The sequence below is a fragment of the Epargyreus clarus genome, unplaced genomic scaffold (genome assembly GCF_041222505.1).
Source record: "Epargyreus clarus isolate Ecla_fem2 unplaced genomic scaffold, WU_Ecla_fem_2.2 ptg000015l, whole genome shotgun sequence".
NCBI classification, from domain to species: Eukaryota; Metazoa; Arthropoda; class Insecta; order Lepidoptera; family Hesperiidae; genus Epargyreus; species Epargyreus clarus.
Window position 1 is genome coordinate 8,237,172 of NW_027332223.1, and position 72,089 is coordinate 8,309,260.

Genomic DNA, 72,089 nt, shown 5'->3' on the forward strand with positions numbered 1-72,089 from the left:
ATGCATACATAGTTTATAAGACATATATTGAGTTTACGAGGCATATATTATTGTGTTATACATTTAAATAAGTTTTTTTTGCATAACTGAAACAAGTGCATTGATCGAGACATGCCCCATCGTACAGTAATACATCGCATGGGGCATGATCTCTCAATTCTGAATAAGGGATACTACTACTGACTACTGATATTATCGTGATAAAAATATTAAGATAAGAAACAATGGCAATGATCTCATTAAATATCTTAGGTAATGTAAGTAAACTGGGTTCGATTAAGTACTTAGTGGCATAAATATAATCTTCACAAATGGCTCCTGGGATTCTTCCAATTGATTCTTATCTTAACAAATCAATAAATTTAAAGCCGCCCTTTCCTTCTCAGGTTTTGTGACCTCTAGCGTTGGTATCCAATTTCCAAGTAGATTTGCTTTAATTATCTCCAATAAAAAGATAGCTTTAATATTTTGGAGGCTAAGGGAATTCTTATTTTGTAGGGAATATTTTCTTCTTTATGTTAAAGATTTAATTTAATATTCGGTATCTTTTCTGCAAAGTGAACCTAATTGGGATGTTAAATTTCTACCTCTATTAATAGTGGTCGGTGAAATAATCGAAAGTGATATTTATTTTTATGACACATCTACTATAAATATAATTTATGCGAGAAATAATATCAGTGCAGGCGCCTAAATACAGGTACAAATTTATATTTAAAAGACAGCAACAAGACTCTTAAAGCCATAGATGAACAGCTCCACAGAAAGACACTAGTCATCTCCATATTTTAATCCATGACATCCACGGGAAGATTTCAGTGAATTCTTTTCAAAAATAAACCTAAGTATATAAAATGTTCTGTAGGTAATGTTCCTTCTACAGCTAACCACTATATAGTATAAACAGCAACGATTTAACAAAAAGTAGAGCTTCTTAATACCAGCAAGCGTAGAAAACTGATTTATTTCGGTCATGTTATGCAAACGCCAAGTACGGAGTTCTCGGGCAGCTGATATTACAAAGGCAAATAATAGGGACCACGGCTTGAAAAGCTTGGCTTTTCAGCTTGAATTATTAAGAAACAGAAAATTTCGTGCTCACCGTCTTAATAAGATATAAAGAAAACACACAAATGGACATGCACACTTATACACACATTTATATTCTGCATACCCTGCTCACTACAACAGCGCTCTTAGCACTGCTATTCTAGATAAAACAGTAAAAGACACGAGATAGTCCCACTTGGTCCTTTGGGGTAGCAATGCAATATATATATAGTGTTGGTTGCAGATTTTCAAGGGTTGCAGTAATGACTGACAAGTCATTATATAACTCTAACATGTCATGGAAATATGTATAAAGGTATTTATCGCTGCACGAACCAATCTTAAACGAATCATTATTATTATATATACACATACCTTATGGAATAATCAATAAACGTTGTATTTATATACTTTTATCGCTAGATATATTATCTATTTCCAATATACAAAAGTTGGTTACCATCCATTTTCTAACCTAACTACAACGTAACTATTAATTCCGATCTAATTTCATCTATGTGTCATAATAAAATAATTTTTAATACGTGATTACTAGGGGGCAAAAAACTAAGCAAACGACAAACAAATGTTTCAAAATACACATTTGATATGAAAAAAATGCGGTCAATTTTTTCTTTGAGTGAGTACAACACAATATCGTATTGAACTGCGAAGAACTAGCTGTCTTTGAATGTGTGAAGTGTTGAATACGTGCCAGACTGTGTTATTATTACGACCCGACAAACGTAGTGCCCGTGATTTTTAAATCGTACGCATATAATGTGCCTACTAATGCGAGCGAAGTGAATGACCGATAGTGTTTTCAATTCCAACTGATAAGTCTGTACGCGACAGACTGCCGCGCTTTTTACAAGCTTTTTTACTGTTATCATTTAGGTATGTATCTTTGTCTATGTAAATAAATATATGGAAATGTTTTACTCGTACGTTTTAATTAATTAAATACAGCGGCATTGAATTAGTAAAAGTGCAAGAGGGACTGACGATGAACATATGCGAAGTTATGGATGGATAAACATTTGAGATAAAATATATCTTGAATATAGGTTATTATTTTGTAGTATACAGACGTAGTAAACTAGTAGGTACTACACCTATTAGTGAAAACTGCCACCCATGTGTGATTGAATTTCTATTTACAGATGCATTCCTATCCCCTCTCCCTGTTTACATCTTTCAATAATGCTATTCTTGCTTTTAATGCTATTTTTTGACATTTAAAATATGTGATTTAACTAAATGAAATTTTCTTTTATAGAATACTAGCTGACCCGGCAAACTTTGTACCATCTCAAAATCTATTTATCAAATATATTTCATATAAAATATAGCCTATGTTACTCGTGGATAATGTAGCTTTCGAATGGTGAAAGAATTTTTAAAATGGGTCCAGTAGTTTTTGAGCCTATTAATTACAACCAAACAAACAAAGTTTTCCTCTTTATAATATTAGTGTAGACTACGAAAGGTAATGTTTTTCAAGCGTATGTATGTCTTATTGTTTGGCACATCAAGCAACTCAAGTAGTTTTTGAGCCTATGCAATTATTACAACCAAACAAACAAATAAAGTTTTCCTCTTTATAATATTAGTGTAGATTTAATGTATTTGATGTAATTTGAACCTATCTATTCCCTATGTAATTTGAACGTTAATTGTTGTTCTTTTTAAGCTACACTAACGCATTAGGTTTTTCCTGTAATGTTAGATGTAAGTTGTGAATAAATTAATAAAGAATATCCTTTCCTAATTCCTTCGATATGAACACAGGAGCGATTAACACTCTTGTTATAAATATGTTTGCTGATTTTTACTGCTTTGCTAAAATTATTGAAACATTGGTTATGAAGAGCAAATTTAGTTATTTGTTATGGACTGCTCTAGGAATTAAATAGGTCGGTGGGAATATCTTTTGCAACTTTTACACCATCCGTTCCTTTCTTGTGTTAGTAATGGTTCCTAATTGTTAATTAATTTAAGAACTGGAACAAATATATAGAGACCATAAAACGACTACCTGCCAGAAAAACACTCATGAGAAACATGCCAAAAGGAAAAATAACGGAAAACAAGGAAACAGGAAACAACAATTCTTTTGATGAAGTTTTATATTTAATAATTGACACATTGATTCATAATTAATGTTACTTTGTCTTTTATTTGTATTCGTTCATATTTTGTTTCTATAATTCGGTCGTTTGAGTTTGCGTTGAATATTAATTTAGGTACAGAGCTACAGAGGTACATTCACAATATTATTTTAGATGCGTATCGTGCTAATTTTATGTTAGACTAGCTGACCCGGCAAACTTCGTACCGCCTCAAAATCTATTTATCAAATATATTTCATATAAAATAGCCTATATTACTCGTAGATAATGTAGCTTTCGATTGGTGAAAGAATTTATAAAATCGGTCCAGTAGTTTTTGAGCCTATTCATTACAACCAAACAAACAAAGTTTTCCTCTTTATAATATTAGTGTAGACTACGAAAGGTAATGTTTTTCAAGCGTATGTATGTTTGTATGTATGTATGTATGTATGTCTTATTCTTTGGCACATCATACAACTCTAAGGGCTTAACGGATATTAAAATATTAGGTGTCGTTGGATTTGTCTGAATTTTGGGAGTGTGTCAATGGATATATTTTGAAGCAGTTGGATTTTCTATAAAAACATACTGAAACTGAAATCCAAGTGTAACTTTTGTACTTGGCCTTAATATTAAGTAATTTACACTAAGAAAAATATACCTTTCAACAATATTACATTCAAAGATGCTACCTGGGAAAACCTTTGATGCAAAAATTCATTCATTTTCTTTAGCATAGACAGAGTCTGCCATCATGCGGAAATAAAACTAAGATCACCAAGGGCCTCTTGACTCGGAACAGTAGGTCGTCTTATCTTATTTCTTTTTTAGACCTCCAATTTTTTTGCAATGACAATAACTGAAGAATTCCGAGTCAAACATAAATGTAAATGTACGGGGTGAATGTAGGGCTAGCAACTTTTTTTAAATTAATTGTAACTATGTATGTGTATTAATTATAATTATTGGAGTAGGAATGTTACGTCTCTAATTACATGTCCAAAATTAATAAGTTTTTGTTGGTAAAAAATATCTTTAAAATCATTTTACCGTTACATTCTATGTTAAAACTAGACGACCCGACAAACGTTGTGTTGCCATATAAATAAAAAAATGTTAAGAGTGAACAACCCTTATCACTTAGGGGTATGAAAAATAGATAGTAGCCGCTTCTCAGACCTACTGAATATGCATATAAAATTAGGTGTAAATCGGTAAAGCCGTTTCGGAGGAGTACGGTAACTAACATTGTGACACGAGAATTTTATATATAAGATGTATTTTAAATTAAATATTTTTTTGGAGTGAAAAGTAACTGTATTTACTGAAATATCATTTTACCAATGGGATGGGATGATAATGAAGGTGTAGGTACACTATAACGTGAACGACTACTTAATTTAAATTGTTGTTGTTGTTTTTTTTTAACTTTCATTTTAATTTTTATTACAGAAAACAAGTTATCAAAGGGATTTGGTGTTTAGTGTGTGATCGTGAGTGCATTGCTCCAAGCTGATAACTCTATTAATATCTATCTCGTCTCGTGAACCATGTGCCACGAGCCAATCGCCAGCCGTTAGCATACATCCAAGTGGTTCGATTGTCGTATAACACGGACAAAATTCAAATTTGGTAACACAGAAATTTCCTCAAAATTAATAAAGTTAACACGTTTCTTATATACCTTCAGGCTAACAACTATAATAATAAGTGTAGGAATATGGACAAAACTTATAAACAAAATAATTAGTGTTTTATTAAAATTTTATATAGTTGTTTAAAAACATATTTAAAACCTGTTATTTTTATCGAACACTGTTACAACATTTTATAAATATTTAATCGAGATAAGAACAGGATATCATAGAAATAATAGACATTTATCTAATTAGCGTCGCGTCAATGAGTATTTGTAATAGATTATTATACATGCAAGTTAATATTTGTCTATTCGTAATTATGATTACTATATAATAATGAGCTGATACACTTACCTAATTATCTTATTTACGTTTGTTATGTATGCAAAGTACTGTGCTTGACTTCATCTAACCTTTTAGTATTCATATCGTCATTACAAGTATGAGTCGATGTTCAGCATATTTACTCGTACCTATACCGAATTAAATTAAAAATATTTACTCACAACCGAGAAACAAATCAAATTGAATATCTCTCAATATTCTGTTTATAAAATTTTGCCCGAAAATTAAATAATTCGAGCACAGTGTTTCGAGCAGCGCGGTTGGAACAGCGTACGATACGCATGTTTTAGTTCTTGTTTGCGCGTCTCTTTATAATGATGAATGTTCTCTAAAGGCTTGTTAAATATTTATTTTCTTGAGTGATTTTGGAAGTGCATTTACATATAAGTTTCAGAGAACTTCAGTTTAAATCGTAAGTATTTTAAACTAAAAATAAACGTATTTTTCATTCATTATTTTCTCATTAATTCCCAAAATTTACGCGTTAAAAATTTATGATTTTATTTACGTTTCGTGTTAAGGTTATTCAGAAGGTTAACCTTCACAGCCCACGCAATTCTTTATGGAACACCGTGTGTCGCGCCGATTACCTTCAACAACTGTCATAGTTTTACCTTGATGTAAAAAAATCCTGGTAGTGATTTAACTCTTAAATAACCAAAGTTAAGATTCAAACTACGATGTAAAATCGTCGTAAACTATCAAAATATATGATGGTGTATTATTATAATTTTAAACGGGTTTTTCTAGTATTGTAGTAGTAAACTCGTCGTAAACTACCAAAATATATGATGGTGTATTATTATAATTTTAAACGGGTTTTTCTAGTATTGTAGTAGTAAACTCGTCGTAAACTACCAAAATATATGATGGTGTATTATTATAATTTGAAACGGGTTTTTCTAGTATTGTAGTAGTAAACTCGTCGTAAACTACCAAAATATATGATGGTGTATTATTATAATTTTAAACGGGTTTTTCTAGTATTGTAGTAGTAAACTCGTCGTAAACTACCAAAATATATGATGGTGTATTATTATAATTTGAAACGGGTTTTTCTAGTATTGTAGTAGTAAACTCGTCGTAAACTACCAAAATATATGATGGTGTATTATTATAATTTTAAACGGGGTTTTCTAGTATTGTAGTAGTAAAAATAGAAAAAAATAAATTGGGAATATATCATCATATACTTTAGTAGCGCAGTCCGTTATCGCGGAATAGTTTTAATCTTAACTTTATAACATAGACTTCCGCTAGGCAACGCCTGACCCTATCAAGTGTTAAAGAAACAATCTGTTTTTGATTGCGATACTCCGTGACATGCTAATTGTCATACAATGTATAGTGAACCCAACAAGAAAGCATCATAATTCATTTCGACGCCCTCTGAGCTCAGGTGGATGTCGAGGCCCCTAAAATATTGTTGTCACTGAAAACGATATTTCTTTTGCTGTAAAAATGTCCTCATCGCCTTTACAGCCAGCTCTTCAAGTTTTCATGTTATGATTTACGAGTATGACTAATTAGTGTTCGCAACTTTTAAAAGTCGAAAAACTTGCCAAACTCAGGTAAGTTAAGATTTTTGACTTGTTAACACGTTAAAAGTGAACGAAAGTATAAGATGTCTTTTCAATCTCACTTAAATATGAATAATTAATTAAATAAAGCTTTAAACCAAGCTATATATAAAATACATTCGTGGTCATACACGTAATGTATAAAAAAAGTATTGTAAAATTCACCTACGTTCTATTCTTAAATAAATATATTCTATGTTTGATAAATAATTATACAAAAAAATATTTATGTCACATATTATATTTACTGCGCTGATTATTTTCATTATTTCACATTTTAAATAATTAAATTTTATATGCTCGTGATTTATAAATATAAAGTATGATTACTTACACCAATTTTCTTCTCATTAATTACACTTAAAATACTTAATTAGTTTGTAAAATATATGTTTTTCTGTCTGACCAAAAATTTCGAAGATACTAATCTGGTTAGGACCCAATTTTGACAAAAATATAAAAGTTTAAAGGAGCGGGGTAGAGTACTTTTTGCAAATAAATATATGAATCTATATCTAGAAAATGTTAGCAATTTCGAAGTTTCAGCCACATACATTAGTTACATTTAACTAAACATAAGTCTTATGCAGTACGAGGTAAGTGTCTATTTAAATATTCAAGAGCTCTTTGTTTATGTTGCATTAATAAAAATTTCATACACCAAATAAAATCATATAGGTATTTATAAAATTGTGGGGAAAAGATAAAAAGGTTAAAAATCCCTGATACACCTTCAATTTGCAATTTCGTTGCTTTTAAATTATTTATCACTATTTAATTTCATGGATAAAATTGTGAATAGTAAATCATATTTATTTTATGAACACGCAAGAACGCAGATTCATATAAAAATACAAACAAGTTAAGTGGTTGCTTTTTGTTCATTTGCATTTTATATTTAATAATATTTTTATTCATTTAATTCCAGTACTGAAGTGCTGCATAATTTTGCCTTATTTCAGTAGTGTATAGAAACAATTTACGTTTTACGAGAAGTAGTATTATTAATTTATTAATTACTATGTTACGTTTACGTACGTTACTCAAATCTTCTACGCGACTATCGAACACAATTACTTATTACTATGTAATGTTTTAGAGCATAATTATTTAGATAATGATTAACTATGAATACCTAAATCAGTTTCATAATCCTTAGTTGTATCTAAATATTAAATGAGAGTAGAGCCGCAGTGGCGATAAGGGCGGTATTGTAATGAAAGGAATTTTCCGAGTCACCGGAGCTCAGATAATGTAATCAAACCAAGTTAATGTTGATCGATAGTTTATATAGTTATATTTATAACAGAAGCTTTATTAATTTAGATAGAGCAGCATTCAAACATCATTAATGTTATGCATTACGGTATTCACATATGAGATTCATATTCATTAATTTATTTTTAAACGCGGTAATACTCACATTGATTGGTCATGATTATTTAGACAGATCGTTTCTAATTCTCCAATGCCAAAATCTATTAAAGCCGCAAGGTAGTAAATGATATGAATATTTTTTCCGTAGTATTTTAAGACTTACCTTTTCGAAATGTCTATTGAAATACGAACTTAAAATTCTAAAAAATGTCTGCACAGTGCAAACGGGAGACAAGACAAAGCCATAAAGGTTAATAAACCTGACAAAGCAGGTTTTTCCACCTATTCCGGAGTGCACGTACGATATCGACCACGCAGCACTATGGAGCAAAACTTAACCCACTTCGCTCCGTAATTAGCAAACATTGTCGTGGATGGATGAAACGGCATTTGTGAAGAAAAATCTATTGTAATAGAAAATTGTGACCTCGTGTAGACCGTACATGTATGTATGCCTATGCTTGTATTTAGTTGCGGTGGAAATAGTATTGTTAGGTAAAGTTTGTTTGAATTTAAAACACGGATTTGTTGTAATAGCATCCTTTACGTTTTAAGGAACATTGATGGTTCAAAATGTGAAGTGAAATTGCTTGATTTCATTATGGGTTTTTCCCTGTTTGATAACAATCCAGTTTCTTCTAATTATAACGGGAATAACAATATTTTAAATGTAAACTCAATAGCTTTTTCTGATGTATACTTTTCAGTATTTGAAATACCAGATCAAACAGTTTCTGCTATTTTATTTTCGGATGTTTTCGGTCTCTGAAAAAATGGTGGAATTGTAAACATCGTCATACACATTTTTAATCCAAATGAAGTTACTAGAGCAAGATGGAGAAGAAACTTTATATAATTACTCAAATTTGGTGAAGTCAAGCTCTTCATTAAGCTCATTATTCAAACTATTCTTTCCGCAATCCTTTGTTATAGACCGACTGAATAGCTATTCGAGTTAATTTTAGATCTGTATCTCTTCTTACTTATTCTCGATCACAAATATACTTTTTATTCCAAACTATTTCCCCACTTTTTAATAAAGCAAGATTCTGGAGACAGTTTGTATGAAAACATGATTTCTTTTATCTGGTACAATATTCTACAAGTTTTTCTTGAGATAAGTAGGTATTATGTAAGAAACGAAGAACAAATATTTTGTATTAAATGTCGTTCTGTCCGATTCCCAAATTGATTCGTAAATAGAAAATAGCCAGAATGGCAGTATTTCGAATAAACATTTTATTCTGTTCCGCTGCAAATCTAATTTGGATAGTTTATAGAGTTGGATAGTTTATAGAATTGAAACAATTCAGTTTAAAAGTATTTAGGTGGGTTCAATGTTGCATCGTATTGGTTGTTAAAACATAAACCACAGTATGTGTAATTCGAATACTCCGGTTGTTTACCCACTAAAACATGTATTTTGGGCAGGTTCAGTGTTCGAAACAACATCGTTAGGTACCACATAATACTACAATATGATTTTATCATTATACAACGCAGCATCGAGTGCAGGTTACAAATGGAATACTAAATGTTACTCGCCTGAATGTTGAGGGAGTAATTACCGTTCAACCGTTGTTGGTTATTTAAACAAAATTAACGTCCAAATGTTTGGATTATTATAAAAGAGCTATACGTAGAACTATACAACTACGTAAGAATGTACCTACACTTCGTCTGTTCCTGTAAACTCTTTAGATAATTCTATCCTCGCATAAACTTCTGGCATAATCGATTCAGCCGTGCGCTAGATGGAAAGTTACACTACTCATACCTACACTTCCAAAATTGCAGCTTTGAATATTCGCGAAATTATAGTCGACCACGGCTTAGGTAATACGGGTATAATCGATGCGGTAATTTTCAAAAATCATACGTTCACGAGCGTTATAACCGATCTTCTATAAGCATCAAAGCATACCGCTATCGTTTACTCGCCTGGTCTCAAGTTGGGTATTCGTATAACACGAGAATTTAATCTCGGGCCGACAGCTTAAGTCTTCTACGTTGTTCGTTCTAATAAACGGTGCTGGTATGAACTTTGTAGATTAATTTGGCGGGGAAAATGACGCCTCCTAAGGGCGTGGAACCTCCGCACATCGTGGTTCTGGACGGGGGATTCTCGTCGCAACTGTCCTGTCACGTTGGACACGTCATCGATGGAGACCCGCTTTGGAGTGCAAGGTTTCTACATACGCATCCGAATGAAGTTGTTATTACTCATCTGGATTTTTTGAGAGGTAAGTACGAAATACGGATAATGATTTTCATATAGATTAGATAGCGATTCTATTAAGGTTAAGATTCTATAAAATCAGTTTATGCAAGTCACAAATAGTGCAAAGTACGGTGCGTAAGGATATTGTTAGTGTCGTGTGTCGTGATATGAAACCTAGAAAAGAAAAACGAACTAGACGTAGGGCAGATAGATTAATCTACCACTAGTACTTGTCAACGGTTTCTTCCCACCACCACAGTTTCGCCGTGACCACGATCCATGCAAATGGGTCGAAATATCGGCAATAAAGGAATTAAAAAATGCATATCGTGAGTACCCGTTACATAATAAAAATGTCTCAATTCTGCGATAATTTTAATCTAAAATCATAGATTTAATTACTTGCTACATGCGAATTTTACATAATTAGTTACGAGTTACGTACTGGAGAACTACCTAGATCTATTTTCATTAGACAACCAGTTAATTAGAAACTATTAACAAACGACAGCACATAAGCAAAACTTGTACAAAAGCTCCAACAATCTGCAGTGCAACGGCTCCAAAATCTTGTTAAAATTCACGTTGATAAATAAAACAGTTTATTAAACCACACAGAAAGGAAGTAGAACAGCGTAAAAGCGTGGGTGCGATGCAACTACTCATGCAGTACTCGGCATTACACCTCGCACACTACTTATGCACGTAACGAAAGCCGCCCATGCATGTCCTCTTTCCTCAGAGAATCTAATTGTTGAATAAAATTGTAATTCTTTTAATTTCTTCGTGATTTTTTCGGATTTTAGAGTTTTGTATACGTAGGATCTAATTACATAGCCTGTACCTTTTTTGAAGTCATAATTTTGTAAAATAACACCGTTCATAGCCAATAGGTACGTATTGTACTCCTTAGTCTATACTTCGCTTGTTAATAAAGTTTTCATATGCCTGTGATAATATTCAATGAAAATGAAGGTACTAAAGCATCTTTTTAATAAATTGGTCCTATTTTGAATTAGGTACGTAAACTACATATTGAATATATTAGCTAACATATTATAGCAATAACCTGATAAATACAAAGATAGATTTTTATTTCAAGTCAAGTTTAATTTCAAAACTACCAATCCAAAAATCTGCCATTCACTGTGGTGATGTCACGCCTCACACGTATCCTTGCGGAGACAGACACTTGTCCAGCAGTGGGACAAAAAATGATAATAATAATAAAATAATAACTAGGCATTTAGTGTTACGTATAAATAAATTGCTAGAATATAAAGTACTTATATTCGACGTTGTTGGCAAACAATGTAAACATAGTTACGAATGTTACGATCTAGAACAAGTAACAATAGTTTTGCGCAGTACTCGTGAGTACTCTAAAATAATCACCGTGCGCTGGCATTTATGATTATGATAGAGTCAATAGAATTGCGGCCGGGAAATTTATTAATACGGATAGACATCAGGTTCATTAAAGTCAAGTGGTTACTTACGAAAGACTGGGAAATATTAGAAAAGAATATTTATTGATCATGCTCTAGTACTTATACCTACTGTACATAGATCAGTAAAGATTACTCACTCCTAACAAGAAAATGTAACCAGTTTTGACAATTGAAATTGTTACTGTCATTTATTTTTGTGTTTAAAAAATATTTAAAAAATGTAGTTTTAGATCATTTACGAATGAAACGATATTTCTTCGCACTTTTTCTTCGATTTCGCGTTTTTGCACCACTTAACTGCACATGTCGGCATTGTTCCGCGTAAATTACACCATGACAGCCATTCAATAGCTGACACATTGTAAGCCGTTTAAGCCGTCTAATGGTTTCCTTCAATTACAGGGCGGTGAGATATCTATACTTATCTATGCTACTGTATTGAATACTATCTTTTGCCCGTAAGAATGTATCTGCCGTATTATTGTAAAAAACAAGAATAATGTTGACGCAATTCTGACACTCGTAGTACATACTTGCATATTATACAATGAAAAAATGAAAAATGAAGCTATTTAGAAACATAAATTTAACTAAAAACAAGTTTCGAAACGTTTAATTTATTCACATTTCCAAATGAAAATCAGTTTGCATTCGCTGTATTATTGCTATTCTAGTTCTACGTTGCACAAACTTACTATCGCAGTAGATAGATTCTGAATTTGATTACGTTTAGTTGGCACAGTTTAAGCTATCTGAAGCTCAAAGTAATTGCGTTGTTCCCGTATCGAAGATGCGGAGTAAACGAGTATCTTGTCTCATCTAGACTCGACGTACTGCCGGCAAGTGTTATGTAAATGCATGGGTATTTTGACAAATTACACGTTAGGTCGCTTTTAGCTCGTCACTCCCTTGCATCTGACGGCGAGAGTGCGACCTCGTCTCGTGTCATCGTCCTCTGAAAGCGCTTTTCTTCGCCACAAAACGGACCGTTTCTTTTCATAAGAAAAAGCTGAAAAGTGTCTGCAAGCAAATAACTCCCTGGAGGCGTAAAGCCTACTGCCTTGCTTTGCCGCTTCCTATAGAAGGAATGATATGAATAAACATAAAAAATGGCTTCGAGCATTGTGGGAATATTATTATTCCGCTGACACATTTTAGTAGCAATAAAGTTGAAAAGTAGACCGCAAAATCTCAAAACGACGCAGATGAATAAGCTAATACTGCGTAACAGTAGATTAATGTAGTTTAAACGATATTTAGCGTCAAAATTTCACTACAATAATTATGATTATCGCTTAGTAGGTTGCCAAGAAACGCAATTGTTTCCCCTGTATCCTAACTACCTCACATTTGCATAGTAAAGACCGGAGGCGCGAAAACCGAGTGGAACAACGGAGCTCGAGCTGGATACATGACGCCGTTGTCATTAATCACCTTGTCTGTCTAATACGTTTCCATTCGTAGGCTGTGCGCCGTCATCTATTTATTACATAATTAATTTCTTCGACTCAACAAATATTCCTCTCCCTGAGCTTCTTATTGAACTTCTCGGGTTCATGTTGCATTACTAAGTTTTAATAACATTAATTGTTTACGTCTCTTGGCCGCACCCTGCTCGCTGTTAATAATAGTAACGGAGCGCAAGTTCAACAATATTTATGGAGTTAGTTTCCTAATATAAGCTTTGCGGAGTAAAATTATTGTGTATAGGAAAGCAGCGTAGACATTGTTAAAACGGTTCAGGACATTAATCTTGCGATCCATTTGTTTTCATTACATAGAATGATGAGTGTTCTTCTACAAGTTAGGGAATTGATTTTGTATTGAAACGTTTGCAGCTGGTGCCCATTTGATAATCACGAACACATACCAAGCGTCCGTAGAAGGGTTTGTGGAGCATCTCGGAGTAACTCCGGAACAAGGCTACGAACTCATCACGAATGCTGTTGACCTGGCCAAGCGCGCGCGAACCTTGTACCAGGAGGAATATCAAGACTACATTCAGAATGGTAAGAATGGAACTAACTTAACTTAACTAACTTTTACAACTTGTGATCACGTGTTTCAAATTTAATTTTGAAAGTTATAGACGAAAAATTAAAAATAAAAAATTATTTAACTTCGACGAATTCTATTGTAAACATAGGTGAATATTCCTATATTTTTCTATTATATATTGTAGTAGATATGTATATTTTATGTATATCTTATATTATATATCGTCCTGTTAATGTTTAGGTGTTATTGTTGTTATTGGCAACTGTCTTATGTTCTCTAATCATTTGAAGATGCAATTAAAATAAAATAAATAAACATTGTTACGTACGCATTAAATTGATAGTGGTTTGAAATATAATTTTCGTTCAAACAGCTGTAGTGGCTTGTAGACTGACCATCAACAAGTCATAGGTCAAACAATGAAAGTGGCGTATCCCGTTTAGGCATTCAGTGTCTATCCCGCAGGCGATTCTACGCCGAGTTCCAGGCTCCAATGAACAAAATTAACCCCTTTTTAAACGACTTCAAAAAGATCTCAATTTGATTGAACTTTGGATCGTAATAGTAATATGCTTCTTAAATTTGAAGATCATTCGAACACATGTGAAACAAACATGTTTTGAAAAACTTCAGTGGGCATTATAATCGAAATTAATTATAATCCAAAACTGCATTCATTTAGTACATCCAAAGGAACTAATTTATATGTAGGTATGTAAAAAAGAAAATCGAAAAATGCTATTCTTAACTTCACGATTTAGTTGCTTAGTATTTGTTATGCCAAATTGTTCAGATCCATGAAGAATATGTAGGTACAATATTTAGGATAGACTATCAATCATATGTACCTATATCCTACATTTTTTGTATAACAAAAGAGTACCCGAAATTTGCATTACAAAGTTATATTGGCAGTAGTAGCCCTTACTCTTGTATACTAATAATATTAAAAGGTAGACTTTATTTTTTATCTCGTCGAAGGGAAACTCGAAAGCTATTAATGCTTTCACTACTATAAAACTGGTGGTATGGTTATTTAGAACATGAATTACGCATATACATACATAAGTACTCGTACGAATATAAAATAAAGCTTTTTTCGAGACAATATCACAGTAGCTACTATCTTTACAAATTCACTTCACAAATGTTTGCAAAAAAGTAATTCATTTAAACAAACATTTTGTTTACGCGCAAAAATTTTATGAATGTGTACCCTATATCCTATAGGGGGCTGAGGGCGTATGCATGCAGACAATTATGTTTTGGGGAAACGTTGAATTCATTTCGCAGTTGAGGTTAAGTATTCCCTGCTCAGAATAAGTAGTTACACGACGAAGTACTTACACGATGATAATATTGTTGCAAATTATACAGGTGCTACAGTAGTACCCTGTAGGTAAGCGTATTTAATTCGTGTTAACTAATTTGAGCTTACAGCGGAAAAGTGTCATTAGGTATGTTTTGTGTGGTCGCATACCGTCGTAAACACTACATGGTGTGGGAGGAGCGAAAACTGCTCCCCCAGGGCAGAGCCCGATCGGGGCATCACGCTTGGAGGACTCCGGTTGTGTTCCGTGGGAGATCCCGGAGTTCTCCACCAAGCGTTGAGGACGGCCACCGGGGGGGTTTAGTGCGGTAAAAATCCCACATAACCCGGCGTCGCTCCCACGTCGTCGGTTACCTTTGAAGATTTCCCCCTCGTAAACAAAAAAACGGTATAAACATATACTCGTAGAAAATGAATATGACAAAACGGATGATCGTTATACCTAATCTTATTCATTTCCGTTTTATAATTGAAGCGATATGTTTCCACTACTGTACTTTGCAATATTAAAATAATATTAAAACCATTATTATCGATCTGTTTTGATTAAATGTTTACATACCTTTTAATGCAGATCTCGTACCGTTGGTGGTGGGATCAGTGGGGCCCTATGGTGCTCACCTCCACGACGGCTCAGAGTACGATGGAAGTTACGCGGACACCACATCTGTTCAGGTAAACCACTAAATTATCAATTCCCATTTCGAACAAAGAACTAGGTCACTTAAAAGTAGATTTGATAATAAACTAACCTCAATTCAAATTAGGCAGTCGCCTATTTCTATTTGTAAACCGCCGGGTGTTTGAAAGCACCCGGTTTGCAGTCACTGTGATCGATTTTAAATTAAATTTTCACTCGACTTAAACCTTTAAATTCCGAATGAGAATTTTTATTGTTGTTCATTATGTTGTGATATTTCTAATAGGGTTCCATGAGGGATATTCGTAATTGGTCCTCATTTTATCGGCATTATTGATTACTAATTACAAATGAATAATATAGTTATGAAAATTATATTTATACCAATAACTTAATTCTACTGTATGTTAGAAATATGCGTTGGGTGGTTGAGGTGGTTGTAATTGGTAATAATGCCCCGTAACCTGATCCAAGCATCATGGGAGAGTCAATCGATTCTAAATAAAGAAAGTTTCTCCAGTAACAATAAAACTATATAGGTATTTAACGCTACCGGATGATTTGATGTCATGTTTATAAATATTTGTCCTAAAGTGGCGATAAATGTCTCGGCCGAATGCTATTAACTTTTATCATGAAGTAGGTAAATAACTGCGCGCTTGTCATCGGTCTTATTGTCGTTATACAGATTACTGTTCATAAACATGAACTCAAATAAATATTTTATCGCGTAAACTACGATGTTATTATTAAAACTTTCTCCAGTGCCTATCTGAGGAAAGATTATGCTTTTATGTCGTACAAAAGCTAGTATTAATTTTCTATGTATTATAACAATAATTCATGTAAATACTTCTACGAAAACTATGAAGTAATAAAGTTCGGTTTGCCGATTATATAATTACCTATTCATTTAAAAATAATAATATAATTTTAGAAAGACATCATGGAGTCATTAAAACATAATTCAATTATAACCATTAAATACAAAAAGATAAAAATTCTTCATTATTATACGGAATCCTTTTAAATAAGCACGTACATAGACTAGTAAAGGTTGAAAGCTCGCAGCTAAATCGTAAAGAGGGTCGTAAAGTTGCCGGCAAATTAAAATTTACATCGGCAATATGAAAACTCCCTTTCCATTTCTCCTCTTTTTTTCTGGACCGAAAATATTTGACTGGGGTGGACAAGTTAATTAATGAAACCTAGAACAAATGAATATTAGAAACAAACGAAAATATGTTTTATTCAAAGTACGACGCCAAATTTAAATGAATTTACGATTCCTTTTCTTTATTTAGAGAGCAATTACGTAGACGGCGTTTTCAGGCAATAACGGCCAGCTCATTGAATTTTATATTTGCGTACTATTGTGGATATCTCATTGCTATAACATTTCGGCTTTTCAGGAATCGTTTGTATTCATATGAGATTATTAGGAACTCTATAACAGTACCCTTTTCTTAAGTAATTCCGACACACTTTACTGTTGTAAAATATTCGTATAACTTTGTAAGTGACTGTCTACCTATTATTTGAAGCCGATCTCATAAATCCCAAAATTCATTTATCTAGCAAACAGATAAAAGCTATCGGCCGTTACTTATACTTTGTTTAAGTGCTTTAAGTGTCGCTTAGAAATATCGAGAAAGTATCGAGATCAAGTAAAGTTATAAAATTATATTACCGGTAAAAGAGTGAACATTTAATTTGTGCTACGGATTATGATTTTATAATAATATTCATGCACACAAATGTACATAAAAATGAAAAGTTAATGGGAAATTATCAGACATGTAAAAATGCACTAATGAAATTTTTTACGATGCGCTCGTTATCTGCCGGCTGCAAAATTTGTAGATGGTGATAAAATAATATATTGGAAACGTTTCCCAGCGAGCCAAACGTATGTTTGCAGGTACGAGTATATCGGAGATTGAAATCGAGTTTGTTTAGTTATACAATTCTGTTCAGATTTATTAAACTTTTGACTTATTCTATATAGTTTTGTTTTTAGAAAATTTAAATACTCAACGAGCATAGAGTCCACTCGATGGCAAATAGTCACTGCTACTCATTAACTAAGATTAAGTCTACAAGCAACAAAACGCAATAACTGTTTCACGTAAAAATATATAATTTTATCGGTAATCCCTTCCTATTTAATTTAAACAAGTTGTAACACTATTCAAAATACATACCTATCTTTTGTCAGTGTATCATCATCATCCCACTATTACCAGGGCACGAGTTTCTCATATAAAAGATTTAAGCCGTAGCCCATTACGCTGCCAGCAGGTGCAAAATCAGCATGATACACTTCACACACTTAAAAACATATTGAGAATTCTCTCACATACCTACTTTACACAAAATTTTATGCTACTGTTAAAGCAAGTAGGTAAGTTGGTTATAGGTAATTCATATCTCATACGCAATATCTGTTAATGTGTACAGCCTTTACGAAATAAATGTTTAACGAACTTGATAATGCGATTCATATACAGAACCCTCTCTTTGGCAGCCGTGGGCGGGAACCATTAATATATTTTACTAGCAACTGTTCACAATTTCATTTACCTACGTGGTCTATAGAAACTTAAGTATGCGGTTCCTGCGAGAGCCTTTCATTGTTCGGGATAAAAAAATATCTTTTGTTAAACTCCAATATAAGCTGCTACTACGTCCAGATGAATCATTATCAGTCAAGTAGTTTTGGAATAATGCGTCTTACACACCTGTGAAGCGTTTGTTATTTTATTCATGTTTAATCAGTTTTACATTATTTTTAGACTATGCGTGAGTGGCATCGGCCACGCATACAAGCTTTGGTGGAAGGCGGCGTTGATCTCCTGGCTTTAGAGACGATTCCCTGTCAAGAAGAGGCCGAAATGCTCTGTGATTTGCTAAGAGAATTTCCCCACGTGAAAGCCTGGCTAGCTTTCAGTTGTAAGGTGAGCGAGAAAATTAAGAAAAGGGTTTATATTAATAAATTGCCTCAACGTGTTTTCAGCCTTTAGCCGTGTTCCGCTTGACTAATTAATTACATAGGCTTAATTCCAAAAGTCAACTTAAACTCCTCTGTAATTACTGAATATTTTATTTAGAACAAGGCTAACAGCAATTTTAATTATTTTAATGACGGAATCTACTTTTGTCTTTTAAATGTAAATAAAACGTACAATTGTTACCGAAACATGAGTGTGTTTAATATTTTAAATAATTATCACAGCAGTAAATGATCACACCTAGTGAGCTTAGGTTATGTTAGTTACGTGTAAGAAACAAACAACAAAAATGTTGTCTAGGTTTTATTACTTTTCCTCGTTCATATGTTCCCTGTTATTCCTTATACGCTTCCTGTACGTAACATGATCGTACAAGGGAAACTACTTGTACATAGTTTTCATAGTGTATATTTCTGTAGACACTGTGTACAATACAGGGTAGGTACATCATCTTTTCATTTAAATATATCATCCGGGAAAATGTTACCAAAAATAACGTGAGTGAAGTCGCCGGAAAAAGTATTCTTATAAGAATTTCATTTCTTCGATGTCAAAGCTCACGTGTAAAATTGCCTGCGAAAATTACGCTCCTAAATAACCTTACCCTAACGTATTTTCTTTCATATTTACGTAAGTAACCTTAATTTTTTCTGATATGATTTGTCTTTTTTTTCACAGGATGATCAAAGTATTGCTCATGGAGAGTGCTTCCAAAAGGTAGCGAAAAAATGTTGGGAAGCGAATCCCGATCAGCTGGTTGCTATAGGCGTGAATTGCTGCGCTCCTTCCTACATATCGAATCTATTGAAAGGCTTTAACGATGACAGACCACATGATCCAATCCCACTTATAGTTTATCCCAATTCTGGTGAAAAGTACAACCCACAAATAGGGTAAGTAAATTTAAACAAATTTCCGACTATACCGGTTACGAGATAAGTAGTTTAAGTCCCATCGCTACAAGGTTGACGGCCTAGCATTGTTACACCCCGGGAAGGGTAAATGAAATTGTATTTTGTATTGCGTGTTATTTGTACAAAAACACGCAACGATCTTACAGTAACTAGTTTCATGCTCTTAAAGGAAATTACCTTTATAAGTAGGTACGTTATTTTCTTTATGAATGTTTTCCTGCTTCGGGTACCTTTTATGTAAAGTTTAAAATATAGAAAGTTTTAGACGACTGATATGAATTTTGAGATACGGTTACCTACCTATAGGTAGTTAAAATTGAAGTCTGTTTCTGAAATTCCAATTTCAACTGAATCTTCTTTAACCCTTATTATATGTAATATTATAAAAAGATAGTTGCTTGTACGACATCGATATTTGAAGCTGATTATCTTGATTATAAGATGATTGGATCCATATTATCGTGGACATTTGCTTTCACATTTTTACCACGCTTTTATTAGCTTGACCTATACAGGTCAAGCTAATAAAAGCGTGGTAAAAAGGTAAAAAAGCGTATGTATGTAACGGAATCTTAGAACTCAGTTTTTACCCACTTTGAACAGTCATATTAATTTATAATTTTGAAGAATTATGAAGAACCGATGACAATACACGATTTTAATAATTTGTCCCATTATTGGCATCAGGATCGTCAGGATTAACGAATTTCTATATGCAATTTTAGCGTGGTTTTTAGTTTTGAAACTATAATTTATTTACGATATACAAGAAGCAAATGACCGTTCAGTCTACCTAATGGTACACCGATTACCTACAGGATAACCCCAGAAAATATTAGACTCAAAGTTGGTTGTATGTCTCCAGTACCACACATCCCAAACTGGAACAGCGTTTAACCCTAGTGTACACTAACGTAGTGTCTTTATAATAATTATATATTTTAGGTGGATAGACAGAGACAAATGCGAAGCAGTGGAAGTGTACATCCAGGAGTGGTTGGACCTGGGCGTGCGGTACGTTGGCGGGTGCTGTCGTACATACGCCGCCGATGTCACGCGAATACGGAACCAGGTGAACTGCTGGCGCGACCGCTGGAGGTTCCAGGCGAAGTACCAGGAGGATCTGACCTCCGAACAAATCCGTCTTCGAGAAGAGAGTGCGATCAACTAGATCTTGTTTATCTTCATGTATAAAGGCTACACTAAAATATTGTATTGGACTTGTATATCAATTTTAAATGAGATTTATCCTATTATTATAATTCGAATAATATTAAGTAGGTTTCTAAATCTAAATCTTTGTATGACTGTATATTATTATGATATAGGTAGGTTACTGTTGAATCTGCCTGTATTGACTTTCGAAATCATTATAACGAGACCTGAAAATAAGGAATAATATGTAATAAGACATAGAAAAGGTTATCTAAGGAATTGTCCTGAGATCTGTTAAATTGTCTTGTGTTGTAAATGTAAATATTAGAAGTAACTATAACTTTGAATTAATATTACAGCCACTTAACCACGAAAAAAGGTTTTTTAATCACATTAGATGATTGGATGCTATCCGCAAAACTCAATTCATCATAGTTTCACAATTTGCTTGCTGGCAAAGCTCACCGCTATTAGGTAATAACCAAATTTAACCCAAACAGGGCTGATTTTTTTATATAATAAAAGTAACAAATGAAAGATATAGTGTTACACAAAAATGTTACTACCCTTGAGCTAGAATGCCTCGTGTTATACCTTCTCTCTCGTTTTCAACACCCTTCACACCACCGGCGCTAACACTGTTAATATAAGAGAGAAAAAGGTTTGTCTTAGGAGTTACCACAAAAGATTCTAAAACCATTAATTTTTCTTTACCTACACAAAAAATTACATTACACAAAATATATAAGATTCCTTTACAATTAGATTCCTCCTAGATTCCTTATAAAATGTTATTATTATTGCTGTACCGTAAAAATGTATGATCCATACATACAAAAGAAACTGAACGGACGTCGATGGAAACGTAACATGAATAATAGCGCAGAAAACGGCGGAACAGTCGACGACGGTTGACATTCGGAAGTCAGTAGTTCCTGCTTCTCGTTATTCCTTCGGAGGATAGCGACATAAAGAAAAAGTACTTTTTATACACATGAAATTCTGTACACGATATAAATAATGCTACGTTTGTACCTGAACATATTTTTTTCGGATTGGTTACAGATTTTGAGACTGTTATGACAAAAAAATCAAGTCCCTATTTACTTATCATAGTTTGATTAGGTAAGTCTAATACATAGATGTGGTGGATTTTATCAATTTTAATCGCAGTTTAAAGTCTAATCTTATGTCAGGCAATGGTTAAGTATAACACGATAAATAATAATATATTAATTAGCTAACAGATAATTATCAATAGCAGGGTGATACCAAGATGGATTCCGCATATCAACACAAAACAAATACCTAATAATAGAGAGTTGTAGTTTTAGCATAATCTCTACCAAATTAACGGCTTTTAAATACGAAATGTCAAAAAAGTCTTTGACACAAAGATGCAAAGATGTAATAGCTTAATTTATCTTATTTTTCTTAGTTTCAATAACAAATCTTTAACATGAAGGTTGTATTGTTTAAATTGGCAACTAATAAAAATCTAACTTTTTTATCGTGCGTAGATACCTATGTACGTGTCGGGTCAACAAGGCATTTTGAATCTGTGATCATGCATATTTTATGTATCTATCTTCCTGTTTCCTTTAACAAAGTTTTGGTAAACTCGTGTACCGACATATGTTAAACAAAACTTTGTTTAAAACAAACATACATTATTTACCTAAGTTACCTAATTCGTTAACCAGAAATATATCAAAGTTAGGAGGACATATATTGTACACATAAAATGTTTTAAATTCTAAATAAAATCAAGTAAATTCGTACATTTGTCAAATAGTGGATTACCAGATTTGCTTACGTCCACTCCGTAGTGAGCTGAGTGACTCTAAGTTTATGCTTAACTTGCATAAGGTCTAGTGAAATACCATATAGCAACTTAAGTAGTTGTTATACCACAGCGGCAAGAAACCAACTGCAATACTCGTATTTATTTTCCACTTGAATGTACTCGCTTCCGATCAAAATGTTGTCAAGGAATATTTTTTATTATATCTTTTTTAATATTGTTTTTTTTCGTCGTCTGACTTTTACACGCCAAGGCCCAAAAATCGTAACATTTCAATCTAATAGCCAATGAAACGTAATAAAAATTGAAACACGCTACAAATTCCTCGCAGTTAAAGGTAGGCGGTAATTAATTCCGATTTAATTACGTTAACTGACCACGGGAGCAAATAAATGAGCGTTTTACTGGAATACTTGTAGATTTGTATAATTAAAGTTACAACTAAATTAATGTTGTGACCGGTAAAAAATATATGTATGAAAAATATTGTTTTTGGTGTCGTTAGAGAGATTTAGATGAACAAATTGCAAAGCATTTTTATGTGATATACGGTATGTGATAACTATTAAACTAATATCAGACATGCACATTACCGTTTTATATTCTATCAGATGGTCAACGCTTCCTAGTATCCTGGCTACATAGATTAGTAAAGATTACTCACTCCTAACAAGAAAATGTACCCAGTTTTGAGAATTGAAACAGTTGCGTAAAAAAATTTTTCCACGTCTCCGTGCTAAAATGTCCCTAAAATATTTGGAATTATTATTATAAATTATTTAATTATCATGAAAATTACGCAGTATTAGTTATTTATTCGTAAATTTTCTCTAAAAATGTTTTTAATTGTCAAGAATTCAAAAAAAGAACTTACTATAATAAGCCATTTGCGGCTTCATTCAATTTCAAGGCGGCGAAGTATCTTTACTAATCTATGCCTGGCTAGGATAATTTCTAAGTCTACGGTTAGGACAAGGATTCCATGTTATAGTTGCTACGGATTCATACAAATAACTTTAAGGGTCAGGATATAAAAAACTTAACTATAATTTAAGATGCCTGAACTAAAATTATAAAGCATTAAAATCTAAAAACGGACTATCTGTGATAGAAAACTGGAATAAAATCGTGTTGAAATCTGACAAGGGCAAAACTGATCAAATTCCCTGTTACGTTAAAAGTTTAGGAATAACTTTTTCAAACAGGTACTTAACAATGCCAATGAATAGGTACTAACCTACTTAATCAAAGGCAAGTAATAAATCAAGATTCCCTTTATCTGAGAGGCATTCTGTTATTATGCTGAATTAGGTAGGCATATCTACGTTCATCAGAAAAGGTCACATTTTTATATTCGTGTAATAACCGTGTCGACCCTCTCGTGAATGTTCTCTTGAAAAACGACAGGAGTTACTAGGTATGCTTTGGTTCAAATTAAATGAAGTGTTTGGAGCTGCTTACACTTAATGACTACGATGGAATGGAATGAAATTTATAAGCACTTTTTCACTTGAAAAGGTTTTCTCAACCTTAAAACAGAGAAAATATTAGTATTATTATAACGCTGTAGCATACGATCATTTCACATCATGGTGAGTGGCAGCAGCTTTTTTTTCAAATCAAATTTTTTTATTCAAAATGGGTTCTTTACAGAGCACTTTTTGAATGTCAAACTACCACCACTTCACAAGGTGTTTCGTTATGGAGCTACCCATGGATGTCAACAATCAAGCCCAGATAGTATTGCCGCAAGGACCTTCAAAATTGAAAATAGCAGCGATTAACACTGCTATAAGAATACAATTAATCTACATTACAAAATGTTGTAACTTAGAATTCAAACACTAACCGCAAATATTACCAATATCATCTTTACCAAATGCGAGTTTGTGTACCTACAACAATTTCCATTAAAAATAGTGCTCTGAAACTGTAATAGGGAGGTCAGTTTCGATAACATCATTTGACATTCTCCAACTATATTCCAGTGGACAGTGGTCAGCGAACCAAACGGAATTGTAGACATTTTTATCTCGTTCACATTATTGTTACCCTTTGCAGTGCCTCCACCTACGAATATGTGCAGCGTAGCGGCGATCCAGCTCAATAGGCAACCACTGAACCGCGTTAGCCATCACAGCCCGCCTCGGTTAGATTAGTTCCAGCTATAGACTGGCTAGAACATTCTGCTTTATGAATCGACCTAAGACGAATGCAGTTTCATTCCAAACCCATTCAGGGTACATTGAAACCGAACAGTGGACGATATTGGGCATCTTACTAGCACAGCCATTGAGAATTCCAACTGTAAAGCTATTACGTAGAGTCGAAGTCTCTTAAACCCGGATAATACCTAAGGGCTTTTGTCTATTGCAAGTATAACAACATAGTTCGATTCAATTGCTTGGGCATCGCTACGAAACAGTGTAGACGCGTGACTTATGTCTTTGAATTTGACTTGAGACATAGATAGTCTGTTGTAGTCCTTTGAGCTATTGATACATCACTATCGGTGTTTGCGGATCGAAGTCTAAAACCAGAACGGCCAGAGAGTAGATTAAAAGTAAACTATGTGTGGACTGAAATATCTTTCGAACGAAAATAGACTAAAAGGACTATTTTAGGAAATAATAGACCCCAAATACGCCAAAAATATTATTTCAGGTCGATTAAGAAGGCATGGTGTTTAAATTAGAATATCTCATTAATAGTATATCAGCCTTCCTATAAAATAAGATGAGTAACTTTACATATTTTTTATAATGCAAAATTATAAGAAATGAAGTGAGAAGTGTACAGGACTTAATTATTTTACCGATAATAAGGGTAGAGGTGTAAAAATTACAAACATGTTTAAATTGCAAATACTGTAAATTTTATTACTTTAAAAATATAATAATACTTGTGTCATACTTATTACTAATACGCAAGTCAGCATTTACTCTCCTTAACATCTTTTAAAATATTTTTCGACTGTATCGCAGCGATGGCAAGAGTTCGTTCTTGTTTTTCTTCGTTCAACTGGAGTTGTAAGTTCTTCACGTCCAATTTCAAGGTTTTCACTTCATTTTGTAGCCGCATGACAATGGTCCAAAGACTGGGTGACCCATGGTTCGACGTAGAGTGTATTGGCAGCGACGGCGATCTAACTAACGCCTCTATTGACATCGGAGATTCGTCGTCGCATTCTGGAAATAAAGCCTTTATGTAAAACCGTTCATTGATATATAATTAGCTAGATGATTTTTGTATACTGTACCCACCTTGATCAGATGTAAGGCGGTTAGTAATACAAGCCTTGATTCTGGAGAAAATAATATATTTAAATACATAAAGGAATAGAAGGACAGTTTATAAGTCGTTGTGATAAATAATATAAAATTTACAGATCAATTAGATAATTTTTATTTAAAAATACTTATAAATATAATCATCTACAATAAAATTCGTTAAAAAAATAAACATGATACATATAATATTGAATAACACACGCTAAAATAATGCATTGTTGTTTCTTAGAACAAAATCAAATGACTTAGCGACCTGGTCCTCATTCATCAATTATTGAATCAACATTTGTCTTATATGAAAATCCAAAATTAAAAAAAACGTTACTGCCACATGACTAGTAGTACTTATAACCTGCTGTACTATGTATATTAAAGGTCTTTTAATTATCAAAGTGTCTAAAGGATGATATGAGGAGCAAGTTTATTTTACAATTCAAAAATATCTGCTTAAGCTAAGCTAATGCAGACAATTCGACATTATTTAAATACAAACAATATGATTAGTTTTTCGTTACCTATACTTTAATACTTTTAAATAAATAAAATGTACACAGATCTTTGGCTTTGACTGGTTGAACAATTCACTAAGTTTTCTTAATGTAAATTGGTATATATTACACAAATGCCAGAAAGAACGAGTAAATGAGAGAGAATAAAACTGTGTAACGATGGTTTAACGAGAATAAGAAAATCTAATTCACGAAAGAGATAAACGGAAAAAATTACCCCGAATTTACGCGAATGCAGAGGATTCAACAACCCCAGTAAATATCGTATGTTTAATAGTAAAAGTTGGAAACAAATAAGTAAGACCTTTCAGATGCGGTTTGCTACGTGAGGTTACTCCGGCTTATATGGTTTTAATTTGTTGATTCGTATAAAGAAGTTTGTTTAAAAGTAATTTAGGTAAGTGCTAAGAAAACAAAACTTAGATAAACGGATTAAAATGATTATTTATTAATTTGGGACGTTGTTTGGGATTAATGCCTTTAATAAATTAAAAAGGTTTTCTTAATTTTTAACAAATGAAAGTTGAGTTTTATAAAAAAAAATAATGTATGGGTTTTGCTAAACACAAGGTTGGAAACTATCAAATGTTGAATGAACATAGTTAACAAAGCCAGGTGAATGTTACACGTAGTTCATATTTTATTTCAACTACAGCGGAACACTTAATCAGATCGTATAGTTATGTAAATGAACAATCTCGTGGGTGGAGTGACGGACACAAAGTTATATATCATATTTGCATGCTCATTGCATTTACACATGTCACGTATTCTCGGACAATTATTTTATTTAAGGCTGTCAAATAAATTTCATTAATGGTTACTTCCGCCCCTGGGCATCTATTACCACAGATAGTGCTGCCTGGGACGTCACCCACAAGTGCGTACGTACCACCTCTGAGGATAACATGGAACGCTTTGTTCCAATCCATCTTGTAAAGATTACTCACTCCTAACAAGTAAATGTACCCAGTTTTGAGAATTGAAATAGTTGCGTTAAAAAGTTTTGCCACGTCTCCGTGCTCAAATGTCCCTAAAATATTTGAAATAATTATTTATTTATTATGTAAATTACGCAGTATTAGTTAATTATTCGTAAATTTTCCCCAAAAAATGTTTTTATTTGCCAAGAATTCAAAAAAATAACTTACTAATAAGCCGTTTGTGGCTTCATTCAATTTCAAGGCGGCGAAGTATCTTTACTAATCTGCGCTGTGCGTACTTTAAAGGCGAAGACGTACGGGGATGTTTATTTTTGACCGAAAAAACGGCATTAACGACCATATTTAATTAGGGTTGGTTTGAGCGATATAGTTCGGTTTCATAAAGTAGTCATTGTCGCCAATGAATATTCACAATAGTAGATGTGTTTTAAAGAGTTCTTTTTGCGCCTTTTAAGCTCTATACTATAGCGCTTCGCGAATACGGCAGAAAAATTCATGCCACATATTACACGTATGGATTTCATATGTAGGCCATTTAATCATATTACAATCGATACGTATTCATTGTGTAAATGAATGTCTATTATACTTTTTTTTATATATATATAATATAAGAGTAGCAGACGAGCATGCAGTCCACCTGATGGTAAGTGGCTACTGCCACCCATGGACATCTGTTATCAACCCCAGGTAGGATTAGATATTCCTACCTGAGGTCGGCCACAGATGCACCGCTACCCCTGAGGACTAAGCTGGAACGCCTCGGAAAAGTCTGTCTCCCTTACCACACCCTTCAAACCGGGACATAGCAGCGCCTAACACTGCTGTTATTAGAAATAGGCGTGGAAATCCTTCACTAAAACTAAACAGTTTTAGTGAAGGATTTTACATAAGCCAGCACAGTCTATATCTGTTGAAGTGAAACTTCCATTTGGCACTGCTGTGTTTTCAATAAAGACATATACATGTAAATGTTTCAACGTTGTTATCTTAATTTCAAACGCATGCAAACTGTGGCTTCGACATGTCCATTTACATTTAGTAGATGTGTATGTTTAAGACTGCACTGCGCTTAACACTAAAGAGAATAGTTTGTATACTAAATAAAATTTTATGCTTATAACTTTTAGTATAGTATCAACATGTCGCATGAGATCGCCTGTCTGCAAACACTAATCTCAATTAACAGATTTCAATCTTCACGATAATACACTGTTGTTCTCGACAAGCATTACGTATATGGCCACTGTTAATTAATGTAATAGAATATAGGCTGTATCTACATATAGGTAGGTAACAGCTGAAATTACCGCAGATTACTTTACAGTACTCAGAATAAGAAGTCGTGGGTAAAAGTTAGTTAAAAGATAAAGGAGAGCCTTTCAGGACACGTAAAACAAAAGTTCATTATTAGTTTACGGAACTTTATCTATGTTAGGTATAGGTACATAGATTTAAACGTGTCAATTAAGTATTTGTACCTTTACGTAACAGTGTGACAAAGTTAAGAATCACAACCCGTAGTAGTTCTAAATGTACTTTTCCTGGTGAATACATTGGTATTCTTATGTAGATAGTCTACATTTTATTCAGTTTCATACAATGGGTTGACTGTAAAAGGAGTTCAGATGATAAACGTCTGTGAAAAGTGCCTTTATTTCCGCTATCCCCACGAACATAGTTGCGGGTTTTAGTCAGTATAATAAAAACAGAAAGTACCCTTAAATTACACAGTTTTATTCTTATTGCTATGTACAATGTAAAATGTACATATGTCCTCGGTTTGTTAGATAACGCCGTTCAGCCAAAAGTTTTAATCAAGAGACAAGATAGGTATGAAATTAATCAAAAGTTTCGACGTAACACTAGTCTGAGACAAGTTAATATATGAAAGAGATTCATACGTTAATATCTTGTTTACAACACTACTAAATAATATTAACATAATAATTAATATCAACTAGATGGATACCGGGACTTTTCAACTTGTATTTAATACAATAACAACCATACGCACCATTATTATGAAAGACAAATATAAAATATTAAGTTTATGAACATAAAAATTAAATAAAATGATAATACTTATAGAGCTTGGTTAGTGAAATATTTACTAGCGCATTGTATAGCGTAGGCCAGTAAGCCCTACGCCGTTGAGTTACATCTATTTCTTCTACAATTGTAATAAAATCTATGCTTATAATAAAAAGATTTGAAGTTATTTTCGATTACCTATGTAGGAAAAAGTATGTATGGGGAAAATTGTAATATATTTCTGTGGTCTCATTATCAAAGGCAATGGTAAAGTAATCCTAATCAGATCGTGTTATTAAAAAAATGCGCATTACATTAAAAATGGATGGAAGTATACATAAATTATTATAATAGTTAATACATTTTAAATAAGCTACCGTTTAGTTTTCTAATTAAAAGTATCATTGGAAATCATAGATTAGTAAAGATACTTCGCCGCCTTGAAATTGAATGAAGCCACAAACGGCTTATTTTAGTAAGTTCTTTTTTTGAATCCTTGGCAAATAAAAACATTTTTAGAGAAAATTTACGAATAAATAACTAATTTACGTAATAATTACGTAATTTACGTAATAAATAAATAATTATATCAAATATTTTAGGGACATTTTAGCACGGAGACGCGGCAAAACTTTTTTACGCAATTATTTCAATTCTCAAAACTGGGTACATTTTCTTGTTAGGAGTGAGTAATCTTTACTAATCTATGTTGGAAATATATAAAAATTAAATGGCGCATATTTTATATATCGGATTTGATTCATGTTACCTTTTTGTGTACTATACTAATCGTGTAATGTCATAAATTGTTACCATTATCTGGTTAAGATGTATCACAACAACAAAAGATTATAAGGGATCCCGGATTAAAGGTGAACCTAGATAAGCAGTAGGTATTTTTAATTAAATCTATCAAACGAGGTTCAACCGAAGTAGGCGCCCTGAGAAAAAAATAGGATTCCTCCAGGGGCTCCGACATTGGCTATTACGATCAAATAACGTACAAAATTAATATTTGTACTCTTGTTTTAATTGGAATTCCCGGAATTTTGATAAGTTCTTTTGTTCTGATTCCACTATTATCCAGTCTCCTTAAAATCTTACAAGAAACCCAATAGATAATTAATATTTTAGTTAAATAGTTATTCCACGTACATTTTTCAGCGTTCTCTTTACAAATATACTATGTAGCTGACCCGGCAAACGTTGTGTTACTATATAAATAAAAAAAATGTTAAGGGTGAACAACCCAGACTTAGGGGTATGAAAAATATAGTACTTGATTTCAGACCTACTGAATATGCATATAAAATTTGGTGAAAATCGGTAAAGCCGTTTCGGAGGAGTACGGTAACTAACATTGTGACACGAGAATTTTATATATAAGATTATTGTATCACTTAAGAAGTTGTTTTTTAAGATGTCTATTTTTTTCCGGGGTTCATTTTCTGCGGATTTATTATAGCTCTATGTCAAGACAAAATTTTCAAATGTAGAGTACATTTCAAAATTTTAATTTCACACGTTTTAGTGTTGTTTCTCAAATAATGTCCATAAAACATACGACCTACACGAATACGATAACAGCTGCTACAACACAAGTATTGCCAAACAATGTATTTTAGATGTCCAAAGCCCTTTTAGGTTCTGATTTTTAACATGGAATACTCTTCTTTTTATGTCCGTTGTAGTCTTTTGGCTCATAATTTTGTTAGCATAACTAATCTTTAAATAAAGATATAGGTGAAATCTGACTTTTATGGAAAATTTTCTTCTCGAATTACATGTATGGCAGTACGTGCTATTGGCACGATAATGATGTAAACTGAATAAAAAAATCGGATATGATGGATATGAGGACCATGGAGGGAAAACTGCGCGGAATCAAATGGCCCAGGGGACCCTACATAATGCTCGCTCCAATAGGATTGGCTAGTTTTTCGCAATTTATTGCGCAAATATCAATAGCAAATGATTGACCTAGTGGAACATACCAATTGAAACACAATAGTGTTCAATGATACAGATTACACAAAGGCAAAGGTCTTGGTCGACGTCATTTTTCTTTTTTACGTTTTTTAAATTTGGAATAAAAATATGGACTGCGCTTTCATTCCTGATTGCTATTCAAACCGAAACAATATGCATAATTGCATTTTGCATGAAACGTGCCTATATTTTACGTAATACGGCGTACGAATGCGAGTGAAATAACTTTTCGATGTAGCGAACAATACTGTGTTACCAGATTATATATTTTATTTTTTAGTTATTTCGATTATGTTGTAGCGGAGGATCGTAGTTATACAGGTGTGTATCTCTTTAACAAGAAACAATTTGATTGTTTTGTCCCATCTCGAAAGTCCCATTTTATAGGTTTATATTTTTAGTTAACTAAGGCCTAGTAACAGACAATAATCGGACGACTTATAATGCGAAAAGTTAATTATTATCGCCAAAAATATATTTTAAAACTTGTTAAAATGATCTCTATACCTCTTTGAGCACAAGATGGGATACCTACATTAAACAGATTTTTTTCAATTAATAATAATATTGATTTATATTTATTTCAACATTGACTCGCCACGTTTATTTAAAACAATAAGTCTTATATTACAAGATACCAGTATTATGAATAAATGTTGTATCATTTGGTATAATTGTAATAAAAATGTCTATTTGATAGTTGTTGTAACTTTATGTTTATAATCAGGCGTATCAAAGAGGCTCTTATCTTAAAAGTTTTATTTTAAAAGAAATATATACAATATGAAAGTTGAGGCTGAGCTTGCACTTCTGGACATTTTAATATTGTTTTATTTCTATGGTCTACCCTTTAAGATTTTAGCTGCTTAATGCTTAAATCATATACAATCAGAATACTTTATAATTGCCAAAAGTATGTAATAATATAAATTCGTGTACATTTTTAATAGCAATTGTATGTGTACAAATACAAAATAAGGTAAATAGTAAATATTCAACAATGTAATAAAATAGGAAAAAAAACATGCATTCTTATGCAATATCGTTATTTTTTATGCACCATTAATATAATTTAAGCGATTATTAAAGTAAAATATACAATCTAAATAATACTGCACACATACACTACACATAAACAAATCTATGTTCACATAGATAACAAAGTTTATCAGGCGTTAATGAAATTCGGAAATAATAGCTTTCAAAAATGATATACACTACATGCATCTCAATGAACGTATCGTTACTTAAGCGGGTTAAAACCTTGCACGAGGAATTTTAAGATTGTTAGTGGAGGGAGCACGCTCGGAATTTAAACGAGAACGCCAACGATCAATCACGCACACCCGATAGGAAGGCACGGCAACGGCAAAACGCGGGACTCTCGGGGAGGCGAGCGAGCGGACGGTTCAATCGAAATGGTGGGACTTGGTGAGGTGCTTGATGAAGGTGCCGCAGCACCAGGTGGAGGAGCGCGCGGCGGGCGCGGGCGGCGCGGGCGCGGGCGCGGGCCGGCGCGGCGCCAGGCTCGGCTGCGAGCCGCTGCGCCGCGCCCGCGCCTCCGCCGCGCGCCGCCCCTCCGACCCCTCCCACAGGTTCGGGTTCGACCGGTTCAGCTGAAACTTGCGCTCGGAGAGCAACCGCCGCGTCTCCGGCGACCGGTACGCGTACGCGTCCGCCGCGGACGAGCTCTTGTTACGCTTCACCTTCGACGACCTACCGCAGCCGGCGTATTCCGGCGAGTCGCCCCTCCGGACGACCGGCAGCTTGGTATAGTTATGGTGAGAGATGTTAGTAGCGAGTGCGTGATTTTGTACTTTACCGAGAGAAAAGTGGCCGCAGTCCACTGCAGGTGCGATATAAAGGCAGCCGCATGTAACAAAATAGAAAGTTTCAGACGACCGAGTAGCCACGGGCAGTAGGGTGCTTGTTCGGTAGCTGTGTATTTGCTTATTCGATTAAAAGATTTAGTGACATTCATTGTATGAATATGTCGACTTTGCATGGATTATAATAACTGTTAGTAGCGGCGAATAAACCTCGATTGCCTTGTTACAATAAGTATGCGTAAAAAGAAACAGATTGGATAGCGCAAGTTTGCCTATGTAGAACCATATTTCTAAAAAGCAATTTAAAAATAATTAAAATTTAACTTTATTGTAGCAGAACGAACATTAAATAAATAATTTAAATAATAAGATCTGAATTTTAATACTGAGAAATGTATGGCTTCATATTGTTACAATGACTAGCTACTTTGTACTAAATCAATAACATTATAAAATATAATTTAAAAAAATTGTCATGATTACTTGTACTACTTAGCTACTTTCAGATCTACGAGTAAATGGGTATACGGCGTACTATAGGATAATATAATAATCAAGCATGCCATTATTATCATGCATCGTGTGCCTATAAATATGCCAATATATTAAATAATGCGAGAATATATAATTGAGTATTATTATGTAAATAACATCGATACAAGAGTTATCATGACATTCGTGACACCAACGACAATGTTTAACAACGATTGTTTAATTACCAAGCGCTACACTTAACATGATTAGTTATATTTGGTTTTAATATATTAAAAATACAGATCTCTCATTCTAATAACCAACTGATAATACGGTTCCTTGACTTCGCGTGTCTCCTCCTTGTCGACTCGAATATCTCCAGGGGGATATTGGGTACTGTATAATAATTAAAGCTATGTTAGTTGTTACCTTTATCTAATTTATAAGGTCAACATTTATATTATAGCATTGCAGTATTATACCAGCTCATAAGCTTTATACGCATCGATCTAAACAATATAGTAATTTATTCATTTCATTTGTTTATAAATAAATATAATATGTTAGTATTAACTTTATCCAATATTATTACTATAGGTTATAGTTCAAATATATTTATTGCCAGAACATTATGTCCTACCTAGCATTACGAGTATATTCGTATCGACGGCTCACGTCAACCCGATAATAGGTGTAATGTAGCATGTTATCAGTTACTTGAATTCATCGAACCATATGAAGGAGCAAATACATACACATAACATTAAATACACGGATAATGTTGTTAAGGACATAGAATATTGATAAATTTATAGTTCACACTTCAAACATTATGTGTACGATTCAAATATTTTTGTTACCGAAGATAGGTCGCTTCTACTCTACTCTCCTGATATCTTCAATGATAAATTATTGTAAAGTGGAATAAGTACTATTTTGTAAGTACTAAAATTAAGCTTGCCATTACTCATAGGGAGGTTACAGGGAGCTAAGTATATAAATTAACAATTAATGTCCACACATCAATCACGCTCTCGTCCACAACACAGTCTAAAAAGTTAACGTATCTTGTGACAATGAAATAGATAGAGTAAATAGTACATTTTATTTTTAAAGCTCTCTCATACAATTAGAGTTACGAATATAAGTGTAGACAACTAATATGATTTGCTTCGTTGCTTCACACGCCCACATGCACGTGTACATTCAAGCAAATTAATATGCACGTACCCACACACCCATACACTGTTTCCTGCATACATTTTAGAACGGACGGGCTATAGACAAAAATGTGGCGGACAGACCCTAAGCCTAAAATTTGACTCATACTTAATCCCTTTTGTAAATCAAAAAGGTGAGAATACATTTTTGCTAGATGAGAAAGTTTCCTAAGTATGAATTTGAAAAAAATGTCGGAGAAGAGTACGTAATTCGTGTTTCTTAATATTTGAAAATTCTAATATTAAATATGAAATATTACGTATTTACGCTTGTTCCTTGCGTTTAAGGCTACTAGACCTCTCATTATGTGTCTAATGAAACCGCTCGATGTTTCGCAAAATAATCTACTAGCTTAACTAGTTATCTACTACTCATGGCTATGAAGGTACGTACTTATTTCGTTTTATTTATTTATCAAATATATTTCATATAAAATATAGCCTCATAGTTACTCGTGGATAATGTAGCTTTCGATTGGTGAATGAATTTTTAAAATCAGTCCAGTAGTTTTTGAGCCTATTCATTACAACCAAACAAACAAACAAAATTTTCCTCTTTATAATATTAGTGTAGATGTCTAATTGCCCTCTAATATGTAAACAAATCAGGTAAGAGTTAATATGGTTCAAACATATTTCTCTACACACTTCTCACTTTGATAGCGCCTACGAAGAATCTTCGGTAACATTCCGAACTTTTAACATCATCCATGTATTTCTGCGCAGCGGGTACGAATATTCGAATGTTATTACTAACATATTTGTCCTTGCAAGTATTATTAGTAAACTTAAACCTGTATAATAAAAAAAAAACGTAATCACGTTTCAATTCTCCTTCCATACTCACCAGAACTGACGGCGTTCCTGCATCGTGCCGAAGTGCAGTAGGCCTCGATGACTTTCAGTATGAGCGCGTCCTCTTCGTACGAGTTGGACTTCCGTTGGTGCGGCGCGTACGGGTGCGTGGGGCCGATGTTCTCGTCGGAGCCGACCGTGAACGACTGCGGCCGGAGCGGCGGCGCTGGCCGCAAGCATGTCACGCTCCAACCTTCAACGTTTGAAACTGCTTAAAAGTTATACTGTTTTGGTTATCGCTGAATATGATGCTGGAAGATAGGAAGCTAATGTCCTTGTTTCAGGACTAGTTGTAAAACGTTTACGTTTTTACAAAAATGACTGTTTTTATATTTGTTTACGTATTTCCCATACATTTCCAATCTGTTCTGATACAGTCCGGTAGGGGCGCTGATTGGAAATGTATGGGCAAATACGTTATCAAATACAAAAACAGTCATTTTTGTGAAAACGTATAAACTCGTACTAAGGATTAGATTAGAGCTACGGTATCTCCTGCTTATCGGCGGCGTCTAAAGGGAGTTCCAAGGTTGTGGGCGGCAAGGGAGTAACTTGAACGTATACGACGTAAAAACCCAAAGGTATAAGAAGACCGTAAATTGCACCAAAATCCTTATGAGCTCCTATGAAATCGCCCAAGGGAAACTATGTTCAGAGGACTCCGGTTGCTTTTATTTGGAGATGACGGAGTCCTCTTCATAGCGCTGAGTATGACAAGGTGGGGTTAAGTGCTGTAAAATTTCCCATTTAACCCTTTACATACACTGAGTCTGTAGCCATAAACAAGGTTTTCATCATGTAACTGGTAACATAAGAAATAAATACTTTATAGCTAAAATCAATTACGTATTTATATTCCTCCAAATAACCTTACACTCCACACTATACTTCGCCTACAATTTATTATAACAAAGTCTATACGATAATAATAATTACCTTTGTTGCTATAATTAGATCCAGCCGTATCTATGAAATCTACAGAAGAGAATTTCTTTCCAATTGGACTTTTAGTTGCTTTAGAAGGCGACTGGTCGAGAGAATCGCAGGAGTTAAGAAGCCAGCGTGCCGATTGGTTCTTTTGTTTGTTCTTTTGTGTTTGCTGCGTATGTTGTGTGTAGCTTTGATGATTGTTGAATGAATGTGATCGCTTGTGGCTGGTTAGACCTGATGAGATGTCGTTGTTAGTGTCGCTCGTGGCCATCTGCAAAAAAAATAGAATTAATTGATTGTAATATAATAATAATAAACGTAATATCAACATCACACTTTACCCAACACATATATGCATATATGAATGTTCATTTTTAGACAGTTTTAAATCTATTAAGAACAGAGTATTTTGCTCTTTTAATACACCTAACATTATTATTTTAGAACTATTTATTATCACACTTTATTCAGTATGACTAAAAGTATCGTTTATAACCACAAACAATAAAGCTTCATTGTTTTAACTGACCCCTTTTAACTGGGTTTTGAATTTAAAACATTATTTTATGTCTAGTCACAGAAAACATAGGTTGTGGTTTGAAGCTTGTCCATGCATCGATACAATGTTTCTTAATATGTTAGTAAATGGTCTATTTGCGATGATTGTTTTTCTTAGTTAGTAGATGAATAAACACAGGCAAGGATGATCAAGTAAAGCACTGGAATACTGGGGCAAATCTAGTGACAGTATTAATCTAGTGGTTACAAAACTTCAAGGCAATATTATCGTCAAACCAGTGATACACCAAACAGTATCTCTTTACAAAAAAATAATCCTTGCCTGAGTCGGTGACCACGGTTATTGGCAATTTGGCTTTCATCCACCAGTGGGCATATAAATCTGAACGATACACCACGAAGCCCGTCTGGGCCTCCGTCAAACCCTTCTGCACTTTCGATAGATCCTCACTTCGCGACCTGGACTTTTGCGTTTGACTGTACACACTGTCTCTTTGTTTTTTATCTTTATCGAAAACGTCACAATTGCGAGTTGCTTCTCGGCGAGACGGTCTGTTCGTAGTCTCGGGCTTCTCCCTATATATTCTCATATGGTAGTGCAAGCTAGGCTTAGTGCGTTCGGTAATGTTCAAAGTACTCCATTGACAAGGCATAGGGTGACGTACGTTTTTAGGAACCTCTAAATGAGTGCTCGGCTTTCGGTAAATACGAGGTGGCACTTCTGGTTTAATTTTTATCTCAGGCACATAACTTTCTATGTTGCGTCTGATAGACGTTCGCTTTATTTGCGATGCAGATAAAGGCGGATTTGCCGCAAACGTTGACTTCACCAAGGCGTTCGATGAGTCTAGAACGTCGAGGCTCGTTTCTGACGTCACACTTGTTACACAGGACGTTCTAGCTGTAGAGCCAAAGGGTGACGTACACCTGCATTGATCTTCGTATGTAGCAGCTTCTATTTCAGAAAGTGTTAGCTTCCTGTGATCTGCGTCGTAAGTGTCTTGTGACAGATTGTTTAGAGAATTCTTCGAATGATCCGATCCTTTGTCGTGGCTATCAGAATCATGACCAGTATTTCCAGTGCTGGTGTACTCGTGCATATTCAATTCTGGTGAAGCTAAATTGCAACTTCCCGCTACCCCGGAATCAGAGGATCTGGGACTCGGGCACAAAGATCGGTTGCAACATTCACATTTCCTCCGAACTTTTTGTGTTTCGGATTGCGAACTCATCCTCTGTAGGTGTATATCGTTGCTTCTCTTCACACTCTCTGTTTCAACCATTGATTTAGACACAGATCGACGAAGCTTTTTATCAGAGTTTAATGAATGTTTTCGAAAAGGTACGTTGGCGTTAAGATTAACGTTTATTATTTTTACATCTTCATCTTCGTTTCGAAACATTGGCGGGGGATCAAGTATAATCGAATCAACCATATAGTCTCTTGACTGTTTTGGTGAGGGCGGGTCTAAAGATTCTAGTACTCCTAAATGTATATCATTATTTTCATCTGTGTCTTGGTGGTTATATTGTTCTTCTGTAGACTTCCACAGCTTTGGCATTCCATCATTTTTGCCACTGATATTTGGAAAACTGCGTCTTGTAGGAATAAAATCTGTTAAATCATTTCCGAGTGTATCAATCTGCATATTTTGATCCATGTTGCTTAAATCTTCACAAGCCATGTAAGGTTTGACCTCAAAACTAGAATTTTCTGTGCTACCGGAATGTTGAATGAGGGGTTTAGTAAGACGAGATACTTGTTTCAAATCGTCGTCGAGTGCAAAATTTTCATCAGAAGCATCACTAGATGTCTGAATGAACAAATTCTTTGCACAATCACCCTTAACTATTTGCGGCAAGTCCTGTTGCATGTCCACAGATGTATCAAAATATCTTACGTAACCGAAGTTACTCCCCCAACTACTACTACACGACGACGAAATCGTTCTAGAGCGGCTTGCATCCAAAGCATTCTGACGTAACAAATTAGAACTATTCATTTCAGTATCAGAAAAATTTGAATTGGAGTACGATTCTGTGGTATCAGTTTCTCTATCGCTATCTTCTGAATTTCTATCGCTGTCCGAATACTCGGTCTCTGTGCCAATCGTGCCATCGTTTTCTATTCTAAGCCTTATATGATTTTTATGCCTACGCATAACAGGTATACCTGTCAGTTCAAACGCTTTCGCCCACGTTCTTTCGTGTAAAAGCTTTCGCAACATTTGCCTTGTTATAACTTTTTTCTTTACAAGTCTCGCAAAGTATTTCGTTAACGAATAATATGGTGACGCAGAAGGGTAACTAGGCGGCGGCAACGTCACGTGATAAAGGCTGCGTCGACTAGTGTTGATGCTAGACAACGCTCCTTCAGAAGGGGAACGGGTCAGCTATGTGAGAAATTAAAAGATATAATTGTACGATTTGAAATAAATGAACTTTACGCTTTAAATACTGTATATTTAGAGAAACTTAGCGAATACTTACGTGTGGCAAAGAATGGGGCTGGCCTGGTTCGTGTGAGGGGCTATTTGTGTTTGAATGTTTCTGTAATAGGCTGACCCAGTTGTCTGCTTCGGCTTTTGTCTGACACACGGCTACTATCGTATCGATCATAGGTCCACTTATTTCAAATGCATTTTTTCGCGTGTCTGTATCATCTAACTTGCAAACAGTGATTCCAGTCAATGGTAGACAACCCTGTAAAAGACAATGTTATTCTTATTATGGTACAAAATACAAAACACAATGAGCATTTCATTCAAATTTGCTGCAAGGGAGTATTCGCCGGCTGGCATAGATATTGGCTACTAATTTAGCCCTCATAATGTACAAATACAAGCGTCTGCTTCAAGTGGAATCCATCCTATATGGCGTGGGTTACAGATATCTCTAGATAGCAGTGACCACTTAACAACCGGTGGACTACATGCAACATTATTTTAAACAAAAACAACATTTATAAAAAAATTCAATAAAAATGTAGTGCATACCTCATACACAAAAGCAGAAACCCTTTTGCTCACAGACAACAAAAGGAGTGCTGAGGGGAATAACACGAGGTAACGATCTTGGTGGGATGGTCCCACTGCAACACTTCCCATATGTAACACATCTCCTAGAGAAGTCAGCTCTCCACCCGGCCACCCACGGACCTCGCCTGTTACAACTTGAAGTTCTAGTTCTTTTTGGCGCCTTAAAGCTGCACAACCGCTCTGCAATGAATATTTATCTTAAATCAATTGGTAAAAGATAATGATGATTAATATATAAGATGATTAATGGAAGCCATTTTATGAAAGAAAAGAAATTGAGATATGTATCTTTTATGTTTGATAACATACAGTAACAAGTTTGTCAAAAGCCAAAGAATAAAAATTTTAAGTGGGCACAAGAAATATAAAATTATTTGAAGGTCAACAAACATGTTAACAAAGTCAGCAACAACTAAGTTATGGATTTAGTAGGATCAATAATAATTGTAAAGATTTCCCCTTTACCAACCAATAATGTAATTTTAAGCCATTTAATGTAAGAAAGAACCACTTACAGCTATATCTTTATAGACAACAGAAGCTCTATGTGTATCGCCTCTATCTGGATGAGCTTCATGGACGTGCCGAGCAAGCTCCTGCAGCATCGCAGGATACTTGCCGAGTCGGCGGAATGGCTTCGATAACCCTGCTGTCAAAACTAGCACCCCAGGGCACACAGCACCAGCATTCTCCATCCATGTATTCAGCTCCTCTCTGAAAAAATAAATTTAATATTTCAATTGCTTTAGAAAATCTATAGACATTTCAGTGTTTATATATTTTTTAAATAATAGTTGTATAAGAAGTTAATTAGAATAGTAATTATCACTTGCTTAAACGGTGAAGGAAAACATCGTGAGGAAACCTGCATACCTGAGAATTCTAAAAAAAAAAAAAAAAAGTTTTCAAAGGTATGTGAAGTCTACCAACACGCACTTGGCCAGCGCGGTGGACTATGGCCTAATCCTTCTCATTCTGAGAGGAGACTCGTGCCCAGCAGTGGGACAGTAATGGGTTGATGATGATGATGATGATATTTTTTAAAACACATATGCATTTACATAATTATGCTAATTGTTTTATTTGTAACTAAAAGAAACAGAGTAAATTGATGTACAGTAAATTGGAGTAATATCAACACTTGGGTAAAGGCATGTTGAGGGAAATAAATTGATCAAATTATAAAAAAATAGCCCCATGAACAAGTAATACAATTTGTAAATGGTTTTAAACCCAGCACCAATAAAACCCAACTTATCTTAAATACAAATATTTTATAACAGTCTTACTTACTTATATTTATCTAAAACACACACAGCTTTGGGATGACCAGAACAGTAAGTTTGATGTACAGCTTTTATTTTAGGGGCCCATTGTAGAAAGAGGCCCCCCACCCGTTGATCCGGTCCTGTCTTTGTGGCACACTCTTCTAGCAAACTGAGAAATTGCTCATGTGTTTGTAGCACCTCATTTATATTGCCTGTCAATTGTTTGAACTCATCCTTTGTAAGCCTAAAAGGAAAAAATACTAAGATTTAACATTCGTAATAGATAATTTTATATTCAAAATATAGCTCATGTTACACATAATCGTAGCTCAAAACCAATATTTATTCAAATCATACCATGAATAGATAGATGAGATATTCTTCATCCCCAGGTGTTTAGGTATAACCAGTAGTCATAAACATAAACAATGCTAAATGAGATTTAAACTCTTACCTCTAGAATGTTGCTAGCCCAAAGGTCAATGTTGGAATTCCACATATAGATTCATGTTCAACAAGCAAATTTTGTTTTTAATGGACAACTTATTAATACTTAGCCACTAACTAAATATTGTTTAAAAGAAATATACAATTAATATTATTATTAGTATAATAGACTAACTTACATATCACTTTTCTCTAATGGTTGTAGGAAATTGCTGACCAGGCCTTGCATTTCAGCCACATGGGCTTTTTCAGAGTCAATAATATCTTTGAGGACAACATTACGAAAGGCTTGGATCTCTGAAGCTGCTCTAATAGGTGACGTTGTCAAGGAACCCGATGTATCTGAAAGCAAGAATATTTGATTCATCTGTTTATATGTTACCAAACAATTTATGATTAGCCATTACAGTACCAGAGCATTTAAGGATTCTGGCAAGTATTTGGTTAATCTTCATAATAGTTATGATTTCATACTGAATGATAATCACACTGATATTTATAATAAGGTCATACAAAGAGGTAATCTCTAAAACCTACTGATAATATAATAAAACACTTTATTGTACTCAAATGACAGAAATAACACTATGAATTTATAATTTCATAAATTTCGTAATTTAAAGTAAGGCAGTCTTATTGTTAAAAAGCAATATCTTCTAGGGATCCTTACGGTGTAGAATTAAAGTGAGTAAAGAGTTTAGTAATATTATTAATAGAAAGTTAATTATGTGAGGTTTGGGTTTCATTATTTTGATGCATCTTGCTTTGATATTTCAAAATTATAATTTTGCATCAAGATATTTTAAACCCACACAAACTGCATTTCAAGTGAATGTGTGGGACTGAGCTATGAATGTATAACTTGATTCTTAAGTATGGAATAAAGTTATTAGTAATTTCCAACACTTATAGCAAAGGACATTCCACATTTATGAATGTTCTTCAAAACAAGATACTACACATATTTAAGGAATGCATGACTCACTAGTCAGGTCAGTCCCAAATATTCTTTCTCTTATTTTAGTAAAGACTTGAAAGAGGTAAGATTCTGTTAAGAGTTTTAAGATATGTATTTGAGATTACCTTTGTATTCAGTCACATAGTTGCTAGGGAACCACCCTGTTGTCTCCCCCAAGGTCCCCTCCCACCAGCCACCTTCCTCTCTCTGGGTGACCGTGATAATGTCACCTTTCTTGAAACATAGCTCATCATTGTTTTTGCCTTTGAATGAATATATTGCCTTAACCAAGCAATTCTCAGTTGACATTTTATTTGAAATGCAATATCATGTTTCCTAAAAATAAAATACACTTTATTAAACATTACCTTTAAACTTTATAACCAACGTGGAAGTAATATTGTAAGATCAAATAGAAAACATATTAATGCAATATTAATGCAAATTACTGCCTACATCCCAAAACTAAAAGTTTTCAACAAAAAATGATATTATTTAATCATATTCCTGATAATATCACTTAGATACACTTATGCGACTATATTAAATGCCATAATCGTCAAGAAAACTAAAGGAATTTCGAGATATGAGGCCAGATATAGTCGATTTAGTAAGTGGGAGTGTTAGCACTTAAATTACTGTTTTTTGATAAAACAAAACATTATGAAACTATATTGCACATACACAGTGAATTTAATTATACAAAAAATGAAAAAACAATACGAATTATAGTGGCTTTTCTGCGTACAAAAACTATTATAATTATATCCGCTTCACTCACGGTCTTCCAAAAATAAATACAACAGATAAAAAATAGAAGCAGTCAAGTCGGAAATACCTATTTGACTTGACATTTGTCACTTGACAACTGATCTAAGGCCGGCCATCTATATACGTACGATTCTGATTCGTCTGGTTTCCGTTCCTTGATTTGTTTTCAGTGATCGGAGACTCAAATACAAGCCTCTCATATCAAAATCAACAACAAGGTGCATATGTTCTTATATTTCCTAACGATAAAAATTCCTAACGTCCTTTCGAAATTCTTTATTTAACCAGTATATTCCTTGTTTTTATTTTTTTAGTTTTTTTAGTAATATGATTTTTTAAAGTTTGATAAATGTCGATCTTCAGGTGAATCAAGAGTACGAGAGCTATCGATTCAATTCATCGAGTGCTGGATTAAAAACTCACACCGAGAATAAAGAAAACTTCATTTAGAAAATCACCGTATGTGTGCGTTCGGTAATAGCTTTATTTAGATATATTGTACAGACTGTAACTGATGCCATGATGTCAATTAAAAAGGAGATATTATGGATATTTCAGGTCACACGGTACTTTCTTATCTCGGATTTTTGAATGGGGCAAATTAACCCTAGTAATATTATGAAGTCATTGGTATATTATATTCTTGGCTGTAAATATTGAAAATCTTTGAGATTATTTGTGTCAATTTGACACTGATATGATTGATACTTTATTTGACGTTTTGTTGACAATTCATGTTATGAAAATATGACAAAGTCTTAGTTTCGAAATGTTTTTATTATTTTGCTTTTTACTTCATAAAATGCTTTGAAATGAAATGACATAAATTATTATTAGAGAAACAAATATTATTTAATTAAATAGTGTACTTAATAATAGTAAGATTACGTTTTCATATACGTAATTGACATATTTACTTTATCTAGTAGGTATCTATTGACAGCTTATCCGTAAAAAGTAAATTATAAATGTTTTTCAAATTGGCGTGAATCTTAGAAACATGGAAACATTGTTAGAAGACAATCTCTTCCAGAAAATAGTTGCAGAAGATCAGGAAGGTGTTTCACAATTACTGTTGAAAGGTAGGTAGATTGAGTAGATTTTTTGTTTGTATTTTGAACAAGACTACTTTATTTGTATTTAAATTCATATTTAATACACGTTTTAAAGGGTATAAGCCCAAGAAGGCAAATAAAGGCTAAATGAATGCTATGTTTACTAATGCTATTATTTTGTACCAGTAGATTTTTATGTAAAGTAGAAACTTTATTTATATATGGGAAAGAGCTATTGTTGGCTTTAGACAGTTCAGTAAGTAGACCTTATTTGACTTTGAGAAATTTGTACAAAAAGCATATAAACTATATTTGCATTTGTAATATAAAGTATAATATTTAAAGATTTTTAGTAGATCTAGGGGGTATGGATAATAAGCAGTAAATGGGTACATTTTTGTTGCATTGCAGGTGCTAATCCCAATAAGATAACTCGCTTGGGCAAAACAAGTTTAGGTGAAGCTGCTAAGTTGGGAAATACAGATATAGTAAAATTATTAATAGATGCCAGCAAAACTGACAAATACTCTTATAAAATGGTAAGCACACAAAACATACAAAAGAAGAGACAAATAAAGTCACAAAAACGAAAACTAAAGAGTTCTGCTCAAAACGATGAAATGGTTGTTAAGTGTAAAAATCTTAATGATAGAACAATGAAAACTTCAAAAGGACCGGTAGAGAGTACTGATTCAGCTGATGATATTCAAAAAGACAGAAATCAAGGATATTTTGTAATTATTCATAGTGATGGGTCAAGTAGCGATGAGAGTAAAATTAATAGTCTAAAATCCCCCTTGAGCCCTCCATCCCTAGTGACATCTCCACAGGCCGATCTAGAATGGGATGAAGATATAGGAAATTTTGCACCTACTACCAGTGAAGATGAGACTTGGTCTTCGATGTACAGGTAAATATAAATAAAAAAACAAAACATTGTGTTAAGATTGTGCTTATTTAAAAACTCTTTGTATGCTTTGTGTATTATAAAAATGTAAAATAAGCAGTTGTTGTTATTTCATGTGATTGTAATTGTTATTCCATGAAGAAATCCCGGGGATTAAAATGACAATTTGTTAATATAATAATTTATCAATTAACAATTTGACAAACAAATGTTTTGCAACATTAATTGTTTCATGTATTTATATAAAACACCAATGTATGCTTAGATTGTAAATTATAATTTACAAAAAAAGAGCTCAAAAATATTTTTCTTTAGGTGGTATGCTGCTATTTTAGAAAATACAGGAGCAGCTATAGCAGCTGCATCAGTAGTGACGAGCGGAGTTGACCAACAAGATGCGTTCATGAGAACAGCCCTGCACTATGCCTCTGAACATGGGCACATAGAAGTTGTAAAACAATTGATAGATGCTGGTAATTAGTGTAGTATTAGAGACATTGTAATTATTGTGTAGCTGATTTACACATGTTACAAAGGTACATCTTTAGTTTTTTTTAAGTTCTTTTTGTTTTTATATATTATCATTATAATAATCTGAATTTCTGATATCTAGCACTGCATTAATTCATCATAAATAGAATTCATGACATATCTTATTTATCTATATGTTATAATTGCATATTATTAAGTAATTTATTTAAATTTTTATTTTTATTGTAAATGCTATCTATATTCATTTGTGTTTAATGCTTGACATACAACTTATCAGTAGTAGTTGTTTATATAGTCATTTCACATTCTTATGCTATGCTTTGGAAACCTTTATATTTTTTTTGTATTACATAAATTTATGATATTTCAGGTTGTAAAGTTGATATAACAGCTGGAAATGGTCTCACTTCTTTACATGTAGCTGTGACAAAGAATCACACAGAAATAGTCAAGCACCTCTTGGCATCTGGAAGTCATGTTAACTACAAGACACATGAAAAAATGACACCTCTTCATTTCGCTGCATCAAGAGGGTTCTTGGAACTGGTAAATTATATTCTGTACTTGTAGTTTAATATATGCTTAGACTATTTAATTTTTATTAGGGGCATATCTTGAAAAATTAGAATCTGGGTTTCAAAAAAGACTTTCAGAGTTGGGGGCAAAAAATAATGATCACTTGCTGTTATGGAAAATGTAATATTTAATTGCTTGAGAATTTTCCAGAATGTTTTTAAAGTTGTGTTTCAACTAATCTGCTCTTCATATTTGAGTATGACAAGGACTTTTTTAATTATAATAAAACTGTAAGTGGAAGTAAATATATAAATCATACTAGTTTTTGCCAGCGGCTTCGCCCACGTTTAAAAGAAAATAATATGACATACTAACATACATAAAAATGAAAATTCGTACCTTCATTGGAATGACAGTGGCGCCATCTGGCGAAAATTGGTTGTACCAACTCTGAAACCTTCGTGGGCTCATGGACAACAACTTTGCTAAAGATCATCACTTGATCAAATGCATAGTTTACGATTCTATCCTTAGTTCTATCTCTTTAGTTCCCATGGAATTTCCGGGATAAAAACTATCCTATGTCCTTTCTCGGGTCTCAGACTATCTCTGTACAAAATTTCATTAAAATCGGTTCAGTGGTTTAGGTGTGAAGAAGAGGCAACCAGACAGACAGACAGACAGACAGAGTTACTTTCGGATTTATAATATTAAATAAAGGATAAAGGATAAGGATTATGCTTTTACAGGTAAAGATTTTAATTACTAATGGGGCGTACATAGAAGCTAGAGATACAAATGAGAGAACAGCTTTATATTTGGCCGCAGGAAGAGGTCATGTTGATGTTGTGAAGTACCTTATATCTGTGGGTGCCAATGTGAATGGCGAAGAAATACATGGTAATAGCCATGTTATTGCTAATAATAGTTTATTTAGATTTTATTTTACTGTTTTTTCCGTATTTTAATGACATTTCGCTTTTGAATTTAAAAAATTTAACTGTAGGTACTTTTATACATATGCATATCCATATAAATACTCAATTGACAAAAATCTAAATAAATTCTCATTATTCATACTTGTTTCATGTTTTTCAAATATAGGTAAACTGTTAATAGGTTTATTAAACATATATTATGAAATATTTTTAGGTTACACTCCTCTATGTGAAGCAGTTTGGCAAAGATGCACTGATATTGTGGAGGTGTTGCTTCGCGCTGGTGCAAGAATAACACATTCTCATAAACTATTACACAATGCAATAATACAGCGTCAGGTGGTTATTTTACTTTTAATCAATTCTTATTGATTTTTAATGTACAGGGTGGGCCAAGAATTCGTTAACATTTGAATCTAATACCCTACGCAAGTAAATGCCGCGAGGGGCGCGGGGAGGGGTCTTGTCACTAGCTCGTTCCTCGGAAATTTAGTCGCAATGGATCGCTTCACGGGGCCGCAGCGCGCTTACTGTGTGAAACAATTTTATTTAAACAACAATTCGCTTATTACTGTGAGACGCTTATTTCGTGTTGAATATGATTTACACGACTTAAGTCAGTGTCCGAGTGGTCCTTTAAAAAAGAAATGGGTGAAGAAGTTCGAAGAGACGGGATCTACACTAAATGTAAAGCAAACCGGCGGCCTACGGACTTCTCGGAGCGAAGAGAACGTACAGCAAGTTTCTGCTTCTGTTCGACGTGATCCAGGTTTATCGACGCGCAAACGTTCGGCTGAATTAGGATTATCCCGCACATCGTTACGCCGTATTTTGAAGTTAGATTTGAAATTGCATCCGTATAAGATCCAATTGGTGCAGGAACTAAAACCTAATGATTTAAATTTACGCAAGTCCTATGCTGAAACAATGTTAGATCGATTCAGTAATTTTGAGAACCTCTTATTTTCTGACGAAGCCCATTTTCATCTTAACGGACATGTAAACAAACAGAATTGCAGATATTGGAGCAGTGACAATCCTAAAGCTAAACACGAAAGGCCACTTCATTCTCCAAAGATAACTGTATGGGCTGCAATTTCAGCAAAAGGAATAATTGGACCCTACTTTTTTGAAGATTCTCACGGCCGTTCAGTTACTGTTAATTCTACTCGGTATGTGAAAATGTTACGGGAGTTTTTGGCACCGATGCTACTGGAATTTTCTGGCTACAATCGTAACACATGGTTTCAACAAGATGGAGCCACTTGTCACACATCCAACGAGTCCCTGCCGGTGGTTAAAGAAATGTTTCCGAAAAGGCTGATTTCCAGACGAGGTGACATTCCATGGCCACCCAGAAGTCCAGATCTATCCCCAGCTGACTTCTTTTTATGGGGTTATTTAAAGAGTCGTGTCTACATCGATAAACCAAATACACTACGTCAACTAAAAGAAAAAATCAGCGAAGAGATATCGACGATCTCACGGTCTCTGTGCGGACGAGTATTCGAAAATTTCGTTACTCGCTTAGAAGAGTGTAAAAATCGAAATGGTGGTCATTTAGATGATATAATTTTTAAAAAATAATTTCCAACTAATTAGCTTTCTTTTAATAAAACAATTTTTAAAATATGTCAAATAGTTTTTTTTAAATGATTATTTCAAATGTTAACTAATTCATGGCCCACCCTGTATTATTCATGATTTTACAGCCTTTGTTACCTAATTTAAAGAATATGCTTCTACCGCTTCAAGTAGAGTTGTCATAACTAGTAATATTCACATTATGAGTTTATACAATAGCTGTAAAGCTCTGCACTTTGCTGATATAATCAAATTTTGTTTAACAAGCGTGGTTTCTGATGATTTTGCTATGATTATTTTCTAGGAACAAATTGTAAAGCTGTTCGCAGATCTAGCTGGAGGCATAAATTTAACTAATGATAATGGCGATACTCCGTTGTTGCTAGCGGCGCGGTTGTCGCAGCCTAACATCATTTATACTTTATTACAGCGAGGTAAGAATAATATAATTTGTAGAGTAGAGCAACTATCTATGAAAAGAGATAAATAAAAATAAAATAAAATAAAAATAAAAATAGCCTTTATTGCTACTGTACTTTTATACATGTTATGATTTTTGTTACTTCAGATACTATACTTGCATTTACTTTTATGTTACTATACATACTTTTTATATAAAATAAATAAATAAATAATATTAAATGAAAAGAGATAAATTATGGTTAAAACCTTAATTACCCACATACACCACTCTTTATAATACTAGACCAGTAGTGATTTAAGTTGTTTAAGAGATCCACCATCACCTCTACCACTACCTTCTAATACCCACCATATTATGATACAGACATCAGGTGCTATTTGGTGTCTTTACACATATCCCTGGATGGCAATGATCAATTAACATCAGGTTTAGACTTATACTCGTTTAAAGCTTTAATTACATTAATTAAATATATTTTAGGGGCCAGCATCAATACCTGCAACAGTTTCACTGGAATCAACGCATTGCATGTTCTCGTCGAAAGTATAGACTGTCCCAAAGAGTTTGAAGAAGTGCTAGTTTTCTTACTAAAACATAAAATTGACATGAATGCGACTTCTCTTACTGGGGACACAGCTTTGAATAGAGCCCTGCTGTTACAAAGGTATGTAAAATTTGTTTAATAAAATGTACTTTTAATGTTTGAAGTATATTGATAATAATTAAGTCAATTTAAAAAAAAAAAACGTGAAGCCAAAAAAAATCAATATTGCTTTTGTATGTCCTAATGCCTGAGGATTTAAAGTATTAATAACCTAATAGTAATCAGACTACTAGACTATTAATACTTTAAATATCAATTAGGCCTATAAATCGGAGGGTTCTAGGTTCGAATCCTAGACAAGCACTTCTGATTTCCTCTCCATAATACTGGCCACATTTTTTTGCAGAGATCACGCTGCTATGATGTTGATACGACATGGTGCCAACGTGAATGCTGGTGATCTTCATTCGCGAGGCATCGATAATTTGAGCATAGCATCCAAAAGACGTACACCAAACCTTGCCTCAATGCTCCTAAAAGCTGGCCACTGTCCGCTAATGTCGGACGCTACGATTGTTTTAAAACCAGAAAGTACAGCTCTCTGGGTATTTAATGCTTGTAGAAATCCTCTAAGGTTAGCAGATTTATGCAGGATCAGGATAAGATTGTTATGTAAAAATAAGCCAATGTTTGCTCATATAGACGCATTACCTCTACCGAGTAGTTTAAAGAAGTTTCTAATGATGGAAGATGAAAGTGTACCTTTATCGCCTACCACGTCGTAGCTGATTCGCTGGCACGGTTTGATATTTGTGCCTCTGGCAATGTAGGTAGTTTGCGCCCCTCGAAAACTATCCTAATCAAGTTATAAAATCTGGGAAGTCTTTTATTCGTCGAATTATTTTCAAATACTACCAAAATTTACGATTACAGTTTTGGTTTTTCGCCAACTCATTGTAATATAGGTATAAACTATGTAGAGTTGATGTTTTTTTTTACGGTCAGCAAAATGCACTCTCCTGAATTTGTGGTTGAAAGCCGCTCCCTTGGCTATCCTTTTGAATAAATGTGGTCTTTTAAAATCTACTTATTGCTAAAACAAAGGACCACTTAGAGATAGGTTCTTACAGTCTTAGTGAAGTTGTTTAGCATCTTTTTGTCAGAATTTTTGGAATAGTCATTATAATTATAAAAGTAAAAGTGATGGAAAATTGTTTTTCTGCGCTTAGCAGGAACTGTGACATAAATGTAAAGTTACACTTGCATTTTTTAAGAACTCTTTTAACTTTAACAACCAAAAAGCTCGAAAAGTGTCTTTATGCGAAGTGAAAAAGCGTGGTATTAAGGAAATAAATATCCCAAGTACATGTATTTGCCTTGTTATAACATTTGTTAAGGTTTTAGTCAATATAACGTTATGGGTAGTAAAATCATTATAGCAAACAGTGGCCTAATGAATAATAAACAAAATTGGGCCCAAGTTTATATCGGATATTACGGACTTAGTAATAACTGAATTTTATAACATAGATACTAAATGTTTGTTCATTCAATTTATAGGTAGTAGGTACCCAGATACCTATCTTGTATAGATTGGAGTAGGTTTACCAGATAAAATTAGACCCACTTCCAATTTAACATTTAGATTCATGGGTTTGATGTAAAATTAATGCGATATTTTACCCGCTATTGAAAAATCTTTGTTTTGAAAAAATGTATGTTTAGACAAGATTCCCATGACGCTGGTAAGATCAAAATATCGTAAGATATTAAGAATCGAAAATATTATCTCTAAAATGTAAAATTAAATATTACTTCTGTTTATATTAGGATTATTTGAAACTTTGTTCAAAATGAAAATAAAAAATAATATGCATGTATAAAAAAAACAAATGTTGCGATTTATTTTTATTGTAAGATCAAATACACAAAGTCGTAGTACAAAGGTGTACATTTAGTGAAAAATAGATTACATTTACGATAAAGAGAAACTACTTTAATATTTATCAATTTAGTGATATAAAGTCAGGTTTTCCTACATGTTCTTAATACTATAAAGCCTATAAATAAGAAGAATATATTACCTTTATATTTCTATGTAAAATGTTAAATAAGTAACATAAATGCTCCCTATGAATCCTATCACAAGACATATATCAATCTCGTATAACATATGGCTTCTACACGTCTTATTATTTACATAAAATAAAAGAAATATAAATACTTATAAATTATCCAGTTTAGACAATGACTTATAATGGCAATGAAAAATACACATTTTGTTTGAGAAATTATGTATGCACAAGAATAAAAACAAACCCAAAATTTAATTCTTAGGATGATATATAAACTGTGTTACATTAATTTATTCTTATTTTAAACAGGGTACAATTGTAATTCATATAATATATAGAATGTAGTATATGAGTACATTTAAGATAATAAAAATAAGTCAAATATATGTTGTTTTATTTTAAATGGAAATGTTTAACATTGAAGATTGATCCTTTTAAATAGAAAGTAATACAGTATCTTCAGCTGCTTAGAGAATAATAATATAAATTACTTCTATTTTACAAGTAACCTACTTTTATTACATCCAATATCATTAAGAAACTAAATATTTATATGGATATAAGGATATATTAATAACCATCGAATATTGAAATAAATAATAGTAATACATTTAAATTGTGACTTTTGCAACAATAAAGGTGTACTACAAAAGCTTCGGCAGTGTTAGAAGTGACTCTTTTGTATGCTTTAATAGTTATTTCCCCAAATCTTAGGACCATTTTATCATCACGTATGTTACCGTCCGCGTGCTTTACGGGCATGCGTGAATTATCCGCAACTGTCTCCGCAGCTTGCGTGCGTTTGACTTAAATGACAGGTAATGGATCTATGAACGACACGACCGTATGCGAGTGGCATACATGCGTACCAGAACTCAACGCGAGCACAGAACTTGCGTGATAGGGAAAAGGCCCTTAACGGTCTTGTAATAAAAGAAAAATACAAGAGTATTACTGCGACTGAGAGGACATAAACCTTAGGAAGGTTTATGTCCTGTTAATTTTAGTAAAGCAGCATATCCTTCTTTTGTACGAGGATATGCTGCCAGCAACATATCTAATAAAGAACAATGCCCTTTTTCCACTGCTTTGTGAATGACTGTTTTACCATCTGCGTCTCGAATTCGAGCATCAGCTCCAGAGTCAAGTAAAAATTTGACTGTCGGTACATGACCTGAAAATCAATATTTGATTACTGATAAAATTTTATAAGGAAATATGTATTTATGAAATATACGTAAAAGAAGTAACAAATGTACAGGAAATGCATATGATAGTGGATACTGTTTTAATTGCAGAATGATAATTTAGTACATTTAGGAGCCAAATTGAAACACCATTATTAAAGATGTATGTCTCACCTCATCCTTTGAATCAAAATAACAGTTAAAAAAAATTTATAAAGAAGTCTTAATTTATGGTGATATAGGGAAATAAATCATTTAATGTGTTCTTGCAGTAAGCAGATATTATTGTTGTTTAATATCATAACTAACCTGCAACAACTGCTTTATGCAGCGGTGTAGCCCGCCCTGATTTTGTCAGAACATCTACAAGTGCTCCATTCTGCACTAGTATCTTACAGATGTCCACATGTCCACCTCTAGCTGCATAATGCAATGGTGTGTAGCCAGATTTATCTTCAGCGTTCACAACAAATTTAAGATTCTTTGTCTTATTGATTATCTTTTGAACCTTTTCCGTTTCACCCGAGAATGCTAAAAATACATTTAATCAGAAATAATTTTCAAGATCTGTAATTGTTATATAACAAAATGTATTTTGGTATGTAAAAGTTGCACATAAATTGGTACATTCTATAAAGATTTCTAGTGTTTAGTGAAAAGTGATAAAGAGAAATATTCACAATAAATATGTGAAGATACAATTTAGTTATCATAAAGGAATATATACAGATATATGATTATAATTCAGCAGTATGTATTAAAGAAAACAATATCGATTTGAAAATACTTGTGGTCCACAAGCCAATTTTGAAACAATACAATACTTTTTTATTGTAAATAAGATGATATAATGCTTAATTTGTCTAATCAGTTCAGAGTTACCTGCATTCCATAAACTCCTCTCCCATTCCATTTCTGACAAGGTCTGTTGGACTGATGGATTAGCACTTGCCACATTACAGTTTGTATGGCTACTACACCCGCTTCCGTCACACATATTTGTATGCTTTAAGAATTATAGCAATAACGATAAATAGAGAAATGTATATATTTAGACTTCACGCTGCAAGGTCCAAGTAATTTCGGCTTCACCAGTACTCGAAATCACTTTATACCCAAGTAGAGCCAGTGAGTTAACAGCTTGCATTACATGAGTCTTAACGGTGATCCCATTCACAACATTTGTTCCTGAGCCAGGGTATTTCTTAACCAAAGCTTTCACTTCTTCATTTCCTAAGCCAAACACAGAACAATCATTAGCATAGAGCGACCCTTTGATAGCGATGTACACAAAACTATCTTCAGTCAAAGGAGTCAGAGCCGCGGTGGATTTTGTATCCATAATATTATAAATCAACAAAAAAGTATTTGATATGTTTACACTTCGTCGTCCTTGTTAGAATGTTGATAATGCATAGCCTCTTTGCTAAAATTAGTTATGTTGTCTTGCTCAACAATGATTGATGGCTCTGGTTCCGAGAATTCTTTTCTCATAGTCCACATGTACTCATTATAGTCTTGTTTTACTGCTGTTGAACTAGAAGCGACTACTTTGTAACCTAGAACCTGTGGAATGTGTTCGTATATGAGAAATTTAAACACTGAACTACAGCGATAGTGCTAAGTAACAAATATTATGCTAATTAGAATAATATTTACCTCGAGAGCACTAAGAATGACGCATGGATGTTGGAGGTACACAATGGTAGAGTCGTCGCAGTATCCACCACAGGCAAACCTTTTCAGTTGCTCTATGTCACCAGCTATAAATAACACTAATTTCAATAAAAAATTACAGTACCTGAACAGAACGGTAGCTACAATTTAATAAATTAAACCGTGGGAGTAGAACACGATTAAAACTTCTCGAACCTGACTGTTATCATTTTTATCTGCGCTTGAAGATAAATGTTATTGAGTGCTATGTTACGTACTTACTGTGCATTTTATTATAAATGCTTAGGGTGAAGTAGTATACATAGTATATTGTCACTTTTACCTTTTAATCCCGACACGAGTACACGCCAAGGGTTTTTATGCCCGTACGATGCAAGATTACCTCTAATCAAAATGTAGGGCATTGATTACGGATAGTGTCGCCTTTATAAAACGCTTAACGGTAATATATTTTATATGAATCACAAAAACGAAAGACAAGCAAACAAACAACCAATTATTAACTGATTAAATTATTGATGTCCGTGTAGTGTTGTCAGTCGCATGAGACATTTTCCCCTGAAAGTTAGATATGACTTTTTTCCCCATTTTACATTTTAAGAAGCCCGTAAAATAAAATGCAATCAGTCTTATTCGCACAATATCAGTGTATCAATAAAGAAACGCCCAAAATCGACTAGATATTTATTTATAACTGTAGATTGATATATTTAACGATATCTTTGAAATAATGAAGTCACGGTAAAAAATAAAAGCTTGTTTATTCATGATCGGTCTACAGTTGTCTAATAACGCCCGATCAAAGGAGGAAGAGGAAATTTTTTCTTCAGATTTATTTCCATAGACTATAATATAAGGCTTATTTCGGAGATTGCATTATAATTCTCCTCATAAGAAGACTATTTTTGTATAATCGTAGGGAGCGCGACGAATTTTAATAAAACTTAACTACAGCTTACGTAGTAACTATTTATTAATCTGTGCTTCAGCTGGGCTAAGCCTCCCTCAAACAAAATTCTCGAATCTGCCACAGTACAGGTTATGATGGATGAACATTTTGGGTTGCTTTTAAGAACGAAACAACGGTCTACAAGTTCAACGTCCGTTTCTTACCTTATTATGCGTCAAGAGCACTGCTTTCAATGATAGTATAACCTGGATGTATGTACAATCGTGGGAGCTGTCCACTATGTCACGAACGATGTTTCAGGAACGATGTCGCCCGCACGTCTGGCGCGCAACATCGAAATACAACTGCTGGATGAGCTGGTTCTACTGGAAGAGTTCATGTCCCAGTTGGCGCCGCGTATGAGTACTAAAGATGCCAAAAAGCTCTATTGTCACGATATAATTATCACATCGCATCTTTATAACATGTCACGTGCGCTTTGTATAATATTTGTAACATATTACTTATACTTTTATTTTTAAAGAAAAAGTAGATACATTTTGCGGAAAAAAATATTCAGGGAAAGATTTTCGCAGTTGCAACCGATTTTAATACGAGCACTTAATTGCGCAAAAATAAGTAGTTGGGGTTAACTGGTTTGAAATTAAGGTGAAATATTGGATGCAACTACAATATTACGTTAATATAAGATTTTTGTTCTAGTAAGAAATATAGAGACGTTTCGATATAAGTATAGCATCGTATTGATATCTTTAACGTACACCCGTGCCAACAAGAGTAGATAGTGTAGGTACAATGGGCCCCGCTACCGAATAGGTTTCTCGGCGCTTCATAATTTAGTTTAAATATGAATTTATACTTATCAGAAACAGGTAGATACGTAGAAATTTTATTGCATTATAAATAAGCAAGGTCGGCACTTTCCTGTCTTCGTAGAGAATAGGAGTTCGATCACAAGGGCGTTGTCACTCCTGCGGACTGAGATGGTCACCGTATTTATAAAAATATGCGTGGTTTTGTTAGTGGTGGAACTATATTAGTGTTACTTTCAAACCCATAAGTAATAGTATTTTCTGTGTTGAATATACATACATATACACAATAGGTTAAAGAGGTAATAAAATAAATAAATGCCCTGAACCAGTCTTGTATAATCAAAGAGAAATACGGGAAAACCCAAGGAAATCATTCCTCGATTTATAAACAGCTGTGGAGTATCTAAGTAGGTATCAAATCTTTCCAAGTAAAATGTAATAATAGGAAAACATTTCTCTGAACAAAACGATGATGTTGCGCCATTGTTGCACCAAATAAACGGAGATTGAACATGCATTAGGGAATTGCTCTTCCGTTACTGTTGAACAATACTACGAAAAGCGTCTCAATTCGATATATTTTGTGTTTTTTTTTTACCTTTAATTTAAGGAACTCTTTTGTATGTAATGGTAATTTCTAGTCATGACAGTACGATGTTCTAATCGTTTGGCTGCAACACGTTTTATGTCCAATTGTTGGTAAAGGTCCCTCCACAATTCGGGGGAAAGTCTGAAGCATGCTTCAGACTTTCCCCTATTTCCCCGACTTTTGCCGATTATGTCTTCAATTCATGTAAGCTATTCTATAGAAGAGGATTTTTATGCCTTATTAAATCAAATGAAAAGCTTGATAATGTTGAAATTAACATTTTTTTTAAATAAAATTATATCAATTTAAATAATAAAGAAAAAGATACATTTAACCAAGGTTATACGTAATGTAGATAGGTATTATGTGCATCTATTTATCATAATTATAAGTAAGTATGATTAGTAGTTTTAATTGTTTTACGTAGTACCTATGTAGAATTGCAAAAGGTCGATTTAAAGGTTAATAAATTAATTTATATTACAATGTACACATGTAAAAATGTTTGTTCTTTATATACCTCTTTTTAATGAACAATTGGTTTATTAAGTCATGAAATTAAAATACATACGTTTATAATCACTGCTATTATTTATATACTCGGAAATAAATAAATGCCTAGTAGTTTACGTTATTTTCATAATCATCAGCTTAAATTAACTACTTAATATTATATCGTAGTCTTGTCGGGCACAAATAGCCTGTCATGTCCCTTGATTTTTACCTTAGCCAGCTATCCTAATATTTCTGCTAGAGTAAATAGCTAGGCAATCAAAACGTCAAGGAAAGCGACGGTAGATTTCATAAGATTAATAGGTACCTATCCACACATTACCTGTACCTACAGAGTTTAGGGACATGGTATATTTCATATGTTATAGGGATAAGTTAAGGAACTGTAAGGAGGTATGATGTTCGATTTAACACTCACGATCTCTCAGGACCTCTGAGCACATTTGGATTCGATGCTCAAGAATAAATCGTTAGAATATAAAACTTAAGTAGACGTGGGTATTAATTGAGAACTCGTTTCGATTTTCTTTGAAGGGTCATCCTCTAATGTGCGACTTGCGTAGATTTTGTTTAGCTTAACTAGATTTTTCTTATCAATATTTATAATAACTATTTAATCAAATTCTATAACTATTTATCATTTCAATAAATATTTAGGGTATTTAAATACGTTAAGTTTGTGGCAAATAACAAAAATATATTAAAAACAAAAAAAAAGTACACAACTTATCGTACTTATGGAAAGTGAGTAGACTTATTTGTCTGGCTCTTTTACCGCGATAATGTAACGTAAGCAAAGTGTCTAATGTGACATCGCACGGATTGGACCCGACGTAACGGCAAACGTGTCCGAAATAGCAAACTTGCAATATGTTGAAAAAGGGTAAGTAAAATGCTTTATTGAGAAATGTGTTGCCCTTCGCCACTCACTCTTATATTGAATGCCCGGGTCTTCAGTCCCTGATTCATACAAGCTGGTTAACATTTAATTTTAGGGACGAAACGAAATAAAATGTTTTTTGTTGTGAATGGATCGGAAAAGTCTTGATGGAATTTATTTTTAAGTGCTTACCTAGGTTATATTATTACGTGCCCTTTGAAAAGTATACCAATTATTATTGTACTTTTTATTGAAAGTAATTTTTAACGAAGACCTAAGACGTGTGGTATGTAAGAAAATAAAAACGCTTAATCTTCAAGAAAGAGCGCAACAAGGTCGCATGTTTATTTAACCATAAAATACTTGAACATTTACTTTTTAAGACAACCGTGAACGACGAACGTGAATTTTTTTTGTGTATAATAATAATGAAAACTGAAATAAGTTTTAACGAACAAATTCTTATCTGGTGAAGTTAGTTGTAAATATACCCGCGGAGTGTTTGCTCGATTGTCTTGGGCACAATGGTTTCTTTTCAACGAGTTTTCTTCACGAGTAATTCCAGAGCACTGCAGTTAGGTTGTGCTCTATTTGTCTCCTTTATTGTGTTAGTAAAACTGTCGTATAGTGTCAATCTAGAATAGAACTCGGCCTCAATCTGTAGATCGCCGTTGTGAACTGTGTACTCTCCCACTATGCACTGGTCTCCACTTACTGTAAGCGCACTGGCAAAATGTGAATTGGTAGACTTCACACGCTCGTAAGATTTTTTAAGATCTTTCAGGCGTCGATATTCCTTTCCTCTACTGTTATAGCAAGTGATAAATATTTATTTACGTAATACGCACACAACTGAAGGATTCAGGAATTTATGACAAGATGTAACTTTTTCTTCTTCTATTCATCTATTAAAGTTTACAACATGGACTGTCAAGTGCGGTTACTAATACAATACCCAGTAAAGATCACCATTTACATCCAATACAGTAAAATGAGTACCTAGTCTTCTTTTTATTAGGCTATGGTGATTAGACAGTCATCGATTGACGACGGCCTTATGATATTGACGTTATACGACGTCCATTGAGCACAAATAACAAATAATATGTCTAATAGACGAAAACATCAAAGGTCGAAAGCTTTTGGTGTGCTTACATTTGGATGCTCTTAGTACCTACAATCATTTGAGTCACTTTATTGTGTAACTACATATTTATTTCTAGGATTAAATCTCAATTTCTCAACTCTTAGAATAACTTAACGTTTTTTGAAGAATTTTGAAGGTATATCTAAGATCACGGTCTCATGGATTGGTCAATTGATATACCACTATTATATCAACCCATAAGTATCCAATATATGCATCTATACGGTATAAGCCTTCAATCCAATTTATAATAAAATATGCTCTGTTATGAATACGAAGAGATTGAATATCAACAAGAATGAAGTTATAAAATTACATTGCAAAAAGCGGTCTTTTTAGGTCAGGTTTTATCTTGTTATTGCAGCGTTTTCTTTCAGGCCACTTTTGGCCCAGAAATTGAGGTTAAATAATAAAAAATATAAGCAAGACGTTGCTATAGCTTTGTTAAGGGGATCCAATGGAAGTGGCGTGATCGAGGTCGAGGATAAACAAAAAAGAAAGAAAAAATAAATAATAGTTTAAAAAAACTAAAAAAATACACTTTTTATAGAAAATCCAAATAAAAAATAGAAAATATTTTTTTTAAAATTTGAATTAAGAATAGTGTAAATAAGATAAAAATATTTTTTATTGTAAAAAAAGCGTGGGGTGCTTTTTAAGATATTATCAAAATGATAATCAAAATGATAATGAGATTCCTTTATTGGTCTTAACGCAGACCTTCCGGGTCTCAGGAAAACAAAAATCGCTGATCCTGATTATCCTAGTAAGAATAACGGGTCAGAATGTTTAAAATATTGAATTGTCATCGGTCCTTAATAAGTATGCCAAATTTCGAGTTAATCCAACGTTTTGAAGGGGGTTAAAATCATGTTCAAAGATTCCGTTACATACTAACATACCAACATACCAACATACATACGTCTGAAGCTAATAAAAGCGTATTAACAATGAAATTTCTCCTATTTGAAGAATTATTCTTTTCTTTTCTATGTTGTATTCTTGAAGGTGGTAGAACCCTGTATGGTACGGCTCCACCACCACAACTTTTTCTGCGTCATTACAAGCAGTGTCAATCGCTACTGTTTTCTGGTCCGATGGGTGTGTTAAGGAAGACCTACTTTTCCGAGGCGTTCCAGCTTAGTCCTCAGGGGTGGCGGCGCATAATACGTATGCCGACCTCAGGTAGGAATATCTAATCCTATCTGGGGTTGATTACAGATGTCCATGGGCGGCAGTAGCCACTTACCTGCTACTCCTGTATTATAAAAAAAACCTCTGAACTCCCCGTCTTATACGCTCATCAATATACTGATGATAGTTCGAATGTTCATTCGGTTTGAATAAATCCTTTCAATGATACTATCACCTTAAACAGAAAAAGTCAATAACAATAAACTTATACAGTCTAAGAATAATTCAATCACGATAAAGAACGTATTAAGGCTCTATAGAGCGGGTGGTTTGGGATTCAATTTTCTTAAAGAGAAACTTTTATTAGTTTTATTCCAATTTTATTTTATGAAACGTTTATTCTGAAACGTTTAAGTAGGTGTGATTTATGTATGTCAATGGTCAGATTACAATTAGTAACACACAAGGGAAACACTTGTTGCATACCTAAATATGTATAAGCAGAAATATAATACTTAACCAGTTATAAATAGATTCATCGTGTGTTTTTTTTTTAATTTATACTTAACGATAAGGCAGACGGGCTACCTGGTGGAAAGCAGTTACCGTCGCCTATGAATATTTGCAACACCAATGCATCGGCTTTGGAGGAGAACTCTTTTTTCATCCCTCTTGAAGATCCCCATGTCATAGGGCTCAGGGAATACTTCAGGAGGAAGTTCATTCCACATTTAGCACGTAAGCGGCATAATGACCGTTCAAACGTGTATGATAAAAATCTTTAAATGACTCATAAAACTCAATTCCCCAGAAAATAGAACCTTATCAAATAATGTCTTAAAAAATACGCGTAATTGTGTAAAACTTACATTTAGGTCATCGTAATTTCCTCCTTGGGTTGTTTCTAAAACAAAGAATTTTTTGTCGCCTTTTTTAATAAAGAAACACAATGTAATTGTGCCAGGATACAAGAATTCCTCGTTTATTTACGATATAGGATTTTGTCTTTGATACTGATAACAATTCATCCTACTTAGAAATACTTATAAACTTACAATACCTAGGTAATGAACCTTATTTTAAGTAAACGTCTTTTAAATTTTGGAAATCTTTTCGCTTCGCTGATTAATTACGAAGTTGTCCAAAAGTTATCATGTTTAATTACCTACTTCTGCAAACTGATTGTCTTCTGAATTTCTCGCTCGTCCGATCTAAATTATTTTACTCCTTAATTAAGTTAGTTTAAATGTTTAGATACATTCAAAGATTATAATTTTATGAACGAACAATAAAAAAATTAAAACGAATTTATTAATTAATACGAATTTATTAATTAATTAGTATCTAGTAATTAACACAGTTGTTTAGTCTCCGGTGTTGGTCTTTCGAATTCAGTGAAGTTCAGTGAAATTCTCATCATTTTCTCAAATGTCTATCAACTTACACTTGTACACGGTAGGCTGTATCTTTTATCATCTTTAGTCATAAGAAAGGATAGGAATCCAATGCAACAGATGATTATATCATGAAATATACGAGCAGGGATAGAGCGAAAGAAACGGACGCTCCAGGCCCTACGTGGCAAGGGGCTCAAATCTTAATATGATAAAAAAGCTTTTCCCACAAATTATTCTGAAAAAAATTACTCCTAGAACGGGTTGACCAAATAGTATTGAAAGACAATCTCACTCTACCCTGATCAAGGGATACTCCGCGCTGCATACGAGCTTATAAAATAAATAGAAGTTCTAATGAAATCACTAACAGATGCTTCAATCTTGTTTGTTTATAGAGGTAATGAGAATCCGTCATCAGATGGGAGGCCTTCGCCAGTTTTAACTTTATCTCGTTTAGATTTACTCAGTAAACACGCCGCAGCGAATTTTAACACAACAAAATGTAATGTGCTTATTTAGGAAATAATTCCAACCCACTTATCGCAACTCCGCGCTTTCCGTTTTATGTACTTATGTGTAAATTAAATGAAAATAATGTTATCACATTTTGGGGTGTCATACAGGTTCAAAGAGCGAGAAAATTGATTTTGAATTGAATCAAAAATGACACCATTTTGAGTGGGGTTCTGGAAGCAGTCGGTATATAATGTTTTTGACATTTTATTTTTCTTCTCCTCCTTTTCACTTAATACATTGTCTTTAAATGGTTATTTTAACCCACACCTCTTAGATATACATATTTACGATTAACACAGTTAAGCCAAGAGTACAGCTACGAGTACTATCTTCGGTTAGGTAATGCATGGTAAATGCAATATGTAGATAGAATCATATTTTTCTAATATACTTTTAAGAGTGCATTGTTATTAACAAAATGGGTCTTGATTATCCGAAACTATAGGTACATTTTTAAATTTAATAGTAAAAATAATGCGTGTAATAAAGTACAGTAACGAAAATTTAAACTTCCATTTATTTGTTGTTCGACGAGTGTATAATGCAATATTAATGATGAAGGTAATTGGTAGATACAATATTATTATCTGATTGACTTTCAAGTAGATTTGATGTAGTATCCGAGTTAACCTTCCAAGTTAACGATACTTAAATGTCAGTTTGAGTTTGTTTTTAAAGATTTATCTACGGGCTGCAATTAACAGATTGTGGGATTGATGTGGGGGTTTCGCCCGATTTAATTACCTAAGGGTCATAACTGTTTGGACGATGGTAGGCTTTTCATGAATAAACCATTAAAATTTTAAATGTAAGTATGCCATAAGTAAGTATACTACTAAAGTGTAGAAATAGGAAAGACAGTGTCTAGTAAGCATTTTCGGATATTTAAAATAAATAAACACGTACTTAAGCAGTGACAGCCAAGTAATTTGTAATTCGACCTTTAAATCGGGGGATGCGAGAATGAGTCCTAAGCAAGCACGCCTCGAATTGGAGTTATATGCGCGTTGGAAATTAATTATCACTTACCATAACGGTGAAGAAAAATATGCCCCTACCTACATGCCTAAAAATGCCTAAAACATATAAAACCGATTCGCAAAGGAGTGTAAAGTTTTCAAATTTCACACTCGGCCAGCATAATGGACTACGGCGTAAACTTTTCTCGCCCTAGCGGAGATCCATATCCAATAGTGGAACAGTAGTGGTAGGTTGACGACGAACAAGTACCTACCTGAATGAAATTAATCGTATTTTTCAAGATATGCTCCAAATTGAAACCCAATGTAGGTTCTCATAGCAACATTATTTCCCAGTTATTTTTGTCCAATTTAAACCTAGTTTACCAGATTCTGGCAATTCAGTTTCTTTAAATAGGATCGTGAACTAATTATTTATCTTTTTTACGAACAGTGTGTAAATATTTTGAAGCCGCAGTGATTCGCTGATATCTGCTACATTTTCATTTGCGGAAAATTTAACGCCGTTCTATTTTCAAGCATTTTTGTACTATTTGGTACACTAGAGGTGAGGCGTATATATTAGAACAGGTTCAGGGACTAGGTATTTTACCGGACTAGGTGGGACCTAGTCCAACTTTTAATATGTATCTAGTCCAAGAATAAGAACCTAGTCCATGACCAGATTGTACGCGTGTCGCGTACACGAACCATAAATAGTGAGACTTTATGGGACTAGGTGGAACAGGTTCAGGGACTAGGTAGTAGAGGTGAGGCGTATATTCTGGAACAGGTTCAGGGACTAAGTAGTAGAGTTGAGGCGTATATACTGGAACAGGTTCAGGGACTAAGTAGTAGAGGTGAGGCGTATATACTGGAACAGGTTCAGGGACTATTTCTATATGTAATAAAACTCACGTAATCCGCACTCATGTTTGTCTAAACTATTGGTGGGTCACTCTTTCAAATTTGAACCTTATTTTAATGCGAATAAGAGTAAAAACTAATAAAACATCAACTCATGGGGGTGCAAAAATATACTTGTTCTTTTTTAACTACACCTAGTCGCTGTCGGATCAAACAGATACTCGATGCGAATTAAGTATGAAATGTCAAATGTGTAAAAATACGGAATTGTTCAGTCGTGTACCTCCGAAATTCCGAATCTATACGAATGTCAATTAGGTGGACGCCGCGCCGGCTCACGAAACTCTTAATAATAAGTCAAACTACTATTTCGATGAATCTAACGTTGACAGTCCTAAGCCTGTATAAAGTATGAAGGAAATATTACAATTCATTATTACTAGTGAGTGCGCGTGCAACCCTTACCGCCCTTACGTATTGATGCAAGGTATGAACGAACTAGCTTCCTAGTCCAAGAATAAGCACCTAGTCCACACCAAATTGTACTACCTAATGAGACTTTATGGGACTAGGTGGAACAGGTTTCTGGATCACGTATTTTTAAATACTAGGAACAGGCATACCTAGTCCCAAATTTATCTAGTACATCCATCTCTATGGTACACAAATTTGCGTCGTGGTTACGCACCTATATATCGTTTGTTAGCTAGCGGGGGATCGAATCCGAAACATTTTACGTTTCAAACTGGTATGTTGATTTGTGGTCTCCGTTACATGGATTGTGTAAACACTAATTCTATTTATTTAGTAGGTGAGGCTATAACTGATGAAACGGAAACTGCTTATATGATAAAAATCTTTTTTAATCTTCGTGACAATAAGTGTGGTTTGAAACCATAGATAAGTAAAGATTACTCACCCCTAACAAGAAAATGTAACCAGTTTTGACAATTGAAATAGTTGCGTAAAAAAGTTTTGCCACGTCTCCGTGGTAAAATGTCCCTAAAATGTTTGAAATAATTATTTATTTATCATGTAAATAACGCAGTATTAGTTATTTATTCGTAAATTTTCTCTAAATATGTTTTTATTTGTCAAGAATTCAAAAAAGAACTTGCTAATAAGCCGTTTGTGCCTTCATTCAATTTCAAGGCGGCGAAGTATCTTTACTAATTTATGTTCGAAAAAGATGAAAAAGTACCTAATTTAACAAAGGATATTCAAATGTAAACTAAAATATTATATGTATTTTAATATAACGTAATCATTCCATTTCTTTTTATATGTAGCCATTGAACGCAGATAGCATTACCTAAGTATTATAAAGTGTCACTTAAAAGTATATTAAATAGATTGCTCAAATGAGCATTGCTGCTAATCGAAAACGACGGTCGTAACGTTTACTGCTTTTATACTTCAGCGAGTTTGTGATATGTCGTGGAAATATTTGTTCGTAGCGCGCCACTAAAAGCGGTCAAAGTCAAGGTCGCGTAGTTCGGCATTTAAGACGTAATTTCGGAGCGTACTAGGGATGGCAATTCTTTCCGAAAAAGATCCATTCTCGAATAGTTTCGAATCGGAGTGCAATAAATCGATTCACAAAAAAATCGAGACCTAAAGAATCGATTCTTCAAAATCGATAAAAAACAACTGTCACCAGGGATCAAAGCAGCATGGAAATACGTAGCCGTCAGCAAAAAAAGTCTATAACACATTCAACCAACTTCGAAAAGATCGGCTTTAGATTTTCTAGGATGGAAGATTGATTTACTGAATCGATCCATTACTGCAGATGGATTAAAATAATCGATTTTTTGTCCCAAAAGAGCGATCTTCTATTAATTGATCTCAAATCACCATGTCTAGAGCGTACGACCGAGGCGATCGTGATGCTACATACCCAACATGGACCGGAGAGTAAATTTATTGCTCATATAATTAGGGCCGGCCTGTTCATTTATGCGAACTAGGCGTCGTTGGCCTTTAATTTTAGTATAACGGGACAATTGGCAACATCACAATTTCAAAAAAACGCAGTATTTTTCACTCGTGTTCCGTATTTTATGCCAAAAAATGCTCTCGTTTATAATTTTTGTGTAGCTTAACTATTTGGTCAGGATTTTCACCTAAAAATAAAACACTTTATGCAAATTTGATTTTCTTCTCGAATGTCAATTTTGTGTGTATTGAAACAAAATAAATATACTGCGCTTGCGTTTGCGTACAATTCAGGTACACCTGTCTTATTTCGGTTCAACATTGCACGTTTGTGTGTTGCGTCGATTACATAGTAAAGCTTTAGTTTCTCCTTGTTGGCTTGTAGATATAACTTAGCGGATAAGGTAGGTCCTTTAAGCATCAAGTAGGAAGCGAGCAAAAGGGAAACGCACATATTCGACGCGTATCACTAAACTTTATGACTTCCAAGATGGACGCTATTCTTTACATAGTAGCTGGGCATATTTAAGATACCCACGGGCTTACAACGAGGTTCAGTGAGCAGGATATGACTTCACAGTCAAATAGTATTTCTATTTGAAATCAGAGATTAATAGTAACGCCTTATATATGTATCTGATATACCACATGTTACATATCATAGGATAGTAATGAGAATGAAGGTGGTAGAACCCTTTGTGGTTCGACTCCGGCGGCACCACCGCCACACCTATATCTGCCTGTTTCTATAAGGGTGTGGTAAGGGAGACATACTTTTTCGAGGCGTTCCAGCTTAGTCCTCAGGGGTAGCGGCGCATCTGTGGCCGGCCTCGGGTAGAAATATCTAATCCTATCTGGGGTTGATTACAGATGTCCATGGGCGGCAGTAGCCACTTACCATCAGGTGGACTGCATGCTTGTCTGCTACTCCTATATTATAAAAAAAGAACATGGTGGCAATGTACACTTACCTATCATCAAGTGGACTGCATGCTCGTTTGCTGTTTCAATTTTATCATCAACAACCCATTATTGTCCCACTGCTGGACACGGGTCTCCTCTCGTAATGAGAAGGATTAGGCCATAGTCCACCGCGCTGGCTAAGTGCGTATTGGTAAACTTCACATACCTTTAAGATTTTTTATATAAATCTCCCAGGTATGCAGGTTTCCTCACGATGTTTTACTTCATCGTTTAGCAAGTGATAATTAATTTCTAATACGAACATAACTTTGAAAAATCAGAGGCGTGCCTGGGATTTGAACCTCGGATCCCTCGATGGAGAGGCCGAGTTTCTTAACCACTAGGCTATCACTGCTTACATGATTCAATTTTATAAAAATATAGAAATGGTATTAGAAAAGTAGTCGAAAAGATAAGACCAACACAACTCTATCACTTTCAAACTGCTGACCAGACATGGTAGGTTTTTTTTTATAATATAAGAGTAGCAGACGAGCATGCAGTCCACCTGATGGTAAGTGGCTACTGCCGCCCATGGACATCTGTAATAACCCCAGATAGGATTAGATATTCCTACCTGAGGTCGGCCACAGATGCGCCGTTACCCCTGAGGACTAAGCTGGAACGCCTCGGAAAAGTCTGTCTCCCTTACCACACCCTTCAAACCGGAACACAGCAGCGCCTAACACTGCTGTTATTAGGTAGAAATAGGTGTGGCGGTGGTGCCGCCGGAGTCGAACCACAAAGGGTTCTACCACCTTCAAATATTCAAAGTGGTCAAGAAGTTTCATTTTGGACAATATGCTTGTTACAAGACTGAGTTCTAAACTTTTTGCTAAAATAAATACAAAACTACTACATATTTCATCATAGTGAGGTAAAGTTTTCTAACAATTTGACTAATGTATTGTTCTGTACTTAGAGAAAATTACATTTTCTTCCACTTATAGTACCAAACTTACTTGGCATATGTTTTGTTTGATATATTATTTAATACAAGACTTTGCTAGTGGCTTTGTCTGAGTACCTGATAATCGCTATTATACTTAATTTTATATATAAACAAAATACTTAAATAACTAGGGCGAATTTTATATCACAAGTTGTAAATTTCATCTGGTTGTCTTGCATGCGTAAGAGATAATAAATGTCAAAAATTTTCATCCCCTAAGGCATTGTCCTTGCGCTGCAGACTTCAGAGCTTCGAAATATTTTATAGAAAATGTTGTACGTAAAATATTTCTGTGGCTGCTTTTTTATCCTTTGTAGTTTCAAAGTTTACAAAACACCGAAACCATCAGATGTGAAACAACTGCTTTTTAGTCATTATCTTTTAATATTCTTGGATGCCTTGGAGTCATTGATGTATTACAGATGTACCAATAGGCTGCACTTAAACCTAAATTTATGTATCCGTCATTGTTTATACAATCTATTTCACAGGGAATAATAGGGAAGTGGCAGAGGATGAACAGTCCAGAAAATTGAATTGTTATCTCATTATTAACCCATTAATGTTCGGCTGGGCACGGGATTTCAATTAAAATTAAAATCTGTAAGTATTTACATTAATCGATTATCCTCAGTAAGATAAGGTGAAGATGCAACCATCTGAAATCTTATTTTAATTAATGTGACTCTTACTTTACTGACAATTATTTCTAACTTCCCGTGACAGATAAGATTCCCCCCAATCCTTAGGCAAATACGCCAACAGTACCCTTGAGGATAAAATGGGACACATAATGTGAAATTCAATCTCTTTTGATACCTCTTTTCGCCAAAAAGATAAACGTATTTGGTTACCATAACCATGAATCTTTACCGACTAATTCCATGTAATATTAATACATTATTATCACGTGTGATTATGTTATTTTTCCAATTGCAGGAGGTAGGTATGCATATGAAGGTGGTAGAACCCTTTGTGGTTCGACTCCGGCGGCACCACCCCCACACCTATTTCTGCCTTATAACAGCAGTGTTAGGCGCTGCTGTGTTCCGTTTTGAAGGGTGTGGTAAGGGAGACATACTTTTCCGAGGCGTTCCAGCTTAGTCCTCAGGAGTATCGGCGCATCTGTGGCCGACCTCAGGTAGAAATATCTAATCCTATCTGGGGTTGATTACAGATGTCCATGGGTGGCAGTAGCCACTTACCATCAGGTGGACTGCATGCTCGTCTGTTACTCCTATATTATAAAAAAAAAAGTATAGAATAGCAAACGAGTATACAGTCCATCTGTACATATACACAGGCAAGTACAAGAACCAAGGAATTCTATTTGACTAAGCTGAAACGCCTTGTGCCTATAAGAGTCTCCTCTTTATCCACATTCATTAAAGCAGAATGTAGCTCTCAACACTATTGCTATAAGGCATAAATAAGTGTTGTGGTGGTACATTCAGCTTCGATCCACGAAAGGTTCTTCTAATTAAATTTCCTTATTACGCACCCATTATGTGGTAAAACACGCACATATTCTGAGTTAGTACCTATTACCGGCTTCGATAAATTCGATCAGGTTGCTTAATAGATTAGGTGATCAGATTTATGGGCCTCGTATCGAAGTTATCGCCTTTCATTTAGATTTCATTGCAGATTACCTTCTTTAAGGAGACATTCAATAGTCTATATTTAGGAAACGGTCTTCATTATCATCAATCTATTATTAATCCCTTACCTGGCACGGGTCTACTATGGGAGAGAAAAGGATTAAGTAGGCCCTTTACATTCTACCTTTGAGTACCATTTTTAAAGATTACTCACGCATGTAGGTTGCCATCTTGTGGTGTCTAGCTTTACCGTTAAATCAAAATGATAATTAGTTTCTAATACGCACATGAATAATTACGAAAAATCAGAGATATCTGGTTACAAGTCTGGATGTCCAGCTCCAGTAGTTTTTGAAATTAAATGTGGGATTTTGAAGGTGGTAGAACCCTTTGCTCGACGACGGCACAACCGCCACGCCTACTTCTGCCTAATAACAGTAGTGTTAAGTGGTATTATCCGCTTTGAAGCGTTTGGTAAGAGCGACGGAGACATCCGAGGCGTTCCACTTCGTCCTCAGAGGTAACAACGGTTCTGTCGCGATCCCGGGTAGACTAATCTTACAGAGTGTGTGGGCGGCAGTAGACACTTACCATTAGGTGGGCTGCATGCTCGTATTTTAAAATTCGTATTTAAAAAGAGTTGAATTGAAAAAATAACATTACCGTCCGATTTTTTTTAAACGGAGCCCCAAAGTCCTTTAACGTTAACTTACAAATATTAATTTTATCAAATAACCTAAATACTATTTGACTATTTATTGAAGTACGCTGAGTTAGTATTTAAAAGTGAATTTATAATTCAAACAATGCCATATTACATAAATTAAAATTCCTTTACGAAAACGGCTCGCTTTCTCTTTGTTCGGGCTTTTATTGGCTTAGCTATCTATAAGCACTAAAGCATTGAAAATCTTGTGAATAGAGTCAATATAAAATATAATACAAATATCTTGGGAATATTTTTAGATCTCTTTATTACATCTTATAAATTTCATTCATAAATACTAGGAAACCGTAATAATAAAGCCTGTAATAGATATGGAAAAATATATATAAGTAGCCAGAGGCAGTTTATTGTTTTTAGTTGAATCGAATATGAGATAGGTACCTAAATCCTTACTAATATTATAAATCTGAAAGTAACTCTGTCTGTCTGTATGTCTCTTCTTCACGCCTAAACAACTGAACCGATTTTAATGAAATTTTGTACAAAAATAGTCTGAGACCCGAGAAAGGACATAGGATAGTTTTTTTCCCGGAAATCCCACGGGAACTAGGGATGGCGATCTAAGATCGATCGGGGCATCGATCTTTTGCACCAAAACGTCGATTATTTTAATCGATATTAGTAAGGATTGAATCGTAAACTATGCATTTGATCAAGTGATGATCTTTAGCAAAGTTGTTGTCCATGAGCCCACGAAGGTTTCAAAGTTGGTACGACCAATATTCGCCAGATGGCGCCACTGTCGTTTCAATGAAGGTACGAATTTTCAGTTTTATGTATGTTAGTATGTCATATTATTTTGTTTTTAACGCGGGCGAAGCCGCGGGCAAAAACTAGTGTAATAATATAATGTCAACTAATTTTAATTAAATTTTGCAATGACAACCAAGTAGTGCTCAGGCAAACATATTCAACTCTATACTTATTTAGTCACTGGTAATTTGGACCAGAAACATGGCATAGAACTTACCTCTATGTACCTTTAAATTTCACTTCGATAACAAATAAAAATTTGAAAATAGTAATTTTTAATTTGTATTAGTAATAGAGATCCTTTATAGTCCACGTAAAACGGCT

The 72,089-nt window shown here is 34.0% G+C and overlaps 5 protein-coding genes across 10 annotated transcripts; 2 read left to right on the forward strand and 3 right to left on the reverse strand.

The window, feature by feature from the left end:
• Positions 1-5,401: 5,401 nt before the first annotated feature.
• LOC140748135 (homocysteine S-methyltransferase) lies at positions 5,402-21,222 on the forward strand. The gene is made up of 7 exons (XM_073080869.1): positions 5,402-5,561; positions 10,157-10,349; positions 13,617-13,787; positions 15,681-15,781; positions 18,542-18,703; positions 19,436-19,650; positions 20,617-21,222. The coding sequence occupies exons 2-7, from the start codon at positions 10,175-10,177 to the stop codon at positions 20,840-20,842; spliced, it is 1,050 nt and encodes a 349-aa protein (XP_072936970.1). The 5' UTR covers positions 5,402-5,561; positions 10,157-10,174; the 3' UTR covers positions 20,843-21,222.
• A 4,260-nt stretch (positions 21,223-25,482) lies between these two features.
• Positions 25,483-43,818, reverse strand: RtGEF (Rho-type guanine nucleotide exchange factor). 6 transcript variants are annotated; one of them, XM_073080473.1, is made up of 12 exons: positions 43,619-43,766; positions 43,060-43,270; positions 42,156-42,318; positions 41,555-41,773; positions 40,777-40,975; positions 40,220-40,441; positions 39,714-39,926; positions 36,711-36,975; positions 35,767-35,982; positions 34,024-34,095; positions 33,219-33,242; positions 25,483-25,818 (listed from the first exon to the last, which is right to left on the reverse strand). In XM_073080473.1, exons 2-12 carry the CDS (start codon positions 43,241-43,243, stop codon positions 25,562-25,564), a joined length of 2,034 nt encoding a protein of 677 aa, XP_072936574.1. In that variant the 5' UTR covers positions 43,244-43,270; positions 43,619-43,766; the 3' UTR covers positions 25,483-25,561. The 6 variants fall into 6 exon arrangements, with proteins under 6 accessions (XP_072936574.1, XP_072936575.1, XP_072936572.1 ...); XM_073080474.1 differs by lacking the exon at positions 34,024-34,095 and adding an exon at positions 37,529-39,616 and having other exon boundaries at positions 35,767-35,967; XM_073080471.1 differs by lacking the exons at positions 25,483-25,818; positions 34,024-34,095 and having other exon boundaries at positions 32,791-33,242; positions 35,767-35,967; positions 43,716-43,818.
• Positions 43,819-44,426: 608 nt separating this feature from the next.
• LOC140747855 (uncharacterized) lies at positions 44,427-52,054 on the forward strand. The gene is made up of 9 exons (XM_073080475.1): positions 44,427-44,787; positions 45,172-45,670; positions 45,983-46,140; positions 46,530-46,705; positions 47,425-47,575; positions 47,828-47,952; positions 49,502-49,631; positions 50,102-50,285; positions 50,572-52,054. Exons 1-9 carry the CDS (start codon positions 44,706-44,708, stop codon positions 50,948-50,950), a joined length of 1,884 nt encoding a protein of 627 aa, XP_072936576.1. The 5' UTR covers positions 44,427-44,705; the 3' UTR covers positions 50,951-52,054.
• A 2,312-nt stretch (positions 52,055-54,366) lies between these two features.
• LOC140747857 (uncharacterized) lies at positions 54,367-54,809 on the reverse strand. Its single transcript, XM_073080478.1, has one exon. The coding sequence runs from the start codon at positions 54,767-54,769 to the stop codon at positions 54,479-54,481; it is 291 nt and encodes a 96-aa protein (XP_072936579.1). The 5' UTR covers positions 54,770-54,809; the 3' UTR covers positions 54,367-54,478.
• Positions 54,518-55,778, reverse strand: LOC140747856 (uncharacterized). The gene is made up of 4 exons (XM_073080476.1): positions 55,427-55,778; positions 55,087-55,190; positions 54,809-54,993; positions 54,518-54,660 (listed from the first exon to the last, which is right to left on the reverse strand). The coding sequence occupies exons 1-4, from the start codon at positions 55,506-55,508 to the stop codon at positions 54,654-54,656; spliced, it is 378 nt and encodes a 125-aa protein (XP_072936577.1). The 5' UTR covers positions 55,509-55,778; the 3' UTR covers positions 54,518-54,653.
• Positions 55,779-72,089: the final 16,311 nt, after the last annotated feature.

Coding starts and splice junctions, on each gene's coding strand:
- LOC140748135 (XM_073080869.1), top strand. CDS start 10,175: ATGACGCCTCCTAAGGGCGTGGAACCTCCGCACATCGTGGTTCTGGAC. Junction 13,788..15,680: donor TCAAGACTACATTCAGAATG/GTAAGAATGGAA, acceptor CTTTTAATGCAG/ATCTCGTACCGTTGGTGGTG. Junction 19,651..20,616: donor AAGTACAACCCACAAATAGG/GTAAGTAAATTT, acceptor TATATATTTTAG/GTGGATAGACAGAGACAAAT.
- RtGEF (XM_073080474.1), bottom strand. CDS start 43,243: ATGTCAACTGAGAATTGCTTGGTTAAGGCAATATATTCATTCAAAGGC. Junction 40,976..41,554: donor TGTGTTTTAGATAAATATAA/GTAAGTAAGACT, acceptor TTATTTTTTCAG/AGAGGAGCTGAATACATGGA. Junction 40,442..40,776: donor TTGTCTATAAAGATATAGCT/GTAAGTGGTTCT, acceptor TATTCATTGCAG/AGCGGTTGTGCAGCTTTAAG.
- LOC140747855 (XM_073080475.1), top strand. CDS start 44,706: ATGGAAACATTGTTAGAAGACAATCTCTTCCAGAAAATAGTTGCAGAA. Junction 46,706..47,424: donor CAAGAGGGTTCTTGGAACTG/GTAAATTATATT, acceptor ATGCTTTTACAG/GTAAAGATTTTAATTACTAA. Junction 47,953..49,501: donor ATGCAATAATACAGCGTCAG/GTGGTTATTTTA, acceptor ATTATTTTCTAG/GAACAAATTGTAAAGCTGTT.
- LOC140747857 (XM_073080478.1), bottom strand. CDS start 54,769: ATGGATACAAAATCCACCGCGGCTCTGACTCCTTTGACTGAAGATAGT.
- LOC140747856 (XM_073080476.1), bottom strand. CDS start 55,508: ATGCCCTACATTTTGATTAGAGGTAATCTTGCATCGTACGGGCATAAA. Junction 55,191..55,426: donor ACTCGTGTCGGGATTAAAAG/GTAAAAGTGACA, acceptor TGTTATTTATAG/CTGGTGACATAGAGCAACTG. Junction 54,994..55,086: donor TCATTCTTAGTGCTCTCGAG/GTAAATATTATT, acceptor CACATTCCACAG/GTTCTAGGTTACAAAGTAGT.